Source organism: Mustela lutreola, chromosome 12, assembly GCF_030435805.1.
Source record: "Mustela lutreola isolate mMusLut2 chromosome 12, mMusLut2.pri, whole genome shotgun sequence".
Classification (NCBI taxonomy): domain Eukaryota; kingdom Metazoa; phylum Chordata; class Mammalia; order Carnivora; family Mustelidae; genus Mustela; species Mustela lutreola.
Window position 1 is genome coordinate 55426959 of NC_081301.1, and position 72089 is coordinate 55499047.

The 72089-nt window shown below is 36.4% G+C and overlaps 1 protein-coding gene across 1 annotated transcript; it reads right to left on the reverse strand.

The window, feature by feature from the left end:
• Window positions 1-3903: 3903 nt before the first annotated feature.
• Window positions 3904-22275, reverse strand: TYRP1 (tyrosinase related protein 1). The gene is made up of 7 exons (XM_059142266.1): window positions 21891-22275; window positions 20284-20606; window positions 17546-17750; window positions 12171-12338; window positions 9754-9933; window positions 5048-5194; window positions 3904-4188 (listed from the first exon to the last, which is right to left on the reverse strand). The coding sequence occupies exons 1-7, from the start codon at window positions 22273-22275 to the stop codon at window positions 3983-3985; spliced, it is 1614 nt and encodes a 537-aa protein (XP_058998249.1). The 3' UTR covers window positions 3904-3982.
• Window positions 22276-72089: the final 49814 nt, after the last annotated feature.

The following is a 72089-nucleotide window of genomic DNA, read 5'->3' on the forward strand; positions in this document are numbered from 1 at the left end:
AGTACTTTTCCTCACTTTTCAGTAGTGTAGCATTTTCCCCCTTTATTGGTTGTATTGCACTATTGGCTTACATTGAAGTTGAAATCTACTAGAATCTGGTTATTTTGTAAAGAATCCTGGTAGTTCTTATCTTCCTTCATCCTCCAGTTTTGCACTTGTGCTTTTGAAGTGCCAGATTTTGCATTTTTCCTTTTTACATTTTATATCGGGCCCTGTTCCTGGTCTGTTATTATATCTCAAAATTTTTTGTTATTTTTCTATTTCATATTAGCTCTCTGCCCAACATGATGTTCCACTGGCTGGTTGTTTAATAAAAAAATTGGCCAGACAAAGGACAAAATTCATAACATTGGTGTATACTCATGAGCTGAGCTCAGAATAAAGGTCTTATAATCAAATCTTGAAAGAGAGGTCTTAATAGTCAAAATATTTACCCCTGCATCCAAATTTAAAGATTATGAGAGCCTTAAGTGAGCACTGGCTCTGAAGTCTGCTTCTAGGGATGAAGATAGTATAGATCTTCAGAGACGCACAAAAGTAAAAGCTTTTCATTTCTGATTAAATAGGAAGACCCAGTCAGCCTTTTATTCACTCTGCTTAAACCATAATGCTTAGCTCAGTTGGGGCAATGGCATATAATGGGTGCTGATGCAACCGGACAAAATCAAGTGGTGTAGAAAGGGCTTTCTAGTGAGTGCATAATACCTTCATTGACTATAAGAGAACCGAAGGACTGAGAACAGTAGAAAATATCCAAGATTGCAAATGACTATTATCTGAAGAGAATGCTATGACATACTATAGAAGAGTAATGGTCACCTGATCAAGATAACTCCTAAAATCATACAGTGCTGAAAAATAAATAGGAGTCCTTGAAAGAAAGAAATATAAAACCACATATTTAGGGAGAAATAGTCAAAGTTACAGTTACAATATAATGGGTGTAGTTTTCTTTTATAATTGTCTTTTAAAAATTTTTTAAAATTTATGTATTTTTTAAAATTTATGTATTTATTTTTATTTTATTTTACAGATTTTATTTACTTATATGACAGAGAGACAGAGAGAGAGAGCATAAGCAGGGGGAGTAGCAGGCAGAGGGAGTGGGAGAAAGCAGGCTCCCTGCTGAGCAGAAAGCCTGATGTGGGGTTTGATCCCAGGACCCTGAGATCATGACCTAAGCTGAAGGCAGACACTTAACTGACTGAACCACCCAGGTGCCCTGTTTTTGTTTGTTTGTTTTTGTTTTTGTTTTTAGAATTAATGTTTATGTTTTAGGATAGGCCCTCCTCCTCTGTCCCATGAAATATATTGATATTAGCTAGTCTCTGCTTTTACTATTCCAAATTATTCTTAATAGATGTTATTTACAAACATCACCACCATCATTATCTTTGTAAAACATTTTTTACTGGTGACTCTTCCCTGTTCCCTCTTACCTGTAGAATGAATTCCAAACTTGTCAGGACTTCATATAGGACACCAATTTTATTCCTGATTTATCTTTCAACTGTCCCCATGAAAACTATGTTCTACACACTGACCTACTTCATATTTTTGAATGTTCCATGCTTATCCAAACTTCTGTCACTTTGCTCCTGCTGTCATTTCTGCATGAAGTGTCCTTCTCTACTCTTTTTTTTTTTTTTTAAGATTTTATTTATTTATTTGACAGACAGAGATCACAGTAGGCAGAGAGGCAGGCAGAGAGAGAGGGAGGGAAACAGGTTCCCCACTGAGCAGAGAGCCTGATGCGGGGCTCGATCCCAAGACCCTGAGATCATGACCTGAGCCGAAGGCAGAGGCTTAACCCACTGAGCCACCCAGGCGCCCCCCTTCTCTAGTCTTGTATTTGGTAAATCCATTAGCTTTCCTTGAAGCCCACATCAAATTTGACTTTCTCAAATTTTGTATTTCTTACTTTTCCCTCCCCAATCCACAGTACCTGGAACTGTGTCTAAAAATAGAGAATATGCCTAATAAATGTTTATGAAATGAGTACTTAAAAAATCTCTAAAAATATGATGTGGTAGATTTGGTTTTATTGATATTTATATGAAAAGAAATCTTACATTATACAATAGGTTATCTGGAAAGCTATGAGTATATAGTATTTTAATAAATCAAATGTATTCAGAAAATCAATTCAGTAATGCTATTTGAAAATTTAAAAAGATACTAATAGTATATGCATTCTCCTTCTCGATCACATTTTGTTTATTTATCTTGTGCCCATAGCCTTACGGTTGCTTAGTATAGGGAAAACCAGTAACCAATTGTGGGTGCATACTTTTTTAAAGTTTTTTTTTAAGTATTTTATTTATTTATTTGACAGAAAACAAATGAGAGAGCATGAACAGGGGGAGTGGCAGAGGGAGAGGGAGAAGCAGACTCCCCACTGAACAAGGACCCTAATGTCTGACTCTGTCCCAGGACCCTGGGATCATGACCTAAGCCAAAGGCAGATGCTTAACAAACTAAGCCACCCAGGCATCCCTGTGTGGATTTAACTTTAATCTAGTTTCTATTTCTTGAGTTGGGAATACCAGAATCTCCATTTTCTGTAGTGTGTGATTACCATTGTTAGTATTTCTTTTTACCTATTTTATCGAAAATGTTTTTTCACAGTGACCAGCCTTTAAAGTTCTTTGGGAATATTGTTTCAGTACCCCAAGATCAAAAATAGTAAAAAATAGTTTATGTTAGAAGCTAGGAAGAAGAAAACAATCGATGACAATCTTGCATGATTACATAGAAAAGGGGAGCTGATGAAATAATATTTTAAATACTTGGTCTTGAAAACATATAAAAGGCTGGTAAATGATAAGAGAATGCTATTTGGGGTAAACACAATGAATTTAATGGTAACTGTAGAACACTGTACTGTGTGTTCTCCACCTTAGTGGTTGGCTTGTGGACCTCTAAGATACTGGCAGAGGAACTGGGAGGTGAAGTGTACAGATGGGTAGTTCCTTTTTCAGTGAATTGAGAGGGAGAACATAGTGGCAAACAGAGGCAGTATCAATTGTCCTTTAAACAAAGTGATGTTTTTACCACTTCAGAATGTGACAGTGATTATGATTTTTTGCGACTTTGAACCTTAGACTAAAATGTGTGCGGATGTCCAACGGGGAATTCTAGTTTGAAAAAATTAATTGGGATCTCATTTCTAGCTCCACATAATTGATTTTAACTCATAAAAGTGGCTTCCTATATATCTGTTCTTCAATGTAAGTGAACGGAAAGATATTTACATTTTACGTTGTAGATATTCTTACTCCTGTATTTTAATCAAAGATTTATTATCATGATTTTTCTTTATACATAAACAGAGCACAGTAGCTTATTAACATTGTCATATAGTTGACTTGTAAAATGTGCCCCAAACCTTCACACTCTCCTTAAATACCATGGAGTTGGTGCAACCTACTTTTTTTTTTTTTTTTTTAAATCTTTACCTTCACATCCGTTTTCAGAAATATTACCAATACTTAAGTGTTTGGGGTCTTCTCTAGGGTCTTCTCAGCTTCTTATTATGTACTCAGGAAGCCACTTTCTCAGACTGAGGGTTAGGGTTAGGGCATGTCCTTGGTATTTTGCTGTTCAGGGACCTCTCAAGAGGGTTAGTGTTAGGGTTAGAGGTAGGGTTAGGGTTAGAAATTAGGGTTAGCAGTTAGGGTATGTGCCTACAAACTACCGTTTCATTTTATTTCATTTTTTTTAAATTGTTTCAAATTTTGATTAAATTTTGGTTAGTTAACATACAACTTACCATTTTAAAGATTTGAAACCTAGATCCCATTAAAAAATATTTTGAGTCTTCCTAGTTATGAAAAACAATATTTAGAGCTTTAGTTCTAACAAGTGCATGCATAAGGAAGAAAGTAACAGAGGGAAAGAAAATACACCAAGCAATTTAATCTATTATTTTCAACCAAGTGTTTTTGTGATACTAGTACATACGTGAATTGGTCATTTGTCATTAGACCATAGACTGATTAGGATTCTGCATATTTTCATAGTCTTCAGCATAGTGTTGATACTGATCAGTGAGAAGAGGCTGATTTGTTTCATCCATGTTGCTTCTGGCACGAATCAGGCAAGAAGCACCTGCGAAAATGACTGCAACCAGTAATAAAGCGGCAACTACTCCTATGGTAACAATCTCAGAAATACTAAGATTCCGACCTATTGGAAAAATAAAAGGAGAATTAAAAATAAACAGTAAAATAGTTGCCTCCCAAAAATCAGACACCCTAAACTTAGACACTGTTGCAGGCATTTTACCACATTCTTCATATATAATTTTTACTGGCCACATTGCTGATAATAGCACCTGTTATTTTAAAGGCACTTCCCAATTTCTCATAATAAATGGACCCTCCTGGGATAGTTATTATTAATTCCATTCTAAAGTTGAGACAATGATGCTGTGGGGTTTGAACCTCTTGGGTCACTTGGTCAGGAGGCACTAGAGTTGGTTTTAGAGCCCAAGTCTTTCAGAATCTACGTGTTGTGTGCTCTTCCACCCTCCTGCCTTTGTTGGGAAGGGATTGGAAATTAAACAAGAAACTTTTCAATTTCAGAATCTCAGAAAAAGCAGTAAGCAGTATCTCACTCCATTTTTTTTTTCAGAATAAAGATAAGGAGGCACAATTATGTAGTAGAATAAATTGGGCATATTACACAGGTCTAAGCTCAAAATTAATTCTCCCTGCCTACTAAAAATGTGATCTTTGACATTTATCCTTTCTAAACTAATCATGGCCAGCCCCTTCTTCCTTACTTGTAAAATGAGGATTACAATACTTATCTCAGAGGGTTGTAGGGATTAAGTGAGAGAGTGTGCTATATAATCAACTTAATTCCAGGTCAGGGTAGGCTCTCAACAAATGTTAAATTTCATCTCTTTATCCCCAAATAAAAATCCAAATAACACCTTCTAAATCTAAGTGGAAAATATAGGCCACAGAATACTGTGATTACCTTAAAAGGCAACAAATTTGCTTTAGGAAATTTCCATAGTAGTTACATTTTCAATACTCACTTGGCCATTGAACTTCATAAGTATATCCCAAATTGTCTGGAGCAGTAACAAACATTTCTATGTTGGTAACTGGGGGCCAGAATGGTACCATGTTGTATTGTCTATTGTGCCCAATCGGGGCATTTTCCAGTGGAAATTTGGATGCATCTAAAATACGCCAAAGACATCTCATTATTAGACATAATAAAGTTAGTATTAATAGATTATTATTATATTCTGAAGGTGACTTGAAATATTCTAGGATAAGATAAAAATTTCTTTTATAATTTATACTGAAAAAGACATAAAAATAGTTTCACTACAGCAGAACAGAGAATTGCATAAAACAGAGTTCAAATGCTTTGAATACAGCCCTAGCACATCATTCAGTAGATCAAGAGAGTTTAAAAGCAGGGAAGTTTTAATATTTTATCATCTATGATGATCATTTATTGTTTTATTTTTAAATTACAAAAACTTATTTGAAAAAATTCACTGAAGTTATTTTTCAAAGCTTAAAAAAGATGGACCTGTAGTCTGCTGTAGCTTCATCTAAAATTTAAATTTGAGAGGTACTATATATAATGGAAGTTTGCCCTTGAATATAAATATATCTGTTTGGTATTCTTTACTTTTTCTATTTATCTTCAGAGATATAAATATTAACTTATCTCCAGATACTCTGTTAGAAAAAACACTTAAAATTTTAAATCAAGGTCCTGAAATATTATTTACCTCCTGCCTCCTTTCCTCTTTCTACTTAAATGCAAATTACAGGCATTTATATTATTAGTGAGTTTCTGTCATCAGGGATAAAAAGAGTGATATGCTCTTTGTGGCAAAAGATTATTCTTTTTTGTTATTGTTGTTCTGCATTTTTGTCAATACAACTAAACCAGATGGGATATCTCAAGACCAGAGTTGGAAATGGACTTGGGCAGGACATGAGTGGGAATATATTTAGAAGAGCTGGGGTATGTGAGAAGGCTAATGGAGTATTAGATTTTTTGTTTGTAAGCAATATATTACCTAAACAGTCACTGTGATCCTAGGAAGCTCAGAAGAGGGTTTTAGCATCTCCTTTGAAAAAACATTTTTGATCATTAAAATGGTATGTAGTGTTTATATTTTTGTGACTTTTAATTTACTATGTATTAATGCTAATTAAATATTTATCTATTCAAATCCATTGAGCTCTTACCAATGCCAGACACTGGTCTAGCCATGGAGGTGATGACACTGAACAAAACAGACAAAATGCCTGGCTTCAAGAAGTTCACATTTTGGTGTACTACTGTTAATTATTTATTAAAGTTAGATACTAAAGTTAATCATTTAGATAATTTTTTAACTTTTCATTTCACCTTTCTACTAGATCCTGACTTGGTCAGCCTCAACCCAGTTCAGCGTCAGCTATGTGATAAAGTGTTATACCCATTAATGAGTGGAGGAATAATCATAAAAATAATAAACAGTAACAGCAGAATTGTCATGAAACTTTCCTATGCAAGACCCTTCAGGGGCTCCGCATCCTAGAAATACATCTAATATCCCTCAAAATCTCCACCTGTTGTCCCTCTGACCTTACTTCCCATCATTTTCCCTCCACTCTCCAGTCAGAGTGGGCTCCTTTGCTCACCTAGGGATGATCTTCCGCCATGTATTTACCTCGTACCCCCTAACCACTTTCCTGATTTTCTTTGCTTAAAAAGACTTTCCCCCATCTAACATACTATATATTTACTTACATATTTTTACTGTCATTTCTACTAACAACGAGGAGGGTTCTAGGAGGGAAACTATTTTTGTGTGTTTTGTATGCTACTGTATTTCTGGTATCTAGAAGACAATGTAGGGAATCGTAGGTGCCCATAGTATTTTTTCCAGCTTTTCTGAGGTCCACCTGGCCAAAAAATTGTATATATTTAAGATGTACGACATGATGATTTACAAATGGGCAACCGGTATGTGAAAAGGTATTGAATATCACTAATCATCAGAAAATGCAGATTAGGACTGTAATGAGAGAGCACATATTTTAGGATGGCGATTATCAAAAAGAAAAGAGATAGCAAGTGTTGGCAAGAGTGTGGAGAAATGAGAGCCGTTGCACACTATTGGTGGGAATTGGTGCAGCTACTATGGAAACAGAATGGAAGTTCCTCAAGATATAAAAATAGAACCACCATATGATCCAGCAATGCCACTTTGGGGGTATATCTAAAAGATGTGAAATTAGTATCTCAAAGAGATGTCTGCATCAGGGTTTATTGTAGCATTATTCACAATAACCAGGATATGGAATCAGATAATATATGTGAAAGGATTTGAGTGTGTGTGTAATTACTTCATTTCTTTCAGGGCATAATAGTAGTGATTGGGCTAGGAAATATATAAACTGCTTCTTCTGAAAAATTCACTGAACTTCTGGAGTACTATATTTAAAACTTAATTCACACGATTCTCATTTGGAAAAAAAAAAGAGATTAGAAGTAAATGTGCACATAGATAAAAAATGTTAGTGAATAAAAATTAGTATTAGTTTGGATGTTCTATATTGTTCTACCTCATGTCTAATGAAAGGATTCTGTAATAGACTTTTCCCTGTAAATGACTATAATTTCCTTCAGCTGTAAAATGTAACTCTTATTCCATTCTGATTCTAATAATTTTATAATCTTATGATTTTTGAAGAGTTCTCGTTATCTATAAAAGCTGTTTAATACATTTTGAAAATATAATTCCATCCTCCACTCATAGACTTATTTTCAACAAAGACTTCTACTATATGGATAATTTTAGAAATTTTTCCAATCGTTTTATTTTTTCTTTAACATAGTTGTTCTATGACACTGTTTTTCAAGGGGCATTTGCAGGTGCATGGAATATTTAAGTGGGTAGTTAACTGTTAGTGTTTAGTGTTCATGCAATTTATTAGTGTTTACATTGGCTTGTCCTATAATTTTATGGCTGTATTTTGTCAGAATAGGCTTCAGGTTCCCTATTTTTCATTTACAGTGCTTTTCCGTCCGTTACCCTCCAGGTAACTGAGAGATCTTATGCTATTTATAGCATACACAAAGGGAGCAGGAAGAAAATAGCTAAAAAGCAAAAGTGTTTTATCTGGTTCATCAATGGCCTTTAATGGATTGTTATGAATGTGAAATAATGATCTTTTCAATCAAGATATGTAAGGCAAAGGAACATTTGTTTTCATGGATGAAAGCAAGCTCCCTTTAAGAGACTTGCCAGAGTAACCAAGATTCTCCACTTCTGACTTCCTAAGTAAGTGTTAAGTAAGAAAAACTTAGAAACAGTCCATTTTGAATGGCTGCGTAAGGGCAGTTTGTACATCATTGTCTAGTTCTCAGAAGTGTATATTTAATGAACCTTTTTGTTCATTCCTAAACCTATTAACTCCCATTTACTTGTTATTGTCCTAAAAGTAATACAGCTAAGCATATATAAAATGATAATTATGACTGTGAAAATAAATGGATGTTGTGTTATATTAAATATATGAATGCTTAGGAAAGATTTGTTGAAGATGAATGCCTGAGATATTGGGTAAGATTTAGGAGTGAGCACTATGGTTGTAAAGATAAGGTAGGCATTATGAAAATCCACAATAATACTGCATTCATTGCATCTTAAGCGTTGTTAATTTCTTATTTCACTTAAAAAATAGACATTGTAAATTCTAGGTAATTCGTTATGTTTGTAGGTATGTAGGTAAATACATGTGAAATAAGGTGGCACTCCATTCAATGAATTTATAGCAGGTTGATGAGCAAATATTTACGTGTAAGTTATTTGATCCTTTATGGATTTTTTGATGGAACATTCGATTTTGATCAATACAGTAGTTAATGCTCATAATCAGGTTGGATTAGAGGTTTCTGGTGTATAAATACACACACACACACACACACACACACACACACACACTCACACACAAATAAGAGACTGGACGAACTGGATAGATAAATCAATAGTTAATCCCCAACATTATGTTTATGTGTGATGATGTAAAGGCACAGAAGCAAAAATTTAGAACAGTTTTGAAATATGAAAATGCATGACGTTTTAACTGATAGAAGCACTTTTATTTGAAAAGTAATGTGAGCCTCTCAGCTGAGTAGAACTGAAGGGAAAATGGCCTTTTAAATAATATTTTTAAAAAATGCATTAAAATGAAGCTGAAAGAGATTATCTATGCAGTGATAAAAAGCCAACATTAACTTTTCAAGTTGAATAAAATTTCCATTTGTAAGAGGCCAAAAGTAATAAAAATCAAAACTGTGGATTGTGAGTATAATTTTTTTGTCTTTTGGGTATTGAGGAAGAGCTCAGTAGGATTTTTTTATTCACAATGAGAACGTTCCAAAAAAAAAAGAAAAAAAAAAAGGTAATGCCAATGTTCATTGGAAGATATGGGGAAGAAACAATTGAGGAGTCTGATAGTCATCTTTTCATACAACATGGGAAGGGGTTCTGTGCTTAGTCTGAGTGGATGATAATAAATATCTTATAACCGCTGTAAGAGATGTTTCATCTGCATTTTCAAAGTAGTTTGGGATATTTGGAAATGTCTAGATATCACAGCTATTTTATCCTTATTTTGAAGTGTAGTTTGGATGTGTCGAGTGCTTACTCTATAGTGATAACTCTATCACCTAAGCAGTGTCCTTGCTGAGCCTGCAAAAAAGCAAATGAAAACATCTCACCAGCATTATATCTCCTCATCCATTCATCAAAGACTGCATCAGTGAAAGTATGTAGGAGGACAAAAATAGGATCATTTGGAGATAAATGGGTTTGTCCCCCTGTTCCATTCAGAAACAGATGAGCCAGATTGTGAAGGCTTCGAATAGCAGGGTCATATTTTCCTGTGGGATCACTGTAACCTAGATAAAAAAAAAACATGGGTGAGACTAGTAAAAGCCATCACAAACATCTTACTTTCCAAATCAGTGGCAGTGATTAAATTGGGAAACAATTTTTCCTAAGCTTCTCAGGCCAATTTTTACTTTACTGTAATAGCACTGCTTCTCTGTTCCTATGGTTGGTGTCATTTCCTGCTCCTAAGCCAGAGCTTGGTTAGCTTTAAACTAGTGGCCTGATTTGCTAAATGTAGCTTCTAGGTTAAAAATCATGGCCTGCAAAGGATACCAGTCAAAATATATAGAACACACTATTTTGACAAGGCAAACATTGGTCTAGTGGAAATAAAGACAATGGAAATCTCCAGCTTCTTCTAAAAACTGCTGGCACAATTGGGAGAACATCCCTCTGACTGTCCTAGAACTTACATTGACAGATATTACTTTAGTTTCCTGCCTTATTCCTTTTGACTGTCAGCACATTTATTTTTAGAAAGTTATCTTATTTTTGTAGAAAAGTCACAATTTCTCATAACGTTCTTATCATGTCTGTACTAGTTTTAAACATCTGGACAGCCTATTGGTTGAAATATTTCTAGGACTTTTGATAATTATCTATATTCTACATATATATTTCCCATATTCTATATGATATATATATGCTATTCCCATATAATATGTATACTTCCTATAATACATGTATTATATATATTTCTGTTATATATGTATTTTCCATACACATTTTCATACATATACATATATATACATATACATATATATTTCATACATATACATGTGTATATACATATATATACATGTGTATATACATGTATATTTCATACATATACGTATACATGTATATGTATACGTATATGTATATGTATGTATATGTATAAATGGCAAAAGGTGAGGAAAGATCACAAACAAAAATGGAGGTCTATGATGTGGGATGGAGTAAGAATCAGAGGTGGGACAGCAGGGAAAATTTACATACTATAAAATAAAATTAGAATTTAAAATACATTAACCCATTTGTATAATTACTCGCATTTATATAGCCATGTTTTATACTTTTATCCCATTATTGTTTTTTATTTATAAAATATTTAAAGATTGCCTGTAACATGATGGGCATGTTGGTAGGGGCTGGTCCTTTTCATATGTGCTGTCAGGACATCAGAGCTATTTGTCTTTTGATTGAGCTTCAGTAAGATGCAATCTACACATTCTTTTAAACATTAGTGCTTATGGCCTTAGTTTATATATACCAGTTTAGTCAAAATATAGCGCTGATGTATTGAATAATCTACAAATCAGTGCATTCATATTTAATTATTAAAATTAACATGAAGATAGAAGAGAATGGCATACACTTTTGATGATAAAGGGGAGAGAATGAAAATAATGATGAGATTTATGTTTCAAGTATCTCAGATCATGGGGCCAGAGAGATCTATTCCCATTGTTTTTCAGGGGGAGGAGTCTAATATGTTTAATGCTACATATAATGTGAATTTTGACAATAAGAGATTTTTAATATATAAATGTGATTCTGTTGTTTTAAAACTTTAAATATGTTTCAATAATGATTTAGCGATATCAAAATTCATCATATAAAGACACTGGACTTAGAAAATTTGGATTTGAAATTGTGCTCTGTTACTGAGTATTTTGGGGGATATTCACTGTAGCTCTTTGGTCTTTAGTTTCCCCAGCTTTAAAATGCTTGAATTAAATAAGGAAAATCAAAGTAAATATCATTACATGGTAATTTGAATATTTTTAGACCTTTTAGAAAAGTTACAGGATGATATAAACTTAAATAAAATGAATGCCCCAACCAGGCTTTATTGGCTGTCAACTAATTGTTTAGAATTTTTTATTGTTAGTTTTTCAGAAAAAATTTTAATAAGCTCTCAAAGTCTTGAATATTATTCGACTCTACTAGAATTTGATATAGTTATACACTTATTGATCAGCCACCTAACAGATTTGTTTAAATACTTTTTAGGTATTTAAGAGATTGAAGAACAATTTCCAAGGGCTTGTCTTATGATAAAGAGTTTCATGGTCTGACACTTTTCTTTAACAAGTTCTTTCTTGAGCAAAGAACTGTGACTGCATCATAATTGGAAGCGACATTCCTATAAATTCACAGGATCAATGCGGCTTTCAAAGATTTTTCAAAAAGATCTGAACGTGAACAGTTCAGTTTACTATGATAACCAGATGAATTCAAAACGCTGATTTCTTTAACTTACCTTCCACTGTGTTTCGGAAACTGTTTGTAGAATTGGAATAAAAAGGAGGGGTGTCGAATATACCAACTTCCAAGCACTGAGCGACATCCTGTGGTTCAGGAAGACGTTGCACCATTGGTCTAGCCACATTTCCAGCTGGATTTCTCCTAATTGGTCCACCCTCAGTACCTGGAAAAAGGATGGACTATGTAAATATTTATAGAATATTTAGAGATCTTATCTTTGCTCTTTAATTTTTATTAATAGCAAGAACATGGAAAGATAAGTTCTCCTTTGTAGAAGAGAAAATTTTTAAAAATGCTTACTTAGGAGCATTACAGTGAGAAAATCTAAATTATCATGGCCACTTCTGTGAACAGAATTAGATATGCGATCCATAAAATCAATAGAAGATTTTAAAATAGATATGTGATCTATAAAATCAGTGGAATCTATAAAATCACAAATAGGTAGAGGTTCTGATATTTTTAATCGATGTATGCTTCTGTAGTGAGATTATATTAACATAAAAATTCCTTGGAAAATTGAATTTTACCAAAACCTCATAAACCTAAATTCCACGGTGAAATCTGTATTTCACATATATGTGAAATTTTGTACTCAAATGTTATTTGTTTCAAGCCTTCAGAGAAATAAAGAAAAACAATCCAAAACTCTTTGGGACATGGTCTGTGCTTTAATCAATTCATGTTTTACAGCAATTGATGTGAGAAATAATTAGACTTTTTAAAAGGCAGTAGGGGGCGCCTGGGTGGCTCAGTGGGTTAAGCCGCTGCCTTCGGCTCAGGTCATGATCTCAGGGTCCTGGAATCGAGTCCTGCATCGGGCTCTCTGCTCAGCAGGGAGCCTGCTTCCCTCTTTCTCTCTCTGCCTGCTTCTCTATCTACTTGTGATTTCTCTCTGTCAAATAAATAAATAAAATCTTTAAAAAAAAATTAAAAGGCAGTAGGACAAACAGGAAACAAAGAACTGTGATAGTAGGGGTAATGGGATAGGTGCCTTAAGGGAGGGAGGGAGAGAAAGAGAGGGAAAGAGGCAGACAGGAAGGTAGAGAAAGGAGACAGAGAGAGGGACAGAGAGGGAGACAGAGGAGAGAGAGACAAAGAGACTGAGAGAGACTGAGAGAGAATATCAATCCTTTTTAGTTGAATGACTCCAGAAGGGTGTCATTAAAGAAGAGAGATTTGCAAAGAACCCTGAAGGACTGAGGAGAATTTTCAGGTGAAACAGGAGAAATGTTACAAGTCAGAGATTTTAGACAGAGGTAATAAGGACAGATGATAAGCTTTCTCCTGTCTATGAGATATGTTCTGTCAGAGCAAGAATGCTCTCTGTACTCGCTCACCAGCACACCCCTTAATCTTGGTATAGTGTCTGGCATGTAACAGATGCTAAATCATCTTTTGGTATATGCTGATGTGTGGAAAGATCATGTCGGCTATAAAAGAGGGCCTGTGTGGGAAATAACTTGCCTTGAGCACAGGGTGATGTATGAGAGTAGTGGACGGTGAGAACAATGAAAAGCTAGACCAGAACCATACGTGAAGAAATCAAGAGCAATAGGAAAAATTTTATTTAATTCAATAGGAAGTGAAGAGAAATCTTAGGTAGTTGGGAGGAAAGGAGATTGGTTAGGAGCCTTTTGCATTTATCTGTTCGGTGGTCCCCAGAGGAATGTGTGTGTCCTACTAGTATATGCAGAATAATCTGCATTTATGGGATGGGAGAGGTGATCTTACAACTGCAACTTGTATACATTTCACCTCATTCATAAAGCTTATTATGTTGTAATGTTCATAACTGACCTAACGGTTAATACCTGATGAATTAGCATAGCAAATTTATTTATATAATATAAAAATTAAACATATGGCAATATTGAGATTAGAAAGTAGATGTACATTTTTTTAGGTATATATTATTACTAGAAGTTTCAGATACCACGGGCTAATCTATCAATTCAAGTTTATGTTTTAGGGATTATTGTTCAGGAACTGTCAATAAATTCCAAGAAAAAATAATAAATCCTGTGGGTTTTGAAAACACTACATTTCTAATTTTGCCCTCATGGAGTTTCATAGTGGAGAATTCAGATAGTAAAGAAACTAGTTTAAAGCAGTTTAATTTAACCCAAGGGTCTTTTTTTCTTTTTTTAAAGTTTTTTTATTTATCTGACAGAGATCACAAGTAGGCAGAGAGGCAGGCAGAGAGAGAGGAGGAAGCAGGCTCCCTGCAGAGCAGAGAGCCCGACGTGGGGCTCGATCCCAGGACCCTGGGATCATGACCTGAGCCGAAGGCAGAGGCTTAACCCACTGAGCCACCCAGGTGCCCCAACCCAAGGGTCTTTAGGTTTGGACCAAACAGGCATGGACAACCTCTGCCTAAAATACACCTAAAAACATTGTATAGATTGGAGTCTTGTGAAATTTTCATGCAGGAAGGAATAAAAAGTTCTGAGTGTGTGAAGGAGAAAGTAGATGGAGGAAATACTGTGTAGAAACAACAGTGTTTTTTATGTGATGTATCAAACATGATATTTTACTGGTTAGAAGAGGCTTAGATGTCCCTAATTCATTCTTTCAAAGTACCAAGTTTGGTGCATTAATAGAACATTGGAGAGACATGGTGCAACAAGCCCATGAAAACACAGGCATGTGATATGTCTATGCATGGCTCTCCTGTAAAATATGATAAAAATCCACAGGAATAAATCGTTTCATCCAAGAACAGTAAAGAAAGGAAAGAATCTCTAGGAGAATTGTTTTTTAAAAGATTTTATTTATTTATTAGAGAGAGTGAGAGAGAGCATGTAAGCACAAGCAGGGGGGAGGGGCAAAAGGCACAGAGAGAAGCCCTGCTCAGCAGGGAGCCAGACTTAGGGCTTGATGGATCCCATGACCCTGGGATCATGACCTGAGCAGAAGACAGAGGCTTGACCAACTGAGCCTCCCAGGTACCCCTCTCTAGGAGAATTAAATACAGTGTTATATTAAAGCATTTGGCACCGTATCAGTTGCATAGCATGTGTTGAATCAACTATTAGTTTCCTTTTATCTTTCACTGGCTAATAATAAATAAAATGCTTGGCATTTATATTTTGAACTAAGACAAGGAGTAATCTTCAAATTTGCTTCATTTAAAATACATAATCTTCAATTTTTCATGAAACTCTGTGTCCTGTTATGAGACTTAGACTAATTGACCAAGATACTGTGACCAAGGGACTTCTCTCCTATTTACCCATTTAAACTATGCTACATTTTGGTATCCAATTATCTGCATCATCCGAAAATGTCTGGGAAAAAAAATCCCAGGCCAAAATACAATAGCCTGCTCAAAAATTAATGTTTTGGTATCTAAAGATATATTAATTCTCAATTGTATTTCAAGGTGTGGTTACTCATTCAGCATGCCAAACAAATAAAATTTTTACTCTAAGTTTTAAGCTTCTACAGAAAAAAAAAATTAATATACTGTCATTTCCCTCATCCTTTATTCCTATACACAGCTAAATAATTTTCTAATGGTAAGAAAAATCTACTGAATTTTTTGTTCTTTTTAGAATATTCTTTTTAAGAATATCCTTTTTTTACGTTTATAAAGGAATTTAATATTTTAAACTTAAAAGAATGTACATAAAATGTGCTATGAAGATAGTAATAAAATGAATTCCTGAAATCTAGTTTTTACATGGAAGAACAAACTTAAAATCCCTGAGCATGCCTGAAGAAGAAAAATAAGACAGGGTAGGGAGACTCTAATAATTAAGACCTGTGTTAGTACCACAGAGACTAATAATGTGATCCAAGGAAGAGAATGGTACACTCAGGAACACATCCACATACAACAGAAACTTGGCCTAAGGCAGAAGTGGCATTTAAATCACTGAAGAGAGGATGCTAGCTAGGACAGCTGGTTAAGCATTCTCTTTATGTGTTTGCTTTGAGAGAGGTGGAAAGTGATTGGCTGGCAGATCTTTTCTGTGCAGTAACCTTCCTTTCCTTTTCTTTTTAAAAAAGACTTATTTATTAGTTTTGTTTACTTGAGAGAGAGAGAGCAGGGAGAAAAGGCAGAGAGAGAATCTCAAGCATGTACCCTGCTGAGCACAGAGATGGATACCTGGCTCCATCCCAGAGCCCTGAGATAATGACCTGAGGCAAAACCAAGACTCTTGACACTTAACCAACTGAGCCATCCAGGTGCCCCAGCATCTTCCTTTACTTAAGGATATCCTTCATATCACCTTTTGGGTTTGACCCTTTGACTCGAATTTTACTCTTTGGGCTCTTCAACTGTTTCTGCACATTCCAGATTTCTCAGGGAAACAATTTTCTGTGAAAGTCCAGCAGAAGACACATGACTCCTGAGCAGTGCTGAGTGTGCTAAGAGGATGAATTTTATACAATCATACATTTCCAAAATAAGACAGTGAACATTTACAAAATAAGAGAGTGAGCAATGCACTAACCAAATTGCTTAAGAAAAGCCATTTCAAAATGTTTAGTCTCCCCTGGGACCTTTGAGATTGCCTTGAATAGCCCCAGTGTTCAAGGAATAGATCTGTACATGGATTCTCTATATAGCAAAAGTAGACGTTACTCTGAAGTCCTTCGTAGAATTGATGAGGAAGCAGGAGGCTGGCTGAGGACAAAGCAAAAGCTGGCGCCTTGCACACCCCCCTTCATCCGCTCCCCTCCATATGTGTAGCATTGCTCAGGCACCCTTGACTGCCATAAAATGATAAATAGTTAACTTGCTGAGATCGCAATCCTGCAAAACAGGAGTCTCCCTTGGTTTGCAAATGTCCTTGAGATTACAACAAAGAAGTTACCTTATCAATAGCCCAATTTCCAAAGACACAGAACTCAGTTCCTCAAGCCTAATGTCACCCTCCCCTCCATAAAAAACCAAAGGAGGTGGAGGTAGAAGGAAAAGTAAATAAAGTTAAATTTCTTCTAAAACCTAAATCTCATTAACAAGGATGCTTGATAGCAGGAATGTAACATTCCACCAGACTTCCAATTGTCTTTACTTGATAGCAACTAAGCCTTCAATATCCTGATAGTATTCTTTGCCCCAATAGCCCTTCTGAACACCCCTTTGTCCTCACCTACCCAACTCCTGTGTATATAACCAACCACTCCTCACAACCCGGGGCAGCAGCTCTTCCTGCCCACGGGTCCTGTCCCTGTGCTTTAATAAACCACCATTTTGCACCAAAGATGTCTTAAGAATTCTTTCTTTAGTCGTCAGCTCTGAACCTCACCCCACCGAACCTGACTTAGGTTCTGGGACTTCATCAGAATGAAGGGCCACACATTTAATCTCTTTATCTAATAGGGAATTCTGAACCCTGGATGTCATTTAGAACTTACTATTACAAAGAGTTCCCAGGGAATCATAATCCTCCAAGGATTCACAGACCACTCGCCATTGAGAGAAGACAGAATTCAGGCTGATCAGAGTGGGATCAAAGTTGCTTCGGGATCCCATTAGGTCATCGGTGCAAATGTCACAGATGTTCTTCCCAGTCGCAAAATTCCAGTAGGGAAGGGAGAACGAGGGATCCTGCAACATTTCCTAGATCACAGAAACTTTTATTAGTATTCTCTGCTTTTGTTTAAAATTCTCCGTCTTGGCTTGGTTTTCTCCCCAGCGGTGTCTTTCTGTCGGCTCTCTCTGAGCAATTCGAACCAGCGAATGTATCAGTAGTGTCTGAGAGGCCAGAGGAATTAAACACCTTATTTAACAAGGCTTCTGATGTACTATAAGAAGTCATTCAGCATACAGAAGTTTCTGCAAATGATTTTTGGGGGGGAAGGAGGGATTCTTCCCTTTCTTTTTTAAGCAGGTAATCACATTTCTATTGGTTATACCAAAAAATACCAATAATAACTTTCACCCTTTGACACTTTACCTCCTTCTGTTTTCAGATCTTGAATTCAAGCCTCAGTAAGTCTGGGTCTGGAGCCAGATCCAGCCTTTAAATAAGTAGAGCAGTACTTTTTGTTTTGTTTCTGTCTTTTAAAATTTAACTTGAACGACTTCAGGCATTTGGAGTCTGGCCTTTAAAATGTTTTGTGGGTTAGCAAGGGCAGTGGGAGAAGCCTATGGATCGGAGCGACGAAGACCCCAGTGGTACAATCCAGGTTTTCCAAGCCCCAGACACAAGAATTTGACTTTTCGCAGGTTACATAGTGTTTCACACTTACCTTACCTGCCGGGACACTGAAGGTGTTTTACTTAAAGACCCCTGCTTCAGAATCTAAACTGTTAAGACTTGGGTTTCTGCTCGAAACTAATACCATCAAGAAATACTGAACAGAAGCAAAATACTTCTTTGTGCATACTGTTCTTTAAACTAGGGTCCAAGTTTCCCTTCTGAGCTGACTCAACAGTTCTTAAATGTACTGGACTCAAGATCACATGCTTCTTTTATTGAGTTCCCTAAAACATGCATTTATTGTACTTGTTCTCATTCCCCTTAGGCCTTTGGTGAGTATGTTTAAAGCATGGAATTGAGATGGAGAGCCTGATATTGTTTTATCTCACCTCCAAAGCATTTAGTACTTTTCTGCCTTTTTACTTTAAACCCTTCCCAGGAAGTATTTCCATGTCCTCAAGGTGTTTTAGAGGACCCAAAGCTTTCCAAGGAGCCTCAGTTATTGATCTCCAGGGGTTGAGAGCCCTTGTTTAGAAGCCATTGTTCTGGTTCACAAAAATTAGTGACAGCTTCCAAGGGATCAATAAGAGTCAGTTTGTGGTTCAGAGCTGACATTTGGGAGCTGGAACATATTCATGTGGCATTTCAACTGTGCATTACATTTAGATTGTAATTTGTTGGATCCCTTGTGCTGTTGGGTTTGAAAATTGTAAGTCATAGAGGTTGAAGTTTACACAGGCAAAAACGAAGCGTTTAGATACTTTCCACCTGCCCTTTCATTTTGGTGTGCCCATGGGAAAATGACTTAAAGGCACGGAGATCTGGAGCTGATTACAGATGACAGATTTATCTACTCATAATCTACTAAATGTCTTACTTGTAATCAGAACTATAAAATATGAAGTTCAGAGTATCAGATGAATTAATTTAATCACTCTCAAACTGCGTATGTTTGGACGACTTTCATACCCATATTTTATTCTGTATTCCAACCATTTATTTTCTTGTGATAATGCTGACAGCAGGCATACTACAAATCAATAGGTGACTCTAAACACCTTTTCTACCCTCAGATATTTTCAGATTAGTTTTCAGATTTTAATTTGAGGGAAAGAATTCATTTCATTTAGAGAACGGGTTCACTCTGTGGATTTCCTAGTTGAGATATAATAATTTAAAATGTCACTTGAAAATTCCAGTACTTCTCTCAAGAAAAAGCAATTGGCAAAAGAAACTACGGTAATAAAGATATCTGTGTTAACGGATCCTTTAATGTGGCTAGAGCTTCTCTGCTTAAAAATAAGCAGGAAATACTTATGTCTGGGTTGAGGTTCACTTTATGCACCCCCAAAAGTTGATGCTATTTAAAGAAAAATGCTGTCTGATTGATATGATATTTTATTAGGTTTCTTCCACAGGCCTTGAAGTGTCAGGGGTCATGGAAGCAAAATGGCACTCAATGAAAATATGACTATATAAATGTAAAATATATTTTCCATAATTTAAACCCTGTACTGTATTAGAATCATCAGCTGGCGTAATGGGGGATGTATTTGGGCCTTGGTAGCCTCAGAAGTGTATGCACACTTGTTTCGTCCAAACCAGGAGGAGGGAGTATTAGTTTATATTCAAGAAGGAAGACATAGCAAATGAGATTCTTTTGTTGCAAGCCATATGAAGATCATTTTTTCAATTACAGAGCTATAGAATATGTCCAACACTTTAAATCACACCTACAAATGTCCCAACTGGCTCTCTCATCATTGATACTACCATCTTTTCATAAACCCTTCATAAAAGAGAAAGATTAATAAATGAGTAAGTAATCAGTAGAGGGAGAAACTTCACGAATGTCAGAGGCAGATTAATCACATGTTGAGATCATTAAGAACACAGTGAGTTAAGATGATGTACAAACTGGACCCGAGAACAGAAATGTTCCACACATACCTGCAGGTCTCTCTCCAGCTGCAGGAGATGGTACCGGTGCCACGTGAGGAAAGCTGGTCCTTCATGAGAGAAATCCACTTCACCAAAGCTTTCCTGTCCTGGCCCGAGGAAAGTCTTTTTAACTGAGTAATAGTGTGTCCAAACAAAGTAGTTATAAATGGAAATGTTCTCAAATTGTGGCGTGTTGCCATCTGGTCCCAGTATTTCTTCTGATCTCCTGGTCGCAATGACAAATTGAGGGTGAATTGTGCGCTTTGCCATGTCTAAGGCCTGGATGAAGTGGTTCTTCTCTTCTGCACTTAAGTCCAGAAGGTTTCTCCTGACTTCAAGGATACAAAATTCAACCATGAAAGCATCCGCCTCATGAACCATAATCATAACGCCGTGTCCCGTTTACCCACTAACGATAATCTGCATGCATGTTTAAATCATTTTATACTTTTTTAAAATGCCTCTTACTAAATGCCTTCTTTAGGCCTGTTTTCATCCCCCACCCCTTACCCTAGGATTTCTGTTAGTTTTCTTTAATCTGACTGTGGACTTTATGATTCTGTGATCTTGTAATTAGTTCTGCTTAACAATGCTATATTTTGGGAACTTTCTACATTCTTAAAATCATAAGCCTTGCAAGAACATGGTACAGTGGTTAAGGCCAGAGACTCATTCTATGACTGCACTCATTTTTCTAAGTCTCAGTGTTTCATCTGTCAGGTGTATGTAAAAACAATATCTGCTTTACAGAATTGTAAATATTAAAGAGTACACACATAAAATTTTATCAGAGCCTGGCTCATAATAAAGACTCAATAAAACTCTCGTTAGACCCTTTGGTCCAGTGTTTGGCACATAGAAAACAAGCAAGTATTTCTGGATTTACTCTTTAGAGCTTTGCTATTTATTGCTATTTAATAGGGCACAGGTGAGGTTCGTCATCTAAAATGGCTGAACTTGACCATAACAGTGGGCAGTTTCGTTGTGGCTTAGCAAGGGCAGTGGAAGAAGCTCATGATTTAGAGCTAGACTGACCTCAGGGGTGAATTCCAGGGTTTCCAAGTCCCAGCTATATGGATTAGACCTTTCTGAACCTCGCTTATGACCATTAACATAACTACCTTGAGAAGTTACAAAAAGGTCTATTCATGGGGTGCCTGGGTGGCTCAGTGGGTTAAGGCTCTGCCTTCGGCTCATGTCATGCTCTCAGGGTCCTGGGATCAAGCCTCACATCAGGCTCTCTGCTCAGCAGGGAGCCTGCTTCCCTCTCTCCCTCTGCCTGCTTCTCTCTCTACTTATGATCTCTCTCTTTCTCTGTCAAATAAATAAATAAAATCTAAAAAAAAAAAAGAAAAAAAAATGTTCTAGTCATAAACACCTAGCACAATTCCTTGAATAGCATAGTTGCCCAGTTAGTGTTTTAGAAGAAAATCGCATAACTCACATCTGAGCCTTGACTCTTTAAACTGCATAACTTATTATCCTCTCAAGCCTCATCTCCCTCAGCTGAGTAATAGGATTTCCAGGTATTTTTCTAGCTCCAGTGATTTAGGTTTCTGTTAAATGCATTGAGTCTCAGGAAGAACTGTGTCTCCTCCATTGATATCCTCACTTACCTGTGAGAACCCTCTGGTCACAGGCAACTCCTCTCCATCCAGGACGGCAAGTCCCACAGTTGTGTCCTGAGAAATTGCCATTGCAGTGACATGTCCTGTTGAAGAACTGTGTGGGCCAAGCCTCCCGATCATCTCTGCCATCATGGGGGTAATGAGGGCTGTGGGGTCGGGAGTCTGCGGTCACTGCCTCACACCTGCCCCTCCCCGATGTGGAGCCACAGCGGTCAGTCCCAGGCCCAGACAGCGGGGACAGATCGGGGCAACACACACCGTTTCTCAAGGCCTCGACAGTGGCACACTCTCTTGGGAACTGAGCCCAGGTCCGATGAAAAAAAAGCAGGGGCAAGAAGATGAATCCCAGGGAGAGGAGTTTATGAGCTTTCATTCTGCTGTAAACAAGAGCGAAGAACAAATCTCTGGTTTGCAGCCCTTTGTGTGGAGACTGAAGCACACCAATAAAAAAAGGAGGCTGAAAAGAAGAAAGCAAAGTGAAATTGTGCCAGTGCTTTTTCGGTTTTGTTATAAACAGGCATGAGCCCTTCCCAACCCCCTTCAAAATACCTTTCGTATCTGTAAAATGACATTTCTAGCGAATCATAAAAACACGAATTTACCTTGAGAAACTTGACATGTATAATACCTACATAATTAAATCCCCTCTCTGAGCATTTAGTTTTCTTCATTTTAAATTTCTATTTATTAAAAAAAGAACTCATCATAGATGTCTCTTATCAAAAGCATTCATTAGCAGGTCACAGCCATTAATTACATTTAACCATGAAGCTGGAAGAATTGGCAGAGGATCTTCAGCGGGTTAGTTTCCGTGACTTCAAGTCTCCCATCCTAATGGAGATTTGGCGGGAGTCCACCCACTCCCCATAGAGCTTCTCTCCAGTACCTTTCACTCCGGAGGGGGTTCTCCGATGAACCCCTCTTACAGCTGAGTGTTTTATATTGGCTTCTCCCCTGATGTCAGAGTGGTTAATTGCATGCGGGTTTCCGCTTGATTACTAATCCCAAATCTGCTCACTCGAACTGGGAGGGGCTTTGTCCTCTTCCCCACCCTTTACTAATCCCCTTTCACTCCAGTGCGTTTTTTCTGCTCTTTAAGTACTTGGTTAGCACATGATTCCCTTCCCACTGATTTCCTTGTGATGCTTAAAGTTTTAAGAAAAGGTCAGAGGCGGTAATTTGGAATAGAAGTCAGAGAAACTAGGGAGCTTTTGTTTGCATTGTAGAGATTTAGTCTTTTTTTTTTTTTCTCCTTTGATTTATATCTTTAGAAAATAAATGAGATTATTTACACTTAGTGACACAGGGCTAGACGAGTACTTTATCTGCTTTTGATTACCTTTGGTCTTGAAAACAGATGCTGCCATTCTTATCATTTCTATGGAGAATAATTGTAGTAGAAAAGTCATCAGATACAATTCCATCAAATCACATGGCAGTGCCTTCCCTGGTGCCTCTGGTGTTGACAACTGAGTACTCCAACTCCCTTTCCTCTTTGGGGTAGGGTCCGTCTCGGTGGCAGAGCATCCCAGGGACACTGCTACTTCTGTTGGTTAGGGGGTAACCACTTAGTATCTTCTTCTTTCTGGCTTTCTCTGTAAGCAGTCTTAATCCAAGGACACTAATTTTAAATTTTAAAAGTGTGGGAATTTTAGTGGCTTCATACAAACATTAGTCAATATCTCACGTTCATATACTCTTGGGGTACATTGAAGGGTGAAAAACAAGGTCTGAAAATGATATTCAGATAGTCTTTTTGGCTATTTGAATTTTTTAGTCCAACTTCTTACTGGATCAAAGTAGATGATCATTTTTCTCTCTAATAAAGGTGGTAGTCATGTACCCTTGGTTTCTTAATTTTGACAAAGGAACTGAGGTCATGTATGGTGCCTTTAGGAGAACAGAGTGATGAATATTTGGAAACTCTGTATTATCTGTGTAACTTTTCTGTATATCTAAAATTATTATAAAAATACAATGTTTATTTTAAAAAGCTATTTTAAAAACTAGGTAATCTATTCATATATATTCACATATATATTCATGTGGGCAGAGATAAGTATACCACAGTGTGTCACATTATGTTGAAAGAAAAAAAAAAATGAAGCTTTGCCCATTATACCTCCTTGTTATGTAATTCCTGCAGTGACCTCAGGGTACCCTGTGTGCAGTGTGGTACACGATAAGCACAATGCGAGGGCATCAGTATCAAATCACATAATATTAATTAAAATTAAATGTAAGAATAAATATAAAATGATGTCGTGGTCTTTTCTTTCTGGACCCCTTTAGGTGATTGTGAGACTCCCATTCTGGAGATCATTACTAAGGGAGACCATCTCATCCAGTCACATGGAATTCATCTATGGACTGCTGAATCCCAAGTTAGGAGCTCTAATAACACTTGCTCCCCAGAGGTCCTGACATACATATCTAACTGCCTACTTGCTAAATCCACTTGGGTGCCCAGGAGATTCATCAGACACTTATAAAATGTGTTCCTCTACTTTCCCATCTCAGTAAGTGGAATCATTGTTTATCCTATTGCTTTGGGGGAAAAAAAAAACCCTACACACAGAAGTCATTTTGTTTTGTTTTGTTTTGTTTTTCTTCTCTGTTTAATGCAAACTATTCATTAGTTGAACTAACAGAGTCTAACTTGAAGCCATCATTAGCTCTTTCCTGCCCTGTGACAAATAATTTATCTCCTTACCTTCCATGGTTAACCACACAGGAGTGTATTCTCCATATAAGATGTTATTCTACACTTAGCAGCCTGAGAGATCTTTTATTGCTAATACCTGATGACCACTGCTCTCAATAAAACCCGTCAGTGGCTTCTAAACACACATAGAATGAAACCCAAATGCTTACAGAAGTCTATGTGATCTGGCCCCTCCTATCTCTGACAACCTCCTTCCGTCCTCCCTGTTAACGTCTTTGTTCAATTGCAATCTTATTGCCTGCTCTGCCATGGCCCCAGGTGTATGTATGACTTTCTGTGTCACTTCATTCAGGTCTCTGTTCCAATGTTACTTCTTCAGAGAGGCCTTGCCTGACAATCCCGCATGCTAGTTCCTAACCTCATGGTTCATCACTTCCTTTTAAGGACTTAGTCTTCGTAGTACCAAACACTTCCTGTAATTTTTATTACATAGTATATTTTCATTGTTTCTCTCACTCATCAGAGAGACATTTTTTGTCTTTCTTTTTCAATATTGACCTGAGAGATCTTTAGAGAACCATGTACCATATAGTTTGTTTTTTTTTTTTTAAGCGAAGAAGGGCTAGACATCTGATTTATTTTACTCCCAGCCTAGTGATTAATCCGTATTCCCATTTAAAGGAATAGATATAACTTATCTCCAGTAATATTTTCTTATTTCTTCCAGGAAATAAGTAGGTATTTATTACTTACTATTTTAAAAGATTTTATTTATTTGAGAGAGAGAGAACACAAGTGGGGAGGAAAGGGAGAAGCAGGCTCCCTGCTGAGGGATCCAGGCAACTCGGGCTTTATCCCGGGACCCTGGGATCATGACCTGAGCTGAAGGCAGACATTTACCTGACTGGGCCACCAGGCTCCCCTTTATCTCTTACTATTAATATACATCTATTACTTCCTAAATGTGTTACATACACTATTATATGTTATACATTACATACATTATATGTTGTAGATTAAATTTTATACAGACAAATCATTCTTTAAAAATATTAAACTAGGGGCGCCTGTGTGGCTCAGTGGGTTGGGCCTCTGCCTTTGGCTCAGGTCATGATCTCAGGTTTCTGGGATCGAGCCCTGCATCGGGCTCTCTGCTCAGCAGGGAGCCTGCTTCCCCCCTCCCCCTGCCTGCCTCTCTGCCTACTTGTGATCTCTCTCTCTCTCTCTCTCTCTGTCAAATAAATAAATAAAATCTTTAAAAAAATATTAAACTATTACTTTTATTCCTGTTTTGCAGATGAAGACAGAGAGACTTCTGGAGATTAAAAGTTCTTTAAAAATCATTTAGTGTGTAAGTGGCATTTTTAGGTTCTGAAGACAACTTAGTTTGGTTCAAAAACTAAATGTTTGTGCTTTGCAAGTACTGCTGACATTCTAAAAAAAGAAGGCTGGAGGGTGCCTGGGTGGCTCAGTGGGTTAAGCCGCTGCCTTCGGCTCAGGTCATGATCTCAGGGTCCTGGGATCGAGTCCCACATCGGGCTCTCTGCTCAGCAGGGAGCCTGCTCCTCCTCTCTCTCTGCCTGCTTCTCTGCCTACTTGTGATCTCTCTCTGTCAAATAAATGAATAAAATCTTAAAAAAAAAAAAAAAAAAAGAAGGCTGGAGAATGGAAAAAGCACTGCACTTTGAGTCATAAAATATACCAGTAAAAATACACTCATAAAAAAGTGCCACTTTCTCCTGAGTCTCCATCCCTCATCTGTAAGTTATATGTAATAAAATGTACTGTTGAGGTAAATAAACTCAGATAAAAATAACCAGCAGAATGCATGCGATTGATCAATTCTAGTTTAACTAGTAAATGAACAATGGTAGAAATCGTAAAATAGTTGAAAATGCTGAAATTAATATCTTATTCATGATTATCTTAGTAGACTGGAATGCACTTTACAGTGTCTTCATTATTACTAAATATTCAATCAATGTTACAAGTAGTGCTGTGGAATAAGAATTCCAGGCACTGGGGCACCTGGGTGGCTCAGTGTTAGGTTAAAGCCTCTGCCTTTGGCTCAGGTCATGATCTCAGGGTCCGGGGATCGGGTCTCGCATTGGGCTCTTGGCTCGGCAGAGAGCCTACTTCCTCCTCTCTCTCTCTGCCTGCCTCTCTGCCTACTTGTGATCTCTGTCTGTCAAATAAATAAATAAAATCTAAAAAAAAAAAAAAAAAAAAAAAAAGAATTCCAGGCACTGAAGAAAGGAAAAGCTGAAATGGCAGTGTCATTAATTGTGAAAACCTGCAAGTAGATGACGAGAAGTACATTTTACCTCATACACGGATGTCATTCTCAACATCGTGGAGTGGTTAAAATGCCATCATCCAGCAAAGCATAGGTCAGAAATGAATGTTAAAATACATGGGGGATACTCCTTGACCCACTACAGAAATTATTGCTAAGACTTCTTTAATGGAAATTACATTTTATACAGTAATTTTTAAAGAACTGGGCTGATCAGAAATGCACATGTTAGCAGCATAAGAAAACTTGCCAGGGGTCACCGTTGGTGTGTATGCCATACCATCACAGCGGATGTGAAAATCGCATCTCAGGAAAAAGGATTAGTTCTTAACTTCCTGTTTTTTCCTTTCAAGTCTTATGAATGTCATTTATAAAAGAAGTTATCAGAAATCTAAATGATAATGACCAGGAATTGAGGTTAAATTGAGGAGAAAAAAGTTTTAGGAGCATCTTAATTTTCTCATAAAATTGTTAATGAATATTAATATCTTTCATGGTCATCTGTGGCAAATGATACTGAGTATATTCATTGTCCAATTGGATTATATGTTATTAAATTGTGTGCTTACTTGTACTAAGCTTAGATTAATGGCTAGAATTCCAAAGGCATTAAGGCAACTAACTCCAAGTCATCTGTTAGGTCAGTCATGTGCTTTCACCTCATGGAGAAGCTTAAATTCAGTGAAAGCAAAGGGGAAGAATGTTAGGCCTGTGTTTTTGTGTCACTAAACAGAGTTTCTGTCAAACATAACATTTCTATTTTAGGGTAGAATATTAAAAATTGAGGTCTCAGCTAAAGTGGTCTTTGGTAAAACCTGCCATTAGTTTCTTATTTGCATTTTCAGATCTTTACACAATATTGCAAATACTGGCATAAGACAGTTAACAATAATTTGGCTTCACTAGAAAGAATTTCTAGTGAAAGAATTTCACTACATGTTTTAAAACATGTGAAAACATGAAGAAATTTGAGTTTGAGAAAGAATCATGTTTTAAAACGTGTAAAAACATGAGAGAATTTCACTACATGTTTTAAAACATGTAAAGTATTTCTTTTGCTGATGGCTTATATTCTTCTTGTTTCAGCCAATGAAATTGTAAGCTTTCCCTATGGAAAGATTTCTTAATACATGTGTGTTAGGCATCAAAGTCAAAACAATGAGAAATACGTATGTTGGACTTGAATTAAGTAGTGCATTTGTTTTTTAGTTAAAATTATTGTGTTTATTTCCAAAGATTATGTTTGCCCTATAATATTAGTAAAATATGAAGTTTCTCTTATCTTGACATTTCTAAACCTATCTCTGTAGTCATCATCATAGACATATTCCTCTTATTTAGCATCTACCGTGTGCAAGAGGCTGAACCAGGGCTGATGCTTTGAAAATGATAGGTAATATGGCTGTTATACCCCAAATGCTTATAAAATAGTTAAAAGTGCATACAGAGATTATGTGTGCTTATGTGTGTGTGTGTGTATATATATACATGTATATATAGAGAGAGACAGAATGAGAGAGCAAGAATAAGTGAGAAAGAGTGCACATATTGGCTCTTTACTTTTTAACCATATATTTATTTTTTCTTTTCCAAAGATTTTATTTAACAGACAGAGATCACAAGTAGGCAGAGAGGCAGGCAGAGGTGGGCGGGGAAGAAGGCTCCCTGCCGAGAAGAGAACCCGATGCGGGGCTTGATCCCAGGACCCTGGGATCATGACCTGAGCCAAAGGCAGAGGCTTTAATCCACTGAGCCATCCATATTTTGAAATGATGTAGGGAAGAGCAAAATATCAAGTTTGCATAATCTGTATCAATAATGTTGACACTGTTTCTGCTTTAACTTCTATTACAATATTCATAATATAAAGGGATAGTGATAAATTTTAGTAGTAAAAAGAGATTTAAGAAGGCACATAGTGAAAAAGATGTCAATGTATGAATAATGAATAGTAAACAATATTTTTCTTGCTCATTACTTCAAAAATGTAACATATATGTTATAATTTTAATTTATATATAAGTTCTATTTATAAGTTACACGTATAGATGTCTATCATATAATAGCTATATATCATGTGTAGTAAATAAATTGTAAGCAAATATAGTATGTAATAAAATGTATGTGTGTGTTTGTGTGTTTGTATGTATATATATACATATATATATATATAATTTGTGGAAGTGACTGCTCTGGAAATTAGTCTCTGTGTTTAATTTGATGCACATGTAAAATGGACATTGGGGCTTTTTCTGAGATACACCTTACATGACAGAGTCCTATAACATCTGTGGCACACCAGTCTGGCTTCGTGGTTGGGGATGAGGCCAGAAGCTGGTTGTTGACATTTCTTCTTTCTCTTCTTTAAACATGATAACTTGTGCAATATATTTTTCTAACTCTAGTTACAAATCTCACCCAATAGCTTATCAATTTCCTCTTCATGCGATGTGTGAAATAGATGCTCCTTACCACAGTGGTTCTTCTTGAAGTGAGAGAACTTATATTCCTTCCATTTGTGAGTCTTTCAACTTCAACATAATGGCTTCAAAGATCACCATGGTTTGCATCAATATAGTAAATATGAAAGGAATATGGAGTATCACATAGGAATTTTTTTTTTTTTTTTTACTAGCTAGAACTGAAAGGAGCTTTCATCACTTCCTACAAAATTCCATTGGCTAGAAATTATTCATCATTAGTCAGTGGTCCACACAACTACAAGGGAGGTTGGAGAATGTAGATGAGCTATATGCTAAGGAGAAAGAGGAAATACACATACCCAGTAGTCTCTATTCCACTGACCAACCATTAAGTACTTTTAAGGACCCAAAAAAGCCAGCATAAAAATTATAAATATAAATTTATTAATGTTGCAGATGGAAGATTCATATTTTTGAGATGTAGATTTCATTAATGATTCATTATTTCACTTGATTCAGTTTTCTTGGACCTGACCTATGTTCACACCACTCATTAGAAGTCCTCTGACAGGATTTCTAAATAGATGGATATAGCTCATGGGTAAAACTCTTCATATCCTGGCCAATGTCTCAAACATAAAAGAAAAGTAGGAACTACCCCTCTTTCTCAATGAGGGTACATCTAGCTGAGAGAATGATGATGCCCAAAGTATGTTGAAATAACTGAGACTTACTATATAAGACATGGAAATTTGACCAACAGTAAGATCATTATGACTTGATGCATGATCAGTGTTATTTTTCAGGGCAGAGTCTTGAAGAAAATCGTATTGAGGATTGGGGATTGAGTGGGGATTGAATGAAGTGCTCTGGCGCCAAGATAACATTCTGTGCTTATACTGCTGTTGCTTGGATAGAATGGATATCACATGCTTGTAATATCATTAAACTTTTGGCAGCACACTACCTAACTGCTTCTGTGATAATTGTTCCACTGAGAAAGAAGCCCAGGAGGAGGTGAGGAACTCAGTGACCCAGGAGATAAATAGATGTGGAGAAAAAAATGTGACATTCAAACCCTGGCCTAGTCTGTACAGCAGGGGGCAATTCTATGGGCTAGAGAAGCCAGGGACATTTTCAACTGAGAAATCAATTATCATTCTCTTAGTAATCCTCTACCAAACGGGAAGCCTAGGGGTGGCAAAATCACTTTCCTGTTTCACAACACATCTGGTCCCCATTCACAGATAATGCAATGACAAGCATTAAAAGAAGTACAAAAGGTCTGTTTTCTTTGAAACATTGACTAGACTGCTGCACTGATTTTTAGAAGTATCTTCACTAATGCAATAAAATGAGTCCTACCAGAAATTAAATACTGCTAACCAAAGGAAGTGTCCTGAGTCTTGGATTCAACTCCCCTTCTTATTACCTTCTTGAAGGACATTGGTAATTTTTTTTTTTTTTCTTAACAGATCTTTTATAGAAACTGCCTCTTCTGCTAAAGGACATGAGATGATTCTGAGGCCAGAAAAAACGATTAGCTTTGGGAAGTATTAGCGAAATACTCAGAGAGTAAGAAATTTGGAAGAAATTACTTATAAAATGGAAATGGTATATACCAGAGCAGGTAATGTGAGGACTTTGGAAGGAGAAGTTCACTGCCTTTAGGGACAGGTTGTTTACTGCCTGTCAGCCAAAAGACAGCTCTCCTTCATGGGGGAAAAAATTCTTTGAAATCCTGTAAAAGGTTAAAGATTTTTTAAAAATCATTCCCTTAGAAGTTAAACTTAAACTTTGAAATATGCAGATGCAGAAGTAAGGCAGTGGAAAGGTTTTACCATAATTAGTGTCAAATTTACTAAGAAAATAGGACGAAATCCATATGCAGTCATGAATTGAGGAAGATCAAATTAGCTTATTTTCATTTCAAATATTTTTTTAAATTGAATTAATATTATAATTTTCCTATTTATAGAATGGGAAAATGGAACATTAAAAACTTAAAATTAGGGAATTCAGAGATATAAATTAAAAGCATTGTCAACATCAAGGGATTTGTGTTGCATATGTGATTACTGATATTGTTTTTTATAAGTAGTTTTTTTTAAAGATTTTTATTTATTTATTTGACAGACAGAGATCACAAGTAGGCAGAGAGGCAGAGAGAGAGGAGGAGAAAGCAGGCTCCCCGCTGAGCAGAGAGCCCAACACAGGGCTTGATCCCAAGACCTGGGATCATGACCTGAGCCAAAGGGAGAGGCCTTGACCCACTGAGCCACTCAGGTGCCCCTTTTATAAGTAGTTTTGATATGTTTTGAAGGATTATCATGCCTCCCTTTTTCCCTTTACACACACACACACACACACACAGACACATAGACACATAGACACATACATTCCTTACACTGAAACTTGTCTGAGGGAATTTTGGTAAATTAAATCATATTTAGATAAGAAGACAGATTTGTTTTTCTTTTGTTTTGTTTTGTTGTTTTTTTTTTTTTTACTATAAGAAGCTTTTAAAAAAAGTTTGAAGAGACAGCTAACATTTGGTGAATACTCACATTAAAGATACCCCCTTAATTTTTAGATAACCTTTGAGATGTGAGACAATGGTGGAGGATTCCCGTACCTTTTTTACTTTTTCCCCAGAACCAAAATTCACTCTCTTTTCCCTCCACACTCCCTCTGATAATCCATGGGAGAGAGACTGGGCCTCAGAAGTTATACCACAACGGGAGGGTCAGGTCTGAAGTCTGAAGTCCTGGGAGCCAGGTAAAGGGGGCAGAGGAAGGGTGTGCAGAGTTCTTTAAGGTGACATTGGAAGACCAGGACTGAGTCAGGAGGCTGTCCCATGGATCTTGCTGTACCCTGGAGAAAGCACACTCGATTGTTGCCACCCCATGGACTCTGTATCGTTGAGAAACACCCCTTAAATTTAAATTAAGCAGATGGTTAAAAATGAGTTCTGTCTAAAACTGAGTGAACTTTGTCGGTTAAAACTTATATTTGGAAGCGCTCAACCACCCTGTCCTTATAAATTAGGGTCACAGCAGAGTTACAATTCCTATCTCTAATGTAAAAGAATTTTCTGCACTTGATTATTCTCCTGGAATGTTTGCTGTGAGGGTGGACGGGCGTCGGGAACAGTAGTCTTCAGGCAGAAATGCACACCATAGATGAAAGTAGAAGAAAAAAATATGTTGATTTTCTTATGGGTCACACTGAGAAAGTGAGGCAGATTGTAGTATACTACCCATTGTGAATGGCATGCCTGTTTATTCCACATATTGCTTCCAGTATCTAGAAATTTCTGAGATTTACAAAAAGGTTTTGTTAATGTCAACAGTGACTTCTTACCTTTTAAGAACATTGTAAACATTCCTGGGTAGGGTTCTAAGAAAAGTGCTTATACAGACTTTATAGGGATGGGTCTTTTGTTTTTTATTAGGAAATAACCTATTAGCACTGCTTAATTCATATTCTATATCTTTCAAGGACTCATTAATTGCCATTTTTCAGTTTTTATATTTGTCTTTTTGTTGTTCCATAATGTAACTCTTTGTCTGGGCTGTTCATGGTAAACCCATTCCTCACTTAACCATTCATTATCCACCCTTTCATTTCTGTGGACATCAGTAAGGGAAAGGCACTCACACTCCAAGAGTACTTACAATATTGGGGGCACATTTGTAACCCATTTTACATATAATCCTCACACCAACTCTATAAGATACATATCCTTACCCGTAGAGGTTCATAAGACTGAAATGATTTGCTGAAGTTTGTACGCCAGTAAATAAGCAATCTGGAATTGAATGTGTTTTCTTAGTCTCATTTTCAGTGACATTTCCATAACATTACAGCTGATTGTAGTTGTGTTATTCTATAGTTTGAAATAAACAGGACAGTTGTGGCAGGCTTTGGGGATCAATGGAGCACAGACGGAATTTTAAAAAACGGTCAAAGGAACTGATAAATTGGTTGATAGAAGACATGTTTTTCATTTATGAGCTCTTGAGACTATAAAAGGTTATAGTCTTACAACCTTTTAATATCAAACTCCTTGTCTAACTGTGGTGCAATGTTTTGGGGCTATTTGAGTCTCCTTTCTATCAGTGGTCATTATTAAATGTTTTCCTATATTTGGAAATGAGCTTTACCACCGGATTGTTATCCTATGCAAAGCTACAAGTAGGTCAGTAAAAATAGAGCTCTGTATTTCTGAAGTGCTCAGTGATTTTCCCCCAGCATGCATGAGAGGTTTAAACGAACAAAATAGGAACTTGATGAGAAGGAAAATTAAGCCCAGATACTAATCAGTAGGAAAGATCAAATGGAAGCAAACAGAAGCTTTCCTTTGAATAGATGAAGCATAGTAGTCCAGTTACAAAATAACTCGTGTTTTCTATTCATTTAAGTATATATTAAATATTCTGATTATTATTTTGATCCCTGAGTTAGAAAAAGGTTCTTAAAATATTAGGCACTGCTGTCACTGCAGTTTGTTATTATTATTATTTATTTTTAAAACATAATGTGGTAAACTACATCCTTTTCTTGGCTATTAGATTAAGAAATTTAGCCTAAAATTGGCCAAAGCAAATAAATTGTTTTATTCAGCTAGAAATTTTCCACATTAAAACTATTCTTTCAAAATAAAAGTGGAAAACACATAGCAACCTGAACAAAGAGCAAAAGGAAAAGCGTTAAGTACCCCCCACCACTGCACCTCTATCCCCACCTTCAGAAGATTCGCTTGTAAGAAATTAAAAAAAAACTGATTTATATTGTGATTTTTTTTTAAGATTTTATTTATTTATTTGACAGAGAGAGACCACAAGTAGGCAGAGAGGCAGGCAGAGAGAGAGAGAGGAGGAAGCAGGCTCCCTGCTGAGCAGAAAGCCCGATGCGGGACTCGATCCCAGGACCTTGAGATCATGACCTGAGCCAAAGGCAGCGGCGTAACCCACTGAGCCACCCAGGCGCCCCTATATTGTGATTTTTGTTAAGCATTCTTAGCCTTTAAAGTGGTCTATTATTTTTTCAAGTATTTGTTTATTCTTCATTCTTTTAAATGTTTTTTTATGTTCAATTAGTCAACATTAGTTTTTTTTTTTAAGATTTTTATTTGTTTATTTGACATTATTATTGAATGCCTAAAGTGACATGCGGCTCATGGCTCATTATTAAAGATTTTCTTCTTTGTTGGGCTTTGTTAACCTGAAATCTGCTTCTGTATAATTCCTAAAATTTGCTTCACTCTGGATGTCACAGCCAGTGTTTGAATTTTACTAAAATTTTTTTTTAAAAACTTGAATAAAAATTAAATACCATACAAAGTAAGGTACAAATTCAGAAGGCATAATTATTTTAGGAATGAAGAATGAAGACAATTATCATATGGTTTCATTCTTATGTGAAATATATGGAATAGTATGGAGGACCACAGGGGAAGGGAGGAAAACCTGAATAGGAAGAAATCAGAGAGCGGGACACATTCTGGACTCAGGGAAACACACTGAGGGTTACTAAAAGGAGGGGGATGGAGGGATGCGATAGCCAGGTGACAGGTATTAAGGAGGGCACCGTTGTGATGAGCACTGGGTGTTATATGCAACTAATGAGTCATTAAACACTACATCAAAAACTAATGTTGGTTGGGGCGCCTGGGTGGCTCAGTGGGTTAAAGCCTCTGCTTTCGGCTCAGGTCATGATCCCAGGACCCTGGGATCGAGTCCCACATTGGGCTTTCTTCTCAGCAGGGAGCCTGCTTTCCTTCCTCTCTCTCTGCCTGCCTCTTTGTCTACTTGTGATCTCTGTCTGTCAAATAAATAAATAAAATCTTAAAAAAAAAAAAAAAAAGAGTCTAGGGGTTACCCTGTGGCAGGGGTTACCCTGCAGCAGAGGTGGAAAAGGAGCAGGTTCTGTACTTGTGGCTCTTGGTCTGTCCGGGCCGGCCTAAGATCTTGGAAGCCACAAGGTCAGGATGTTGAGTCCCAGGCTTTGAATATTTAGTTTATATATCGTTGTCCTTGCCTCCAGCTCAGGTCTCTATCATTTGAGTTCAAGGACATGGGACTCTGCCTCAGGGTGTTCCTTACACTACTGTTGTCTAGCGCCTACCTAACAGTACCATGATACACATTGTGGTGAAAGCATCTAGCACTCTCCCACTCTTGTTACCATTCACCCCCAGGCATGGGGTGTATAGTAAGTAGCCCCCTTGTAGATAAGTAGTCCCATGTGATGAGTTTTGCCTATGGATCACGTATGACAGTGAAGTCTATCACTTCCAAGCTGAAGGATTTAATTACTGGCACGATTCTTACAGCGTTCTCGCTTGTGCCTGACAGATCTGAAGGAGGCTCCATACTGAACTGAATGGCAGGACTACAACATCCAGGCAGTCTAAATTACAGGGCATACTTGGAATTCAAAGTAGTACTGCAAGCGTGAGAAACAAGCTTTTTTCATGTTAGGAGACCGAGCTGGACTTTTTTTGCACAGTATCTGGTTAACCTTACCTTGACTAATAATACACCTTTACGTTAAGAGATATGTTTGAGTTTACTTCTGATCTGGCATCCATGCTAACAACACAACAAAGTCTTGTTAAATTATCTCAAAAGCTGGATGGCTGAGTGGCTAAGTGTCTGCCTCGGGCTCGGGGCATGAGCCCAGTGTCCTGGAATCGTGCCCCACATCGGGCTCCCTGCTCAGCAGGAAGTCTGCTTCTCCCTCTCCCTCTGCCTGCTGCTTTGCCTGCTTCTGTACTCTTTCTATCTGACAAATAAATAAATAAATACAATCTTTAAAAAAAAAATTGTCTTAAAAGCCATGGAAGAAAGATTTGTTCATTCAAATTTCCTAGATAAGTAAGTCTCAGAGAGGTTATAAATAACTATCAAAAGTTGGTCCAGAAAAAAAATTGGAATTTGAACTTAGGGAAGAGTTGCCAGATACAACACAGGACTCCCAAATAAATTTGAATTTCAAATAAACAATGATTTTTTCATTGTAAATATGTTGCATGGGGCATACTTAACCAAAAAAAAATGCTGCTTATTGACACATAATATGTAAAATATAATATAAATATTATTTATAAAATCCCAAACAAATTCCCTATTTACCCAGAAATCCTATAACCTTATTTTTTGAATCTGGCATCCCTAACATAGAGTCTTCAAGGCACACACTATGTCTACGATTCCATAGTCACAGTAAACACTATATCATGAAGAGCAGTGTAATTTTTTTTCACATTAAAATGCAAAAAAAATATTGGTTATTATTCTTCCAGACTATTCTCAAACAAAAAATGTGGATGATTTGATTTGAATAAAACTGATAAACTCCTTGCCCCTCAACTGAAATGCAAAGACCCAGCTGCCACCCCTTGGCCTAAGCTGCCTTGTGATAGTAGAACTAGACTGACCACAGGGCCCTTTTCCCTGCCAGCATTCACCTCAATGGAGGACTTTCACCAATTCACCACTTTCATGGGCTGTGGATGCTGCCTTGGATCAACTTGTTAAAAATTTAACATAATCCTTCTATGGGTCCCAAATCTTTGGTTCTCTGAGGTGGAGCAAGATTTGAGCTATTTGTAAGTTCCATAGCCTAATCATTTCCCCAGCTTTCTAGAAGTTGGAAGAAAAACCAGTTTTAGGTAATCGTATTCTTTGTTTCCTAATACAAAGTATTTGGAATATGTAATTAGAGAAATTCAGATAGCAATGTTTCTGACTTGTCAGTACTTGTTGCTGGATTTTTCATATGACTTTACAGTGAGACTGTGCTTTCAGGCAGAAATAGTTTACATACCTTTCTTCTTTTTTCATTGTAACTCATATGATCCTGGAAAACACCCAATGTTTTGAGACTGAGATCCAGTCTCTGAGTAGCTAAGTATCTCAATGTCTGGCCAAATAATCATGTCTTTGTTGAAGGAAAGTAACAGAAGCAGCTTTCTCTGTCTTCCTTTCTCATTTCGGCTAATATTTAGTAACTCTGTCTATGGGTTTGGCACTGGGTAATGGAATGGCGCACAAAGGAATGAGGTGTGCCTCCTATTCCCAAGGAGCTCAAATCATTATAAAATGGCACAAATTATTAATTGCTAAAATGGAGATAAATGACCAAAGAAATGGAAATACAGAGAATGGAGTGATTACTTTTGGTTAATGATCTAGGATCATTATTTTCTTCAACAAATTATTGATCACCTACGTGCCAGGCACTGTGAATACAAAGGGAATTCTGACTATACATTGCAAAAGTGGCCCTGTTCTCAAGAAGTTTGTATTCTAGTAAAAGAACGAGTGCAAATACATAAGCACATGTGCACACGCACACACATTCTAGAGAGAGAGAGAACAATTAAAAAATGAGTCCCAAACCCTGCAATTCAACAAACAGATGCAAGAATTAGAAATGTAAATTGTGAAAGGCAGTATGAAGGAACAGATACAGGGATGGAAAAGTAGCTCACAGTGGAGAGTTCGGAAACCTATTTCATTTTTAACGAGGAGATCAGGAAGGTTTTTTTTTTGAGGAGGTGGCATTTAATATGAAACTCTTAAAATGCTGCTTACACTGAATTTCAAATTATATCTTTCATATACCATCTGTAACATAGGTAATTAATTTCATTTTTCTGCTTTTAATATAGAAAGAAGAAACACTTGAATTTACTTGACCCAACTTCCCTAGCTCACAGAGTGGGATTTATGTGGTTACCTACATAACAGCTGCTACATACCAGCAGAGCTGCTGTTAGCTACTAAAGCACTGAAACACTTCTCCACCGATGGGCAAATAGTCCCCAGAGCCCATCCCACTCAAGCTCCTCGTCTTGCCCGTTTCTCTGTCCCACCTGATTGCACGCTAAGTCTAGCCACATCTGTGGCCTCTTCCTTCTCCTCTCATTTTCCATCAATGGTTTAGTTGTTGACTTTCTTGGGGCTTTTTTACTTGAAGTTTGCTTTGTTTAGACGCTCTGGTCCAGAGTTTTGACAGTTGCCCTGAATTAGGACTCAATTCTAATCTAAAATGCCAGATTCTCTCAATCATGTGAATGTATTTCATTTTCTTCCTAACATCCTCTTTACTGAAATTATTTCTCTCAGGTATTCCTTCATTTGTTTGTTTCATCTTTCTACTTCCCAGGTTCACAAGAATGGATGTTGCAAGACAATGCTCTTTGCCCGTCATTTTCACTGCTGCATTCCCAGTACCTAGAACCCAGCAATTTCTGAACTGTACTGGGCATTTATAATAATCCACATAGAATAAATGAGTGAGTGAGTGTGTGAATTCTGCGTTTGTAAGCAATAGAAGGGAAAGGGGGATATGATAAGTTACAGACATTGTCCAATAAGGAAATGTTTTCCTGATAAAGGATGAAAATTTTTCTGTTAAAAATAATGAAGATATTTCTCTGATGGGGTTTCATACTGGGCAAAGACATTGTATCTTACAATGTTTTCAACAATATCCTGGAAGCATTCCTTTTTTTTTTTTTTTTAAGATTTTGTTTATTTATTTGAGAGTGGAAGAGAGAGTGAGAGCGAGCACAAGAGCAGGGGGTAGGAGAAACAGATTCCTCATTTGGCAGGCAGTCCAACCCTGGTGAGACAGGTGGCAAAGACAGATTCCAGGATCCTAGGATTATGACCTGAATTGAAGGCAGACACTTAAAACAACTGAGCTCCCAGGCACCCCTCCTGGAGGCATTCCTAAAAAGTTGGTTTCTTAAATAGTTAGCGAGCCAAGGCTTGAGCTAATCAGATACAGGCAATGAAGCAGGAATTTTTTCCCCCTTATTGTAGGTATAGCATTTAAAGTTCAGCCGCAGAAACAGATTAAGTCTCTTAGTAATTTCTGCTCCATGGTGTCATGTACACAGTCACAAAGGATTAGACCAGTTTGAGCTGGGATGTCTTTATAGCTGTCATCTGCCCCCACCTACCCCAGCATTCTCTCTTCTCCACAATTATTCCATGATTATACACACACACACACACACACACATATACATACACACACACAAACACACATACTTATATACATACATATATAGTTTTTTTTTTTTTTAACTATACCATTTCCAGGACTATGCCTACTCTGTTGATATCTAGCCAACATTCTCCCTCAGGTCAATGGACCATTTAAATTGTGGTACCTAGAGTTATGTCCAGGTCTTTAAGCATGTTCACCCCACCATGGAATAATGTGGGACTTCAGTCACCATTTTTGAATTCTATTCTTTAATTAAAATAAATCCTAAGATTGTGTTGTTGTTGTTGCTTTTAGCAGCCTCAGCATCCAAACCTGAATTCTTTATATGTGTGGTTGATAGACAAATCACTTCTCTTAAATTTCTTTTACCTTGGAATTCTGCTTTCAGTGTTGGCTTATTCCTGTTATAGTTAACTAGTTCAATTTTGTCAATTTTATGGCCTGATAAAATACATTCTAAGTCAAAAATGTTATTTTCTAGACTTTATATCCAGTTTTGTGTCATTTGTAAATTTAGTTCACGTATCTATGTATTTTTTATTCAAAATCTTGACACAATTTTCATAAAGTTAGAACAGAGTTATTCTTTCTTGAGAGCTTTGCTTGGTTGTAATAGCTCATTGAATCAGCCACTGAAAAGCCACTTAACATTAATTCAGCACTCATTATTTTAGCTTTTGCAAGATGGAAAAATACTATCGAAAAGGCTTACTCAGAATCAGCCACACTATGCCTATGATATTCTAGTAATCTTACAATCTAGTAAAGATGTGGATACTAAAATATGGAGTCATTACATGTTTGTGAAAATTGTGCACATAGGAAATTTTATGATGATTGAACAAAATTTAACTAAAAAAATAATGATACAGGTTATGTATCTGTACCTTCTTTTTGCAAAAAGATACTGTATAAGGTCCAATGCCCTCACTGCAGTAGTAGTTGATTAAGAGCATCCCCCTAATGTGAAGGAAGACTGGTGATGATAATAGTTATTGTACACCAACCATATGCTAGGTAATATGAAAGTATTTACAAACTTTTCAAATTTTCCCACAATTTTATGAAGTCAAGTCTATTACCATCATCACATGAAGAAACTCTGAGTTAGAGGATTTAGATAAGCAATACAAACAAACAAACAAACAAACAGAAAACAAACATAAACTCCCCCTGAATTTACCTTCAAGTCATTAATGTGAACTGCTGTGCCAATATCTATTGTCATCTACAAATTATAGTATGTTACACAGGGTTCAGATCTTGGAAACCATGGAATCCATGGAAACTATATAATATGAAGAAACAGACTCAAAAGACATGAAAGGAATTAATTACATTGACCAAGTCAAATCAGAGAAATTCCAAAGTAAGAAAATTAAAATCATTCTACTTTTTTTAAAATTGAGGGAAATGCCAAGGGAATACATGCAAAAGGGAAATAGCTGAGTGAATTGCATAAATGAAGTTCTCATGGGTGCTTTGATAACTTGGCATTGTTCATTGAGCCGAGTGACGTCAGTTATATACGCACGCATATGTGCAGGACAAAGAATGCAATATTGTGTTCCCCTCACAAGTTTGAAAGTCCCTCGCCAGTTTAAACTTTGAAAAGGTTGTGTTCTCACAAGTCCAACAACATCTTATTTCTTCTTTTCCAATTAAGTTTGTCATGCCTCAGTCAGGCACCCATTCAGAGATTTTTTCATGAGTCATTATCTGAGACTTAAAGGCATTAATAAGAAAGTAGCACCTTGAAATAAGTGCAAATAGTTGGAGAAACAGATTATTGATTTTAGAGATATTCTGCCAACTACTTAAGCAATACTTCACCTTCATATCTGTTCATTAATTATACATTCACAGCAATTAACTTCTGGAGAATAATTAATGCCGAGGCAGAAATCATGTTAATTATTTAAAAGGAATATGGTAAAACTACTAAATTTCTAAGAAAAATAGATCCATTCCATATAACTCCAGACTGGAAGTGTTACACTATTGAGTATAGGGAGTTAAATGAATAAGTAAGGAAATGAAGCAGAAAATAAATACTTTGTTGGTAGGGAAAGACAAGTATAAAATCTGTGTTGTATGTTTATTATGTCTTATTTGGAGTCTGGTTTCTACATTAAAGAGATACGAGAGAAACCTGACTCAATGTAAAAACTATTTTATATAATTACATACCTGTATTTATGATTGTTGGTTACCTGAGGCTGAACTATCTGCCATACAAAATAATATTGCACATATTTTAATTTTATTTTTTTGTCTTTTTAATTTTTTATGATTTTATTTATTTATTTGACAGAGAGAGATCACAATTAGGCAGAGAGGCAGGCAGAGAGAGAGGAAGAAGCAGGCTCCCCACTGAGCAGAGAGCCCAATGCGGGGCTCGATTCCAGGACTCTGGGATTGTGACCTGAGCTGAAGGCAGAGGCTTTAACCCACTGATCCGTCCAGGTGCCCCTTAATTTTATTTTTTATAAAATTATTTTGCACATTTTTTAAATAATAGCAATTTTTTTGGTATGAAAGATTTCTTTGAAGTCCAGACATCTTCCTCAGTATTGGATGAGAGATTAGAACACCTTGATAAACTTAACTTTTATGATTATTAAAAACTTGTGATAAAAATTGGGATTATCCTAATTCCAGTTGTTTTCTGTTACAGAAACAGATTGTGAAGATTTTCACTAATCTACCAAGTATTTTCAGACATCTTTCTACTTTTGATAAAATTTGTCATGTATAAATAACAAGATGGACTTAAGTTTTGACAGTGATTTAAGATCAATGAAAACCATTAGCATTCTAAATTATACTATAGATAAACATTGGGGAGGGTATGTGCTATGGTGAGTTCTGTGAATTGTGTAAGACTGATGATTCACAGACCTGTATCCTGAAGCAAATAATACATTATAAGTTAATAAAAAGAAAACAAGAATTTTTTCCAATTTATTATGTGAAACTCTAAAATCTCTTAATCCCCAAAACTCATAACGATAGCACATAAAAACAAAATTATAGGGCGCCTGGGTGGCTCAGTGGGTTAAGCCACTGCCTTCGGCTCAGGTCATGATCTCAGGGTCCTGGGATCGAGGCCCGCATCGGGGTCTCTGCTCAGCAGGGAGCCTGCTTCCCTCTCTCTCTCTCTGCCTGCCTCTCCATCTACTTGTGATTTCTCTCTGTCAAATAAATAAATAAAATCTTAAAAAAAAAAATTATAGACTGATCTCATGTTAGATTATAGGTGCAAAATTCAAAATAAAATACCAGCAAATAAATTCCAGAAGCTTATTAAAATATAACACATTTTAATCAAAAATTTATTTAGAAATACAAAGGGGAACGTAATTTGAAGAAAATTAACAATATATTCTATACCAAGTAAAAGTAAGAAACATCACGGAGTTCTTAGTAAATGTTTAAAAGACATTTAAGAAAAACTAATACTTGTTTCTGATAAAGATAAACTTTTGATTACCAAATAACAGAAGAGTATTTCCTTAACATTATTTAAGATGCATAGTTAAGGGGCACATGGGTGGCTCATTCGGTTAAGCATCCGGCTTTGGCTCAGGTCATGATCTTGGGGTCCTAGGATGGAGCCCTGCCTTAGGCTCCATAGGGATCCCCCTACTGTAGTGAGACATGAAATAGAAAGAAATATATACCTACTGGAAATAAAAAGAGAAGTTTATGATGATGTTGCTATGACGCTGTTAACTACAGGGGAGAAAATCAAATTAGATGTTTATCTTATACACTGAATCGGTAAGAACAGTAGATTAAGTGGATTAAACCCATTAATGTAAAATATATATCTCTATTAAAAAGAGATAAATAATTGGCATTAATATAAAAGTACCTTTCTAACACACACCATTTTATTAAAAGGAAAATATTTACAAAAATTATAAGCTAAACGATAAAATTATACTTATAAATGCATAAAAGATACCATCAACTGACTAACAGCCAAATGTTTTGTACAAGAAGTTTAGATAATAGAAATACAGAACTTAAGAAAATTTTTGCAATCTTATAATCAAAAAATTAATAATTTCAAATATATTTTTCATGATTAAATTGGCAAAAGCTTTTAAAAACCTTTATATCTTTGAGTGTGTAATACTATCCACATTTATACACAGCAGGTGGGCATGTGAATACTTATAAAATTGTGTTAATATATCATAAATATAAGCTGCACATGCCTATTTATGACATGACATTTCAAAAGCTCTATCGTTAACAGTAAAGTATATGATGACATATTTATAGATGGCTTTTATTGCACTTTCTTATTCTAGTGATAAATAATAAATAGGTGTTCAAAAATAGTGAATTAAAGAATTAATTATGGTAAAGTCATATGAGTCACAGCAAGATCCTTGAGAACAAGACTCTCACCCGCCTGCCCCCTGCTGTATCACCCGCGTCTAGAATGCTGTCATGAACACAGTGTGCCTTGAATAAGTATTTGTTGAATGAATGAATCAGAATAATATAAAAGCATTAACACACGTGCTTGTGAAGATTTATGAGGATAATAACTATGGCTGTGATATTTGTTCATTGACTGAAAAAAGCAGCTTTGATTCTGATGGTTGTCTTTCAAAATCAAGGTCTTTTTTTTTTAAAGATTTTATTTATTTATTTGACAGACAGAGATCACAAGTAGGCAGAGAGGCAGGCAGAGAGAGAGAGAGAGGGAAGCAGGCTCCTTGTTGAGCAGAGAGCCCGATGCAGGGCTCGATCCCAGGACCCCGGGATCATGACCTGAGCCAAAGGCAGAGGCTTTAACCCACTGAGCTACCCAGGTGCCCCTCAAAATCAAGGTGTTTAGGCCAGAATACCTTACAAATAAATATCTTGTAATGAATTTAGTATTGTGTGAACTCAAATTACATATTAACCTAATACTGATTTTATTTACATCATCCTTTCAAATATTGTATCAATTTAATTTTGTGAGATGCTAAATTATTCTCAGAATTTGACCTTGAAATATTTTATGGTTAACAAATGGGCTTTTCTATGAGGAGTGGTTTTATTTCCTTCGTTAACAGGAATCTCCTTGGATCTTCCGCACTGCTTGCTCTGACAATAGTTTTCTGTTGTAATTGTCATCAAGTCTGTCCGTCAATCACTCTGACTTCTCTGTATCCATCTATCTGCTTTCTGACTGCTCCACAGCCTGGGAGCTTCATGGTAGGAGGGACTACCTGTTATTTGCCTTTTTATCCCACATTTTAATACTGTCTGTACCATACTATAGGTTGATTGTCTGTTGTTTTCATCACCATACAGCAGTCAGTGTTTTTCTAACATACCAACAAATTCTATTAGTAACTATTATATCCTTAATATAATATGAATTATTCCATAAATAATTTATCTATTTCCACTGAAGAGGAAATACTGATGCATATGAAAGATTAGCAAACACATCCCAGGCATAAATAAGTGTTGAATGGTGTGGAATAGACCACTAGTGTCTCATTGAAGATGGGACGAATTGGCGCTCGAGGAGGTTGGGCTTGATCAGAGCTGCCATCAAAAGGGGGGTAAATAGAAGTGTAAATTGAAGTCTCCTTGCTGGGCTTCAAGTGGTATTACAGGCTGGGATATTGATCTGTTAAAGAAATCGAGTGTCTCATTCACTTTTGAAAATGAAATATTAATTAGAGTTCACAAATATCCTTTTAGTGGGTAGATACTAAAATGTTCATTACATCACTAGTGTTGAATTTTAATCAGTGGTTCAGAAACGGTATGTGAATTTTCTGATGAAATGTTAATGGAGCATTACTTTCTTGTAGCATCCTCTGATATCATAGCTGATACTGAAATTCTAGCACTGATGGCAAAAATTCGAGAGTAAAATATGCTCTCTAGTGGGTCCCTTCAATGCATAGTAAATTATCTCCTACAGGGAACCGTAAGCTGACATTATTGTGTATGAGTATTACTATGTCTGGTACACTGTCTTAGGATTTCACAGTGCTTCACTTTCCAAACATCATTTAAAAAAATATATACTTAAGTAAATGAGAAACTGATGGAAAGGTTTTTCCTTTAGAACAGCATATTTAATTTTTGATTGACAATTTATGTTAATATAGGAAATTATTTTAGCAATCAGCATGGTATTGTACAATCAGAAACTGTCATTCTTTTCAAGGCAAATTCTCCACATACCATTAGTGACTTACAAGTACACCTACTACAAATGATGAAATTTTGAAGTCTAGTAATGTTACGTACATTATAAGTGTTTGAAATATGTAAAACTGTGTGTATAAGATGTGAATGATCTCTTCTTTGAACTACTAGTGATAGGGCGTATGGTAGTTTTTTTTTTTTTTTTGTCTTCTGTTACTTCATATTGGGTCAAAGGTTACTTGGTCCTCATATGCATATTTCTGAAAGGGCAGCATGCATTGAAAAAATGTCACTGCATTAATGTGTGCCATTCTTGGCTTTCTTGGCCATGCCCACTTGTCACAATTATCGCCAAAGCAATGCCATTGTGTGTCCTGTGATTCTCTGCCCATGCAATTTGGACCAACCCATTTCCATGTTCTTAAGGTAATTATGTCCCTCCAAATGTCAGCTAAATGACTTTGACATTCAAGATTTGTAACAGCTCTTGAACACCATATTATCTGTGCTATTTGTAATTCATATTCATGCAAATCCTCAGCCCTAGACACATTATACCATCCCATCTGCTGAGAAGGTTTCCAATCCTTTCGCCTTTGAATTGTAGCTGGCTAGAAAGGCTATATACCTTTTGAAAATGCTTTTAAGGTATTTATTGTCTCCATAGATTCTAGTACAGGTAAGATATTCTGACCATTGCAAATGAGGAAACTTCAATATATTTATGTAATGTGAAAATTCTTTTTTAAAAATTAAACAATTAGTTATCTTCTGAAAATACATACTGTTTCCTTTCTTTGGGCATAGGAATAAATTTCCAGATTATGTTTGGCTCAGTTTATCTTTGGTTTATTAGTAAAATAAATATATACTCGTAAAGAAATCTCAAAAGCAGGAAAATATGCGGAGATGTGTCAAAAGAGGGGAGGTCACCTCTGCATTCTTATATGACGTATGCCAAGTAAGTGTCGTTGGAAGATACACATACATATGACAACTTGCTCAATGTAAACTTAGTGACACTTAGTGACACTTAGTGAAATTATGTGAATAATCTAAGCAAGTTATTGTGGTTGTCATAAGATCTCTGTGCCACATGTGTTTTGAAGTCCACTAAATTTTTTCTTTAAAGAGCAGTTATTGTATATTATTTAAAAAGTGACCCAACAACACAGTGTCATTTTCATGGATGGCTAAACCCTTGAGAATGGCTCTTTTTCCCATAACACAATTATAAACCCCTCAACTCTTTTATTAGCCATTTGAATTTATGTTTGAGTAGCTGACCTCTCCAGCTATTCTGGAGGAAAATAATTTCCCATCATAAAATGAATATATTCCTGATGCTACTCACTAGAGAAATATACTTCATCGAGTTGCTCATGTGAGCAGCAGGTTAATCACAAATCAATGCTAGTAATTTTCTGTCTGTCCCTGTGAATTACAATTTAAGGCTCATATTGGAATCGTGCCGTTTATTTCTGATTGGGAAATGCAAGAGCCTCTCCTATTTCTCCTACTTTTAATGTTACTTCTCTTATCTCTTTTAAATGTAATCTTCCCTTGCCCTAGATCCATGCAAAGAAGACACAGTTTATGCCTAGAAGTAATTACAACAGAAACAGAAAGAATCTTAGTAATGGCTTGAGAACATCAGTCTGTTACCTATGAATTCATTTTTCAATCCTCTCAGGATTGAATTGTCTAATCCAATTAGACTTCCATCACTCTTAATATATATTTAAATATAAATAAATATTTATATAAATATTATATGAATCAATTGTTCAACTATATTTATTTTAAAAATGAAGTAAAGGAATCAACTGTTATGCCGCAGATATTCTTGTATTGCAATGATTAAAACGTCATCCTGGCTTACCTTCAATGGAAAAGTCATCATTGTTCAAATTGTTGCTGTTTGATCACTGGCACAGTAATTCTGTTAAACCTTTGAATCATACTTTATAAGGAAGTCATGTTATTAAAAGGGAATATATACCGCAGTGCATTTCTCACAGAGAATTCTGATGTAGAATGAAGAGGCAGTTTGCTATAAATCCCTGCATGTTCAGCATACAATTAGCTTATGTTGCTATAAAAATAGTAAATATTTTTAAAAACATGCTATTTCTTGGCTCCGTGCTAGGTTATATATTCCTTATCAATATTATGACATTTATCCCTCACAATCATCTTTTATGTTTATTGTTGCGTGCATATTACGTGGCAGGCAATGAGTTAGATACTAAGGATACAACAGTAGGATCTTAAGATCTGGTGCTCAAGGCTCGTAGAGTGAATAATCAAGAACTGAAAACACAGGTATTCACCTATGCAACAACTATGTAGAGCCATATATAGAACATTTCCCCAGACTTTGAAGACCTCTCTAGCTAAAGACAATGCTGAACTCTTTCACTCAGCATATGTCTTTGAGATTCATCCATATTGTTTTGTGTAGCAGAAATTGTATTCTTTGTTTTATCTATATATAATAAATGATTATATACAATTACATCCCACAGTTTGCTAGTTATTCAACTTAAGTAGGCATTGAGGCTATTACAAATACACCGGTATGAATGAACATTCGTGTATTATGTTTGATGCACCAAAGTTTGCATTTCTCTTTACTTCAAAGTGCAATTGCTTGGTTATAGATTATGTGCATTACTGTGTTAATAGTTATTGTTAAACTTTTCCTAAGAGAATGTATAAATTTATTCTATTTAAAATTTTTTATTTGATATCGTTGACACACAATGTTACATTAGTTTCAGGTGTACAACATAGTGATTCAACTAGATTATACATTATATGGTGTTCACTACAAGTGTGAACCATCTATCTTGATACATCACTATTTTTTTCTTAAGATTTTATTTATTTATTTGACAGACAGCGATCACAAGAAGGCAGAGAGAGAGAGGAGGAAGCAGGCTCCCCGCTGAGCAGAGAGCCTGATGTGGGGCTCAATCCCAGGACCCTAAGATCATGACCTGAGCCGAAGGCAGAGGCTTTAACCCACTGAGCCACCCAGGTGCCCGCCCCCCCATACATCACTATTAACATATCACTGACTGTATTCCTTATGTTGTGCCTTTTATCCTCATGACTTATTCTGTAACTGGAAACCTATATCTCTCCCTCCTCTTCACCCATTTTGGCCATACCTCAACTCCCTCCCCTCTGACAACCATCAGTTTGTTCTCTTTATTTATAGATCTGATTCTGTTTTTTGGTTTTTCTTTCTTACTTTTTATTTTTTTAAGCTTCTACTTATGAGTGAAATCATATGGTATTAGTCTTTCTCAGTCTGACTTATTTCACTTAGGATAATATCGTTTAGGTGCAACCATGTTGTCTTAAATGTCATGATCTTATCCATTTTATGACTGTATAATATTTTATTGTGTGTGTATATATATATATATATACACATATGTATGTGAGTATATATATATATATATATTATATATATATATCACTTCCTCCTTATTCAAGAATGCACAAATTTAGACTCATACAAGCATTGTATGGAACTTACCATTTGCTATACACCTTCTACTTGTTTAGGTCTTCAGTTTTTCCACATTTGTGATTATTAGTTTAACAGCCTTATTTATCTTTCATTATTTTTATTGATAGATTTTTAAAAATATATTTTATTTATTTGACAGAGATCACAAGTAGGCACAGAGGCAGGCAGAGAGAGAGAGGGGGAAGCAGGCTTCCAGCTGAGCAGAGAGCCCTATGTGGGACCTGACCCCAGGACCCCGGGACCACAACCCAAGCATATTTTATATGTAATGATGGGATTTTAAATGACATTTTAAAATTTCTTTTTCATGTTTTGTCTCTTGTATATAGAAATGCAATTTATTTTTTTTATATATTAACTTTTAATTCAAGCCCCCCTATGAAATTTGCTTATTAATTCTAAGTGATTTTTGTGTAGACTCTTCAAATTTTCTATGCATGCAATCAAGTTATCCATGTACAAAGTTAATTTTAGTTCTTTTCAAACTCCTTAACTTTTATTTCTTTTTCTAGCCTTACTGCATTGATAAACCCCTCCAGCACAGAGTTGGCTAGAAGTGGTGATGCTAGGCATCTTTGTCTTGTTCTTAAATGCAGGTAGAAATGTTCAATATTTCACTAATAATTATAATGTTACTTGTAGATTTCTTTAGTAGATACCTTTAGCCAAATTAAGGGAATTCATTTCTCTTACTAATTTACTGAGACTTTTTTTTTTTTTTTTAATCTGATTTACTTATTTGGGAGACAGAGAGAGAGAGAGAGAGAGAGAACGCATGAGTGGGGGGAGGGGCGGAGAGAGAGGATCTCAAGCAGGCTCTGAGGTGAGCTTCCAACCTAATCTGAGACTCAATCTCATGACCCTGAGATCATGACCTGAGTGGAAATCAAGAGTCAGATGCTTAATCAAGAGTCAGATGCTTAACCAACTGAGACACCCAGATGCCCCTATAGAAATTTTTTAAGATCCTAAAAGGAAGTTGAATCTATTTGAATCTTTTAAGATTATTGTATGGATTTTCACCTTTATTCTGTTAATATGAATTACATTGACTTATTTTATAAAGCTGAATGAACTTTTCTTTTATTAGGTACACTTATTATGTATTTACTTATTATATATCACTGGATTTCTTCTGCTAATATTTTGTTTGGGAATTTTTTTGTATATATGTTCACAAGATAGGTTTACCTATTTTGTTTTTGTTTTTTGTTATTTTAAATTTTCATATCATTGTCAGGTATTTGCATCAATATTATAGTGGTTTGGGGCGCCTGTGTGGCTGAGTCATTATGCATCTGCCTTCGGCTCAGGTCATGATCCTGGGATCAAGCCCTGCATCAGGCTCCCTGCTTGGTGGAAAGCCTGCTTCTCCTCACACTCTACCTGCCTGTGTTCCCTCTCTCACTGTATCTTTCTCTGTAAAATAAATAAATAAAATCTACAAAAAAATATAGTGGCTTCATAAAACGTGCTGCACATTGTCTCCCCTTTTTTTCTCAAGCAGTTGCTGGGGTATTTAAAATTCAGATTTTTCTTGTGGAAGATTTTTTAATTATAAATTGAGTTTCTTTGAAAAGTTATAGTATTACTCAGATTTTCTATTTTTCTTTGTCACTTTTCAAAGTTGTACTTTTCATTTTCTCTAATTCATCTATATCCAGATACTTTCATTTTTCCTTGGGGTCATAAGACATACTCTGTATGATTTTAATTATATTTGCCTAGGCCTGATTTATGACCCCAGATAAGTTTTGATTTCCAGTAAATTTCCATATGCACTTGAAAAGAATTTATAATCTGCACTTTTTTGTGGAATGTCTGATAAACATCAACTAGGTAAAGTTGGCAAATATTGGTCAAATCTTCTATATACTTTCTGACTTTTTGAAAGCCACTTTTTAAACTATGCAAGAAACTAATTTCCTTATTCCCATCTCACTTTTTTTTGTCTTACATTGAATTTTATGGCTATTATAAACTTCATTTTTGAATAACAGTTCATTGCCCATTTTCTTACAGCATTATATATATATAGTTACATTATGTCTGTCTTCTAGTTTCTAGATAAGTCAGTTGTAAATTTATTGCTCCTCTTCTGAAGGTAATGTGTGCTTCCTCCTCACATCCTTTCTTTTCTGTGGCTGCTAGTAAGGCTTCTTCTTCTTCTTCTTCTTCTTCTTCTTCTTCTTTTTTTTTTTTTTTAGATCTTTGGTTCTTTAGAATTTCAGTATAAAGTACATATATGAGTGTGTTTTTCCTGCCCCAGATATGTTGAACTTCTTGAATCTCTGAGCTGTTTTCTTTCTTTTTTTTTTTTTTAAATTTATTTTCAGCATAACAGTATTCACTATTTTTTCGCCACATCCAGTGCTCCATTGCAATCTGTGCCCTCTATAATACCCACCACCTGGCCACCTGGTATCCCAACCTCCCCCCGCCCCCCCCCGCCACTTCAAACCCCTCAGATTGTTTTTCAGAGTGCATAGTCTCTTATGGTTCACCTTCCCTTCCAATTTTCCCCAACTCCCTTCTCCTCTCTAACTCTCCATGTCCTCCATGCTATTTGTTATGCTCCACAAATAAGTGAAACCATGTGATAATTGACTCTCTCTGCTTGATTTATTTCACTCAGCATAATCTCTTCCAGTCCCATCCATGTTGCTACAAAAGTTGGGTATTCATCCTCTCTGATGAACGCATAATACTCCATAGTGTATATGGACCACATCTTCCTTATCCATTCGTCTGTTGAAGGGCATCTTGGTTCTTTCCACAGTTTGGCTGTTTTCTTTAATAATCTTGGACATGTTCCAACCATCATTTCCTCAAATATTGTTTATGCCATATTCCTTCTTCTCCTCCATTCATATATATCCTAGCTGATAAATTTTTACTGTCCCGAATAAGTCTCATATTCTTTCTTGATTTCTTCTCCTTGTTGTGTGTGTGTGTGTGAGTGTATTTTTTGTTTGTTTTGTTTTTAATCTCTGTGTTTCATCATAAATATTTTCTATTTCCTGTTGATCTCTTTTCCATTTTATTTATTTATTTATATTTTTCTTAAGTAGGCTCCCCACTGGGTGTGGAACTCCAACATGGTTCTTGAACTCATGACCCTGAGATGAAGACCTTAGAGGATATCAAGAGTAATGCCCCAAACCTACTGAGTCACTCAAGCATTCCTCCAATTATTTAGTAATGTAGTCCATTGTTCCATTCTGCTTTTAAATTCACCTAATGAAATCTCAATTTCAGTATCTGAAATTTTTCAGTTCTGCAATGTCCATTTAAAAATTGGATTCTATTTATCTGTTGAAATTATTCACTTTTCATTTATTCCATTTTATCTCATCTTCTGATTTTTGAAGCATATGAATCCTAGTTAGTGCAGAGTCCTCATCTTCTAACTCTGCTACTCAGGCTATCTTTATGTCTACTTCTACTATCTCACCTCTTGATTTTTATTTACTTTTTGTCTCTTAGTATCTAGTAACTTTAAAAATTTTATTCCAGATATTGTGTAGTAAAGAAAACTAGAGGTTATAGATGCTGTTGATGCCCGATGGGCTGAGGACCCTTAATCCCATCACCAGAAGGGTTCTTGGCATTGCATGAAAAATAATTCAAGAGCAAGCCCTTTAGAATAAGGGGGAAATATTTACTAAGTATGGAAGTAAGACAGGAGCTACTTAATAGAGTGTAGCAGTCTCGCTTCCCAAATGAGGAACAACACCCTCCCCTCCCCAACTCTGTCTCTAACAAAGAGTTTAATAAGTTTTTAAAAATTAACTAACTATACAGGGAGGGACTTACTCTTTAATTTGAGGTTTATCATTTTTATTAGGTGGTTAGTTTTTCCAATGTCTTAGCATTGTGTAATTACCCACAGGGAGTGATTTCAAGAATGTCTGCCCTATGTGGCTTTTACTGTCAGAGGAAGTGGAGCCTTGTAGTTTTTCATGAATCAAATCTTATGAATTTTTTTATGACCTTCTAACTTGTAGAAGATCAAAATGGGGTTACTTTGGTTAGCCTGTCTCCTGAGACTTCTTTCTCTCCTGCCTCACAGTTACAACTCACCAGAGAAAATTTTCTTTCCATTTATAAGCACCTAAGATGGAGAACTCATCACCTAAATCCATTTGGAGATTGATATATTGTACTTATGCTCTTGAGGTTTCCTCAGCCTAGCTCTCTAGATCCCTGTACAAGTCAAGGTTCTCCAAAGAAACAGAACCAGTAGGATAAAAATATACATAGACATAGATACAGATAAAGATGTATAGTTATCTATTCATGTATCCACATATTAACAGATATTTATCTATCTATATATAGAAAAAAAATTTATAAAAGGTATAGGCTCATGTGATCATGGAGGCTGAGGAATCCCATGATCTTCCCTCCATAAGCTGGAGACCCAGAAAGGCCTGTGGTGTAGTTCAAAGACCTCATAGCTAGAGATCTGTTGGTGTAGATTCCAAGCTGAATCCAAAGGCTTGAGAACCAGGAGTGGCAAGAGCAGATCAATGTATCAAGCATCAAGCAGAAAGAGGACACAACGTTTCTCCCCCTTTGAGTTCTAGTCAGATCCTCAAAAGACTGGAGTATGTCTATTCACAGTGGGGACAGCAATCTGCTTTCCTCAGTCCACTAATTCAAATGCTAATCTCTTTTAGAAATACCTTCAGAGACACTTCCAGAAACAATGTTTAACTAACTGTCTAACTGTCCCTTGACCCATTCAAGTTGATATATAAAATTATCGATCAACCCCACTCCTCATAGTTTAAAAATCTGTCAGATATCTTGAGAAACTAGAAATGTGATTGAGGCAGGACCCTTTTCCCAGAAGATCTGTGCTTAGAATAAGCACTGTGAGAATGCAAGGAATTTCACTCTGACTTCCCTGTCTCACATGGAAATCCCACATTTCAGCAAGGATATAGAGGATAAAGCTGAGTATGCATTCATGGCCTACCAATCACCAGTTATTCCCAACGGGTTTGTTTAACTGCTAAAAACTTAACTAGTTTTCCTCAGCAGAATCTCTTTGCCTTTTAAGCCATTCCAATACACAGCCTGTGCTTAGAATTAGCAAATGCCTCAAGGGGAAAGATGGATGGGATTAACAGTTGAGCTTGGAAGTTCAGTTCAGAATTTTAGGTCAGCTATTTTTTTAAAATGTGATTTTTGTGATTTATCCTGCTTTCTTCATTGATTGTCATGGGAAAATACTTAATTGCATCCTACTACTTCCTTTGAGGAAATAGCCTGATTGCTTTTTCTTAGAATAAATGATTCAGATCATCAATTTGTGTTGAGTTGGAAGGTTTGAGTACTCTTCTGTCTCATTTCAGCTGTTATCTATAATTATCTGAATATTTATATGTTAGAATCTATGCAAGGTTGGCAATAAAAAGATAAATAGGAAATAACCTCTGTCTTGATGGTAATTCTAGTCTAGAGGGTGAGAGAAATATTGCTGCTAATCTCCATTTGGTGTGGTGTGAACTATGATAAAACTCAGCACAGATTGCTGTAAGAACATAGAATAAACTCATGTCCATCTTGGAGGATGATAATGCTTAGTAAAATGAAGGGGAAGAAGAGAAGGGATGACATTCTACATGAAAAATGTAGCGACTTGGAGAAATTTAATATCACTGGGGCATAAAGGAGGATAACTCTTCCAATGAGTGGATATACTAGAGAAATAAACGCATCACTTTTATGAATTGTTTTTGTGGGCACCAAGGGGCCAGTGGGCAGAGTACTCTGCTTCAAATTTAAAAAACATATAGCTCAACCTCCAATGCCATTTGACATGGATTGTGGTACCATAAGGGGCAGGAGCAGAGTTTATTACTTATTTTTTCCTGTTGTACTTGGAACATTTAAAATCCCTCCTCTTCCCAAAGAAATAGCTAAATTCAGAAGAAGACACTTTAAAATTAGTTTTGGGACGATTACTCCCAAGTTCTTTAACTTCTTCCCATCCCTACCGGAGCTTTTTTTTTTTCCTTTCTTTTCTTTTCTTTTTTTTTTTTTTTTTTGCATCTTACAGGAATATATGTTCCTGAAAGACTTCAAAGGAAAATTCTGGATGTGATATCTATAAGCCATATATAATTTCAAAAATTTGGCATAATAAAATGCTCTTTGTTACTTTCCTAACATTGCTTTCCCTAACTATTCTTGCCTTTAATATCTCCATCCTATCCTTTTTCTTAATATTTTCTGACATTCTGGAATGACTTTTTCCTAAATATTTTCATGTCTATGTCATCTTTCAGTGAGAATATTGCTAAATACTCTAACTAAATAATCATTACTTTTCATCCCTGTTGGGAATTATTTTTTCCCTAAAGCCCTTAAAATACTTGACCATTATATAATATAGCTACTTATTTATTTGTTTATTCTTATCTTCTACTAGTATGTGAACAGCTGCCTAGGCACCTGCAAAAACCCACTGAGTAAAAGTTATGTAGGCAAGGACTGGTTTCGAATTCTTTACCAGAGTATATTTGTTGTCTATAACAGTACCTATAGCAGGAGTTGGTGTGTAGTAAGTACTCAATATTTATGGAGTATTATGTTTTTGAAATTAGTGTATTTTTACCAAAGTAAAAATAAAAAATAAAAACAATGGGGCACCTGGGTGGCTCAGTGGATTAGGCCTCTGGCTCTGGCTTGGATCATGATCTTAGGGTCCTGGGATCAAGCCCTGCATTAGGCTCTCTGCTCAGCAGGGAGCTGCTTCCCCTTCTCTCTCTCTTCCTGCCTCTCTGCCTATTTGTTATCTCTCTCTTTCTGTCAAATAAATAAAATCTTTAAAAAAATAAAAACAATGGAAAAGAAGAAAAAAAAATAAGAAAAAAGAAAATAAGAAAAAAAAAAGGAATGAAAGATGAGAATTGAGAATGGAGGACATGGAGATAAATGATTTAGTAGTCTCTGTCTATAATAAGCTGCCTAGAGACTATTAAATTGTATGTTCATATGCATTCTGTGTGTGCCTTTCCCACTGGATTATTTTAGGTATAGATAATCATTTCCCTTCATCTCTCGAGTCACTTCAAGTTACTTTAAGTAATATGGGAGACCTTAAGAGAAGGGTAGAGAAAATAGAATAAACAAAGAATGATGCAAGAAGTGTTAGAATGTGAAGAAAATGGTCACTCTTAGTTTGAGTGAAGCATAAATTCCATAAAATAAAGTTGTCAAGACCAAGATAGTTGTCAAATTATGGATAGTGTTTGAAAGCAGGAAATGTATTTAGAGTTTTACTGTTTATGTCATAAAAATGTCACCAAATATTTTCTTTTTTTCTTTTTTAAAATATTTTTATTTATTTGACAGACAGAAATGGCAAGTAGGCAGAGAGACAGGCAGAGAGAGAGGGGGGAAGCAGGCTCCCCGCTGAGCAGAGAGCCCGATGCAGGGCTCAATCCCAGGACCTTGGGAATCATGACCTGAGCCAAAGGCAGAGGCTTTAACCCCTGAGCCACCCATGTGCCCCACCAAATACTTTCTTGAGGGAAAATACTTATTAGAGAATATTTCCATGTGATAGCTGAGCTTTCTTATTGTATGCCATTTGGAAAACTTTTAAAGACTGTCTAGAAGAATCAGGTATTGAAACTCCAAATCAAAAAAACAAACAAAAACCAAAATCAAATACATAGATGCAGAGAACAGATTGATGGCTGCTAAAGGCTGGGGGATGGGGAGTATGCAAAATGAGTGAAGGTGGTCAAATGACACAAATTTCCAGTTATAAAATAAATAAGTCTTGGATGTAATATACATGATAATAGTTAATAATAACATATTGTATATTTGAAAGTTGCTAAGAGAATAGATCTTAAAAGTTCTTATCACAAGAAGAAATGCATAATTAAGTGTGGTGAAAGCTGTTAAGTAGAATTATTGTGGAGATAATTTTGCAATATTTACATGTATTGAATCATTACCTTGTACACCTGGAACTAAAATAAGGTTATATGTCAATCATATCTCAAAAAAAAAAAACCCTACATAATATTACTGATAATTTTCTAGTCCAATATATTCCATTTGGGAGACATTGTAAAATGAGTAACATTTCGTTGTTGTTCATTTGAAGCCTCTTTTTCATTGAGCTTAAATTTTTTTTATAAATATTAAGCTGATGAGAGAAAGAATCTGGATCAAGATTTTCTAGAGTCTCAAGACTTGTTTGATAAAATAAATCACAGATAAGTAGAATTTCATGAAATATTACATCATTTAAAATTTAAAAATTAAGTTGCAAATTATAGCCAAAAAAAGGCTGTAATTTAATTTGATTATCATGGAAATTATCTCAGACCCTCACTTTTTTTTTTAAATTTTATTTATTTATTTGACAGAGAGAAATCACAAGTAGATGGAGAGGCAGGCAGAGAGAGAGAGAGAGAAGCAGGCTCCCTGCCGAGCAGAGAGCCCGATGCGGGACTCGATCCCAGGACCCTGAGATCATGACCGTAGCCGAAGGCAGTGGCTTAACCCACTGAGCCATCCAGGCACCCCAGACCCTCACTTTTAATGTGCAAAAATTACTATAAGTAATTTCATTCTAATTCTGGAATATTATTTCATTATAGTAAACACTTTATAATTTCTGATAGCAATGTTTGGGTGGATATTATAAGTATTACAGAAATAGTCTGGATTCCATTTGTAATCATAGGTATTTTATTTCTAACTCTAACACATTCTCCCAAATCTGAACTCCCTTAGCAGCATGTGTATTTTTTATAGTAATTTGTGTTGAGAATTATTTTACTTATCCCTATCTGCATATTATATTACAAATACTCGAAGGCTGAAAATATATCTTATTTATATTTTTAAATTCAACACCCAGTAAATAATGGACACAGTGAGTATATTTTGAATAAAGTTCATATTTGACATGTTTGGAATGGATTGTCATTCTCTGAAATCAGGCCTAAGTGTACACATATTTTAATAATTGGTGGAATAGACTGATTTTTCAAAATCAACATTTTAATTCTATTTTCACCAGCACCACTGTTACCACTAAGACAAAAAGTTTACAAATTCTTTTCTCTTTTCTCTGACTACAGATCAGTTATGGAGGGCTTCCAGCATTGAGTACTGTGTGAATGCCTTTATCTCATTTAATCCTCAACCAATCCTGTGAAATGAGAATTGTCATTAAACCTGTTTCACAGATAAGAAGGCTGAAGTCGATAGAAATTAAGAGTCTTGGCTGAAGTATGTTATTATGAATAGTAGAAGAGGGAAGCAAAGATGTGGATATCAAGAGTTGAGAGTCTTATAAGCACAGTATTCAGGTATATATCCTTGCTCTTGAGACGCAAACACCAAACTTTTTACAAAGTAAGTTTGCTTTCATAGTAGTATGGACAAAGTAATACTCATTGAGCAAAAATGTAAATATGTCGGTATTGTTGGGAGACAGAGCTCTCACTGAGGAAAGAGGGAGATAAAAATATAAAATGTGAGAAGACAAGAGTGAACCATGTGAGGATGGATAACAATTGAAGGATGAGAATGAACTTGATTTCTGAAATGTATATGTGTATATTGAGGTATATGCTTATGTATTTAGGTATCTATATACTTGTATATGCTTATAAATTTATGTATGTTGGTATATGTATGGCTTTATAAACGTGTAGATTTTTAACTCTGTCCACTGAAAAAGTCTAGAAACAAAGACACATGGGTATTGAGAAGGAAACGAAGCACCCAGATGTTGGTTTCCTTTTTTTTTTTTTTTTTTAAGATTTTGTTTATTTGAGAGAGAGAGAATGAGAGAGAGCAAGCATGAGAGGGAGAAGGTCAGAGGGAGAAGCATACCCCCCCACTGAGCAAGGAGCCCGATGCGGGACCTGTTCCCAGGACTCCAGGATGATGACCTAAGCTGAAGTCAGTCTCTCAACCAACTGAGCCACCCAGCACCCCAGATGTCGGTTTCTAATAGCACACAGCAATAAAAGGACTTAGGGCTCCTTGAAGGGATGCTGAATACAGTGATAAGCCTGGACATCTTGTTATGCCAGAAGGTGAGAAACTACTAAAAACCATGATGAGACCTGCCACACTCCCACCTACCAAAGCAAGGATAATCTGAGCATTAAAGAACAAAGGAGAGTAATTGATTACAAAATATTGGAAAAATTAGAATCCATGAGTCCTTATTTCCTCATCAATAATACATTACAAATAAATGTGGGAGAAAGAAGAATGGGGATCTTGTTCACAGTAGATACCAATGCTGACTGTTAAATATGGGGAACATGTAAAAGGTGGAAAATCCCCATTTTTAAACTATTCAGTAAAAATTGGGTCAGCAAAAATCATCAATAAATGCATAATGTAAGAGAAATCTTGATGAAGATCAGGATATGTGTTTGATTTTAAAGAATGTTGCCCAGGGGTACCTGCATGGTTCAGTTGGATAAGCATCTTACTCCTGGTTTTGGCTCATGTCATGATCTCTGTTTCATGAGATTCAGCACTGGAGTTGGGCTGTGAGCTAAATGGGGCATCTGTTTGAATATTTTCTCCCTCTGTCTGTCCCCTTTCTCACACGTACATGCTCTCCCTCTCAAATAAATAAATCTTTTTTTACAAAAGAATGTTCCCCCACAGATTCCTTATTAGTAAGGAGGGAAAAAGTATATATTAGGGAAATAGAATGGTACCTTGAACAGGAAATCAAAATTAATTTCAGAAATAGGGGCAAGTGGACTTAATGTACCTCTGAATGTGACATCTTTTTTTTTTTTAAGATTTTATTTATTTTTTTTAAGACTTTATTTATTTATTTGAGAGACAAGTAGGCAGAGAGGCAGGCAGAGACAGAGAGAGGAGGAAGCAGGCTTTCCGATGAGCAGAGAGCCCGATGTAGGGCTCGATCCCAAGACCCTGGGATCATGACCTGAGCCGAGGGCAGAAGCTTTAACCCACTGAGCCACCCAGGTGCCCTGAATGTGATATCTTGAAAAGGACATATCACTTATGTTATTTTCTAGCTAGCAATGTATGACCTGAATAATCATGAGGAAATATCAGACAAACAAAATGAAGAACATTGTATTTAAAAAGGAGATGGGAATAGAGACTATTCAACAAAAACTGTCAATGTCTTAGAAGACCAAGAAAGACTGAGGAACTTATCCAGTTAAAAGGAACTAAAAAGATATGATACCTAATCTTAAATTTGATCTTGGACTGAAGAAAAACTGCTATCAAGCAGATTATTAGATTCAGTTAAAAAAATAGATTAGATTTGATGAGGAAAAGAATAGAATAGAATAGTTTACTTCAATGATTCTTATAATCCTATAGAGTATGAATTCTTATTGATAAATGTCTGATAATGTTGATTTTTAATTGTAAATCCCTTTATAGGTTAAATTCAGAAAGTAAAATGCATATTCTTTAAAATGTGAAACATTACAGTACATCTAAAGAATTGCTAGAGATAATTCGAAGACTCAGATCAAGTCTCCTAACCCTCCATAGCCAAATGAGATTTTTTTGTTTTAATTGAGGGAAAAATTTTGGGGTACCTGGGTGGCTCAGTCATTAAGCATCTGTCTTTGGCTCAGATCATAATCCCAGAGTCCTGGATCGAGCCCCACATCATACTCCTTGCCCACCAAGGAGTGTCCCTCTCCTGATTACCTGCTTTTGTTCTCTCTCTGTCTCTCCCTGTCAAATAAATAAATAAAATCTTTTAAAAAATTTGAGGGAAAAATTTTTGACTAACAAAACTAGAAACTAGATGTCACTTTTTCTTGTGATTTCAACATGAGTGGGAGAGGTTTTTTTAAGATATGTATTTCTTTTGTTTCTGAGGAAAAAGTCTGTATACAAGAAGCACCATTTTTAATACTAAGAATGCATTCTTGTGTATGTACCCCTAAAATTGAAGACAAATGGACTGAAATCCTTAGGTTTCAAAATTTTTAGTGAATCAAGAAAAAGGGAAAAAAACCTTGAGTACGATTAGCGCAGAGCCTCTAGTCTAGCTCAAAGCCAGAAGAACACTTGACTTTTATTTATGATGAAAATTAATACAATGTAAGATGTCTTCTAAATGGATATGATTTGTCTATCATTGACCTGGAAATATGATAGTTCATTAAATCTTTACTGGGAGCAAAATTTATCAGATGAAATTTATAAATGTTAAATATATTATTTGTTGAGTATCACCCACTTAATAAACACTCTTCATTAAGTTTTACATAACTAAAATATTCCAAGTGTCCTTGCTCTGAATTGGCTCCTATTACATGGTAGCTGACAAAGCAGTAACAGTACACGGTGGTAACATCATGCCATAAAAAATGCCTTAAGAGGGGCACCTGCATGGCTGTCAATTAAGTGTCTTTCCAACTCTTGGTTTCAGCTGAGGTAATGGTCTTGTGGTTGTGGGATCCAGTCCTGTGTCAGGCTCTGTGCTTAGTGCAGAATCTGATTCAGTTTCTCTCTCCTTCTCCCCCTCATTCACTTCCTTCTCTCTCTCAAATTAATGAGTAAAATTGAAAAGAAAAGGAAAAAAAAAAGAAAAGGAAAGGAAAGGAAAGAAAAGAAAATGCCCTAAGAGGCTGAGGTAAGCTATCACAATCCCACGGTGATCCAGATGCATAGTGAGTTATCTCTTTTTTTAAGTTATTTATTTAGTTACCCTTATTTCTAATACAACTTTTGGATTAATTCTTCTTCATGCTGAAACATAAGGTGGTTTTCAAAGGTGTCCTTTGTGCAGAAACAGCTTTAGGGCTTTATGTGACTGAGAATATCTTCATTTTATTCTGGTATTAAAATGCTACATTAGCTAGACATAAAATTCTGAATTTGCTGTTATTTTCCTTCAGTACCTTGCTCTATCACACCATTTTCTTCTTAAAAGTCTATATTACTTTTGAGAATATGTTATAGATTGATTCTTCTACGTTTTCTTTCTCTATGAAAGTGTTTTAGAAGTTTCCCTTTATTTTGGAATTCTTGAATTTCATTATCTTGGTTTAGGTCTCATCTTCTATATATCCCACTTGGCAATTTTTAAATATCTAGGCTTTCCCATCTTCTCAGTTGTTACTTTTCCACTCTGCTTAATTTTGGGAGTTTCTGAGTTAATATCTTTTTAAATATTTCTTCCTCTTCTTTATTTTCTTTTATTTGTGACTACCTTGTAGAGATTTTGGCACTTCTGTTTCTACCCACGAATGTTTTATTTATTTTTAAAAATATTTTATTTATTTATTTGACAGAGATAGAGAAAGGCTCCCCACAGTCCCCGTGGACTGAGTCCCCATGGGACTCAAACCCAAGACTCCAGGATCATGACCTGGGATGAAGGCAGTTGCTTAACCAACTGAGCCATCCAGGCACTCCTCACTGATGTTTTAACTTGACATTATAATCCCTTTATCCTTTCCTGGGAAGTTTTTCTCTCATCTTCCAGCTCATGGTGCATTCTTCTACTGTACTCATTCTATTATATCAATTCTTTTCAATGCCTTGTAGAAATTAATACATTTGTGTACCTTGTATTTCCAACTTTCTTCTTTAAAATGTTTTGTGCATCAGTCATGTTACCATTCTTTCTTACTTTTCATTCAGTGTCATTTTAATTCTTCCATTTGGAAGGAGAATTTATCTTTATTGTGTATATGTTTATCAGGATGATTAAATTGTTTTGTTATATTTGTTCTCTGAAAATGTCAGAAGTCTTGTCATATTCCCCTGAAAACTTGTATTTCTCTGTGGGTATCAGCAACATAGTATTATTCTCCTAACTTTGGGGTCCTAGCCAAAGCCTGAAGAGTTAAAAGTGGGAAAGAGCTGAACTTCAGAGTGGAGTGTCTCTGACAGTGTAATCCAAGATTGTTGTTTTTCACGTTCCTCCTCTTCAGAGACCCTATCTTTAAATAATGGCCATTTTTAAGAGTTTAATGAGAACTGGGTTTGCATGTTGGAGTAGAAACTGGCCCTTGAGGGCCATTAGTCATACCTGTACCTCTCATTTACTCACCACCCAACAAGAATGAATGAATGTCTCCTGAGGTTACACCTCCATTTGACATTAAAATTCAGTTACTGCAGGTATTTTCAGTCTTTTCTCCTGCAAGTGGTGAAAGACCCCTCCCCTAGAAGATAGATAGGATAACTAACCGCTTGTTTGCTTTTCTGTGAACCGCTGGCTTTTAGGTGTAAATTAGGTCATTAATTGCTCTTTTGCCCTTCTGTAACCGCTTGGCTTATAGAAATAATAGAGACGCCATGATGGCATTCCTACCTTCCCCCTTCTTGTTCCCCCTCCCTGCCTCTCTCCTCCCGCGCGCGGGCCCTCAGAACCAATCAGCTTGTTCCCCCTTCCCGCCTCTCTCTTCGCGCGCGCGGGTCCCCAAAGCCAATCAGCAAACTCCACTAAGGCCTTTTTCAAAAGTTCAAATCGTCCACCAATCAGTTGCACCCCACCCAAAACTTGTTTGTACCTTCCTATAAAAGACCCCGCTTCACTCCGGTCGGTGTGCTCGGTTAGCTGGAGCTGCCGAACACCCGCCGGTACCTGCGCAACAATAAACCTCTTGCTGATTGCATCCAGTGGCAGTGTTGGATTCTTGGGTAAGGGGATCCGCGGGTCTTTCAGTGGCAAGTGATGATCTTCCCAAAGAAGAAGTGCATAAATGTATAAAAGATAAAAGTACAACTGAAAACATGTTCTCCCAGGGGAAGCTTCCCAATATTACCTGCCTCTCTTCCACTCCGGGTGGGCATCTCCTGGAATAGTATCGAAATAAATTCTGCCTCCCTGGAGAGTCTTACAGGTTGTCACTAGCTTTTCCCATTTGTAAATTTTTATCACGTTTTGAAGAATTCTCTGGAATGAGGTTGGGGTTGTAGGGTTAGAGAGGAAGCCTGCAGGTCTTGTTAGTCTGCCATTTTATCCTCAGTAGCATTTGTGTGTTTATGCTTTTCATTTTTGCTCTACTGAACATCATAGTTCTGATCAAACCATAAAACACATGTAATTTCTTCAATAGTCATAGTCTCTGAGAGACTCTCAACATTCAGTGAGATTAAAAACAAACAACAACAGCAACAACAAAACAAACAAAAAAATGTTACCATGAAGGAACTACAGAAACAGGATAGGGAATGTTTACTACAATCTTTCAAATTTATCTGTTTATCTATTAACTATTTATCTATTAACTATATTTAGACTTTAGACTTTTAGACTCACTTCATATGCATTTTTAAAACTGAATTCTCCCAATAATTCTGAGGAATTTAATATATTATTGTCCCTTTTTCATATGTGAACAGGCTGAGGCTTAATGTTTTAAGTTTTTGAGAACTGTATGGAGGAGCCAGAGCCCAGGGCTCTTTGGTATAACATATTTAATTTAAATGGCTGGTTTTATTATGCAGGAATTCTAGGACTTGAAGCTGGAGTGAATCTCGATGGTCATTTAATTAACTCCCTCACTTTCCAAAGGAAGAAATGGAGGCCTGGGGAAATTAGGTGAACTGAACGTGTTAACAAGCTAGTTTATGCCTTAGTAGAAATGAAATTAATTATCTCTGATCTTCCTTTAAGTGCTTCTGATGAGGGAACAGAAGGACATGAGGACAAAGCAAAAGCTGACACCCTCCAACCTTCCCCCACCCGCTCTCCTAGGTGGGGCATACTTGACATTCTTTAGGAATCTCCCACCTATCTTAATGTTAATACCTTCTGCTGTGAGGGATGGCAGGTTATGTACCATGGAGTTGGGGGGAGGTAAGGAAAAGGGAGGTTTCAATAGAACTTTCATATACTAAAGAGGACCTACAAAATACTGGATACCAGAGGCCTTACCATTGCCAAGGTTGTTTTGCCCTTTTTAGCAAGCTATTAAGATAGTTGGGAGATTCCTAAAGAATGTCACAATATGTCCCACCCAGGAGTGGAGGTGGGGGCAGAGGTTGCAAGGTGTCAGCCTTTTGCTTTATTCTCAGCCAGCCTTCTGTTCCCTCATCATTCCCCCTGAACAATTTTGACCCTTAAATCTTCAAGGTTGTTGAAGGTGGAAGGTCTCAGCTTCTATAACTTCTTCCTGCTGAACAGGGGCATAGAGTTGTCCCTACCTACTCGGGTCAGCACTGGTCAGCTGGGGAATGTGTAGGGGAGTTACAAAAGACAGAGGCAGCTGAATCCAGGGGAGACTGCTCATGTGATCTTCCCAAGTGGAAAAAATCATCTGTGGAAGTTATGGCAGCAAAGGAGTTGAAGTCAGGTGAGGAGACATGGGAGAAAACAGCAAAACATGATTAGTGTAACAAAAAGAAAATGAAGCTCAAATTAAGTTTTTGTTAGTTGACCAAAAAACCCTTTTCTAGTCCAGGAGTTTAATCAATCATTAAAGGAAAGAGGGATTGTTTAAAGTGCCAACTTGAGTATGTTACAACCCAAGAACTATTTTGTCATTGGAACATAAACATAGTATTTTTCCATTCTATTTTGTAAAGTTACTTTACATATTTGTATTACCATAGCATTTTAATAGAGAAATGTTACTTCAATTAGGACTGACCACATACTTACTAAGAGCTTCCATGTGCCAAACATCTTCCAGTTCCAAAGGGGGAACAAAAGTGGATGTTATTTGGTCATACCAATGAGACAGAATGATTTCACTACTGTTTTAAGTTTTGGAAGGTTGTCCAGGTTGATAATGGTTTTAATAACGCATTCGTGATTCCAGGCCAAACCCAGAGTACAGTGGCCTATCCCGCCTGGGGGAAACCATGAGCATAATTTAGAGTCATATAACCATTGGGTTCATTTAGGAGACAGTCCTCCAATTTTGGGTTTCTGTCAAGGCTATTCAGTTTTGGAGGGCCATTTTTTTTAATGAGTAATAAAAGGCAGTCCATTGTTACTGTGTAGGGACCAAGAGAGTCCAAATCTAGGGACAAGTTTCCTTTATGAAGTTTTGTTATCTCCATGGCTTTTTTGCACAAATCAGTGTCCTGGTGTAAACCCTATATTACTTTCATTGGTTCCTAAGGTCATATCCTTTGACATCCTTTGAAGTGAATTACAGCTGTCTCCTTAGGTAGGTGTATGGCCTTAAGAGTAATAATTTTAGCCCCATTATTTGATTGTGGCTTGATAATAATCCCCTTTTCTTCCAAATTGCTCCATTGACATGTAGGACTAGGAAAGCATGTTTGGAGTCAGTATTAATATCAGTTTGCAGGGCTTTGACAATTGCAAAGTGCTAGTGAGCACTACAGCATACCCAGCTTTCCTTATTCCTTTTATGAAAGCTACTGTCAGCAGCAAAACAATTGTCATTTGCACTTTTAATAGGGGTATCTTAAATATGGCCAACTAAAGTAAGCAAGATCAATAACCTAACAGTTTTTGCTCTTTAGAGAAAGAAGTATAATGGTTAGGCTCAGGCATATGGGCAATCAGGTTTATAGTTTGACAAGTTTTATTTCTGGCATATCTGTAAGTGTAGCCCAGTATTTAATAAGTCAGCCTCCATCACCCATTGGTGGCCTTTGGTTTCTAAGACATTTTGGACCTGATGTGAAGTCATTATAGTCAGGGACTGTCCCATAGAGAGCTTTGAGGCTCCTTTTACGAGGAGAGCTGTTCTATGCTTAGCTAAAGCCTTTGTTTACAACTGTACCTCAATAATGTTGGCTTCTAGGATAAATATGACTAAGGGATGAAACCATTAAGAAGCCCTTTGAGTGGGCCAGCCTTAACAATACCCTGATTACAAAGGATCACTGACAAGTGGGAGAAAACTTGTTAAGAGATAAGGGGAGTCCCAATGCATCATCCAATCCAATCATAAAGAAAGTGGGGTCATCTATTATCTCCACAAGTCCATAGTTAATTTTATGGAGTGGGATATGCTGGCTTTTAGGCAATTATCCTAGCCCCACAGAATTGGTCAAGGTGATAGTTGAGTTATACAATTGTTGGGGAATTAATCCCATTTTTCAGCTGTTTAAATTGTTATGTTCCTATGGGGTTCTGTTATTATCCCCACAGAATAATCAGCAGAAGATTGTCTATATACAAGTTATTGTGGTAATTTCTCGTAAGTTTACCTCTAGTTGTCTAGCTTAGGTAAACAACACTGAAAGACAATCAAACCTAGACTCCACAAAAGTGTGTTATTAAAACATAATTTTTCTCTCTAAAATAACCCTCATTTCCAGAGATAGCCAAATTAAGACTAATTTATTTGAAAAACAAGTCCAGTTTAAACAGATTTGGCCTAACTATTTACATAAGCCCAGCAAGAACAGTGAGTGATCATATAGATCTTTTGGAATCTGCTTTGCTGCAATTTCTTATAAGGAATCTCTAGGTTGAACTTTTATTTTTTTTTTTTATTTTTTTTTTTTTTTTTAGGTTGAACTTTTAGTAGCCTCTCCAGGCCAGAAGTCAAGCCAAGTACTTGCCATCAGAAATGCCTGCAATACCTGTAGATTTGAACAAATTCCTCTTCATAAGGTCCCCAAAATATCCTGAGGTTCCTGCACCTTCCAGGAAGTGACATTCTTTACTCACCTGGTGAGGCTGCTGGGAATTCTGTAAGCAAGGCACCAAAAGTTCCAAGGGGCTTTATGGCTCCAGGTTTCATAAAGTCAACCTTAGTTCCTTAAAGCTGTCTGGTCATATCTGAGTCTATGCATGTCTTTCTCAAATATGACATACCAGTCAAAGCCTTGGTAAAATAACCAATGTTTCCAATGGTGTCCTGTTACAAGGAGAACAGATTCTTATTAAACTTATGCAAATGACTGATTGCCAGGGAAGAATACATACTGAGATCTTTTGAGTTTCAAACGGTTCAGATAGAGAGAAAAGTTGAATGCTTTGATTTGTTTACAAATGAATATTTTTACATTTCTGTAAATCACAGATATCTTAAGAAAAAACTTTCCTTAGTCTGAAGAGCAAACATTAGAGAACCAGCAATGTTTAAAATAACAGATGCAAATAAAAAAAAATAAAGTAACAGATGCAACACTATAATCTTTTTTTTTTTAATTTTTTTTTAAATTTTTTATTTTTTATAAACATATATTTTTTATAAACATATATTTTTATCCCCAGGTCTGTGAATCACTAGGTTTACACACTTCACAGCACTCACCAAATCACATACCCTCCCCAATGTCCATAATCCCACCCCCTTCTCCCCAACCCCCTCCCCCCGGCAACCCTCAGTTTGTTTTGTGAGATTAAGAGTCACTTATGGTTTGTCTCCCTCCCAATCCCATCTTGTTTCATTTATTCTTCTACCCACTTAAGCCTCCATGTTGCATCACCACTTCCTCATATCAGGGAGATCATATGATAGTTGTCTTTCTCTGCTTGACTTATTTCGCTAAGCATGATATGCTCTAGTTCCATCCACGTTGTTGCAAATGGCAAGATTTCATTTCTTTTGATGGCTGCATAGTATTCCATTGTGTATATATACCACATCTTCTTGATCCATTCATCTGTTGATGGACATCTAGGTTCTTTCCATAGTTTGGCTATTGTGGACATTGCTGCTATAAACATTCGGGTGCATGTGTCCCTTTGGATCACTACATTTGTATCTTTAGGGTAAATACCCAATAGTGCAATTGCTGGGTCATAGGGCAGTTCTATTTTCAACATTTTGAGGAACCTCCATGCTGTTTTCCAGAGTGGCTGCACCAGCTTGCATTCCCACCAACAGTGTAGGAGGGTTCCCCTTTCTCCGCATCCTCGCCAGCATCTGTCATTTCCTGACTTGTTGATTTTAGCCATTCTGACTGGTGTGAGGTGATATCTCATTGTGGTTTTGATTTGTATTTCCCTGATGCCGAGTGATATGGAGCACTTTTTCATGTGTCTGTTCGCCATCTGGATGTCTTCTTTGCAGAAATGTCTGTTCATGTCTTCTGCCCATTTCTTGATTGGATTATTTGTTCTTTGGGTGTTGAGTTTGCTAAGTTCTTTATAGATTCTGGACACTAGTCCTTTATCTGATATGTCGTTTGCAAATATCTTCTCCCATTCTGTCAGTTGTCTTTTGATTTTGTTAACTGTTTCCTTTGCTGTGCAAAAGCTTTTGATCTTGATGAAATCCCAGTAGTTCATTTTTTCCCTTGCTTCCCTTGCCTTTTGCGTTGTTCCTAGGAAGATGTTGCTGTGGCAGAGGTCGAAGAGGTTGCTGCCTATGTTCTCCTCAAGGATTTTGATGGATTCCTTTCGTACATTGAGGTCCTTCATCCATTTTGAGTCTATTTTTGTGTGTGGTGTAAGGAAATGGTCCAATTTCATTTTTCTGCATGTGGCTGTCCAATTTTCCCAGCACCATTTATTGAAAAGGCTGTCTTTTTTCCATTGGACATTCTTTCCTGCTTTGTCGAAGATTAGTTGACCATAGAGTTGAGGGTCTATTTCTGGGCTCTCTATTCTGTTCCATTGATCTATGTGTCTGTTTTTGTGCCAGTACCATGCTGTCTTGATGATGACAGCTTTGTAATAGAGCTTGAAGTCCGGGATTGTGATGCCACCAACGTTGGCTTTCTTTTTCAATATCCCTTTGGCTATTCGAGGTCTTTTCTGGTTCCATATAAATTTTAGAATTATTTGTTCCATTTCTTTGAAAAAGATGGATGGTACTTTGATAGGAATTGCATTAAATGTGTAGATTGCTTTAGGTAGCATAGACATTTTCACAATATTTATTCTTCCAATCCAGGAGCATGGAACATTTTTCCATTTCTTTGTGTCTTCCTCAATTTCTTTCATGAGTACTTTATAGTTTTCTGAGTATAGATTCTGTGTCTCTTTGGTTAGGTTTATTCCTAGGTATCTTATGGTTTTGGATGCAATTGTAAATGGGATTGACTACTTAATATCTCTTTCTTCTGTCTTGCTGTTGGTGTAGAGAAATGCAACTGATTTCTGTGCATTGATTTTATATCCTGACACTTTACTGAATTCCTGTATAAGTTCTAGCAGTTTTGGAGTGGAGTCTTTTGGGTTTTCCACATATAGTATCATATCATCTGCGAAGAGTGATAATTTGACTTCTTCTTTGCCGATTTGGATGCCTTTAATTTCCTTTTGTTGTCTGATTGCTGAGGCTAGGACCTCTAGTACGATGTTGAATAGCAGTGGTGATAATGGACATCCCTGCCGTGTTCCTGACCTTAGCGGAAAAGCTTTCAGTTTTTCTCCATTGAGAATGATATTTGCGGTGGGTTTTTCATAGATGGCTTTGATGATATTGAGGTATGTGCCCTCTGTCCCTACACTTTGAAGAGTTTTGATCAGGAAGGGATGTTGTACTTTGTCAAATGCTTTTTCAGCATCTATTGAGAGGATCATATGGTTCTTGTTCTTACTTTTATTGATGTGTTGTATCACATTGACTGATTTGCGGATGTTGAACCAACCTTGCAGCCCTGGAATAAATCCCACTTGGTCGTGGTGAATAATCTTTTTAATGTACTGTTGAATCCTATTGGCTAGTATTTTGTTGAGTATTTTCGCATCTGTGTTCATCAAGGATATCGGTCTATAGCTCTCTTTTTTGGTGGGATCCTTGTCTGGTTTTGGGATCAAGGTGATGCTGGCCTCATAAAACGAGTTTGGAAGTTTTCCTTCCATTTCTATTTTTTGGAACAGTTTCAGGAGAATAGGAACTAGTTCTTCTTTAAATGTTTGGTAGAATTCCCCCGGGAAGCCGTCTGGCCCTGGGCTTTTGTTTGTTTGGAGATTTTTAATGACTGTTTCAATCTCCTTACTGGTTATGGGTCTGTTCAGGCTTTCTATTTCTTCATGGTTCAGTTGTGGTAGTTTATATGTTTCTAGGAATGCATCCATTTCTTCCAGATTGTCAAATTTATTGCCGTAGAGTTGCTCATAGTATGTTCTTATAATAGTTTGTATTTCTTTGGTGTTAGTTGTGATCTCTCCTCTTTCATTCATGATTTTATTTATTTGGGTCCTTTCTCTTTTCTTTTTGATAAGTCGGGCCAGGGGTTTATCAATTTTATTAATTCTTTCAAAGAACCAGCTCCTAGTTTCGTTGATTTGTTCTATTGTTTTTTTGGTTTCTATTTCATTGATTTCTGCTCTGATCTTTATGATTTCTCTTCTCCTGCTGGGCTTAGGGTTTCTTTCTTGTTCTTTCTCCAGCTCCTTTAGGTGTAGGGTTAGGTTGTGTACCTGAGACTTTTCTTGTTTCTTGAGAAAGGCTTGTACCGCTATATATTTTCCTCTCAGGACTGCCTTTGTTGTGTCCCACAGATTTTGAACCGTTGTATTTTCATTATCATTTGTTTCCATGATTTTTTTCAATTCTTCTTTAATTTCCCGGTTGACCCATTCATTCTTTAGAAGGATACTGTTTAGTCTCCATGTATTTGGGTTCTTTCCAAACTTCCTTTTGTGGTGAGTTCTAGCTTTAGAGCATTGTGGTCTGAAAATATGCAGAGAATGATCCCAATCTTTTGATACCGGTTGAGTCCTGATTTAGGACCGAGGATGTGATCTATTCTGGAGAATGTTCCATGTGCACTAGAGAAGAATGTGTATTCTGTTGCTTTGGGATGAAATATTCTGAATATATCTGTGATGTCCATCTGGTCCAGTGTGTCATTTAAGGCCTTTATTTCCTTGCTGATCTTTTGCTTGGATGACCTGTCCATTTCAGTGAGGGGAGTGTTAAAGTCCCCTACTATTATTGTATTATTGTTGATGTGTTTCTTTGATTTTGTTATTAATTGGTTTATATAGTTGGCTGCTCCCACATTGGGGGCATAGATATTTAAAATTGTTAAATCTTCTTGTTGGACAGACCCTTTGAGTATGATATAGTGTCCTTCCTCATCTCTTATTATAGTCTTTGGCTTAAAATCTAATTGATCTGATATAAGGATTGCCACTCCTGCTTTCTTCTGATGTCCATTAGCATGGTAAATTCTTTTCCACCCCCTCACTTTA

Bases quoted from the DNA above. Each gene is read 5' to 3' on its own strand.
- TYRP1 (XM_059142266.1), bottom strand. From the start codon at position 22,275: ATGAAAGCTCATAAACTCCTCTCCCTGGGATTCATCTTCTTGCCCCTG. The intron at 9,934-12,170 runs GTAAGTTAAAGA...TTTTTTATCTAG, and splicing joins TTTCCGAAACACAGTGGAAG to GTTACAGTGATCCCACAGGA. The intron at 5,195-9,753 runs GTGAGATGTTTT...GGCGTATTTTAG, and splicing joins GATGAGGAGATATAATGCTG to ATGCATCCAAATTTCCACTG.